The 72,089-nt window shown below is 32.5% G+C and overlaps 4 protein-coding genes across 4 annotated transcripts in view; all 4 read right to left on the reverse strand.

Moving 5' to 3' along the window:
• Positions 1–22,393: 22,393 nt before the first annotated feature.
• On the reverse strand, positions 22,394–24,662 carry LOC148609232 (uncharacterized). The gene is made up of 3 exons (XM_088542062.1): positions 24,484–24,662; positions 23,141–23,416; positions 22,394–22,453 (listed from the first exon to the last, which is right to left on the reverse strand). Exons 1-2 carry the CDS (start codon positions 24,638–24,640, stop codon positions 23,154–23,156), a joined length of 420 nt encoding a protein of 139 aa, XP_088398188.1. The 5' UTR covers positions 24,641–24,662; the 3' UTR covers positions 22,394–22,453; positions 23,141–23,153.
• A 7,957-nt stretch (positions 24,663–32,619) lies between these two features.
• Positions 32,620–39,258, reverse strand: LOC148609233 (uncharacterized). The gene is made up of 3 exons (XM_088542063.1): positions 39,100–39,258; positions 33,320–33,601; positions 32,620–32,677 (listed from the first exon to the last, which is right to left on the reverse strand). The coding sequence occupies exons 1-2, from the start codon at positions 39,185–39,187 to the stop codon at positions 33,333–33,335; spliced, it is 357 nt and encodes a 118-aa protein (XP_088398189.1). The 5' UTR covers positions 39,188–39,258; the 3' UTR covers positions 32,620–32,677; positions 33,320–33,332.
• A 13,350-nt stretch (positions 39,259–52,608) lies between these two features.
• On the reverse strand, positions 52,609–53,592 carry LOC148609234 (uncharacterized). Its single transcript, XM_088540594.1, has 3 exons — positions 53,432–53,592; positions 52,972–53,241; positions 52,609–52,662 (listed from the first exon to the last, which is right to left on the reverse strand). Exons 1-2 carry the CDS (start codon positions 53,544–53,546, stop codon positions 52,997–52,999), a joined length of 360 nt encoding a protein of 119 aa, XP_088396720.1. The 5' UTR covers positions 53,547–53,592; the 3' UTR covers positions 52,609–52,662; positions 52,972–52,996.
• A 12,404-nt stretch (positions 53,593–65,996) lies between these two features.
• LOC148609235 (protein irg-1-like) overlaps positions 65,997–72,089 on the reverse strand; it is a 9,492-nt gene continuing 3,399 nt past the window's right edge. Inside the window, exons 2-3 of the mRNA XM_088540948.1 lie at positions 67,784–67,935; positions 65,997–67,197 (exon numbers count right to left, since the gene is read on the reverse strand). Of these exons, the coding sequence (XP_088397074.1) occupies positions 66,985–67,197; positions 67,784–67,935 (365 nt within the window). The 3' untranslated portion in view covers positions 65,997–66,984. The remainder of the gene's footprint in view (positions 67,198–67,783; positions 67,936–72,089) is intronic.

Here is a 72,089-nt window from a genome sequence, read left to right on the forward strand (position 1 = left end):
CAAGAAAATTTGGATTGGAAATACCCCAAGATTTTATTTCTGCCTTGTAGATAACCCCTCTTACCTTCTGTGAAATTATGTCTTTTCTCTTTTTCAAAGGGCTGACAATGTGAATAAAGTGAACTGTAAACATAAGCTTTCACATGTATCTTATATAAAACTACTTTTCAAGAAATTAGCAAATCTGTCAGCCTAAAACACAACAAACAGTAAGATCTAATAACTGAATGAATGTGACTGAAATCTAGCACACAGTGTATTTATCCAATTAATGACTGCATATACTAAATATAAACAAGAAGTATAACATGTCAGGGGATTCGTAACTGTTATTTATTTTTCAGCACATACATATACATATATTGTATGTGCAGTTCTTGTATCAGTACCAAACCGACTTATTGACGTCACGAGCTATTCGAGAGCTCTCGGTTAAAATCTATAAAGTCTGTTTATGATCTTCCTAATACTTTGAGAAAAGCTCACTTATTGGTGGAAACACGAAATGAAAGACTCAAATATAATGAAGAATGAGTGGAAAATTCAATGAATTCCATTTAGTAGTTTTCTGAGGAGTAGCAAATGGATCGACAAACTGCATCTATACTCATGCTTTACCAAAAGGGGGAATAGTAAAACAGATCTATATTGCCCATGATACTGCCTATTGTGGATGTATTTACATGTTCATTCTAAATTTCCATTTTTAAAGCTGGTTTTGCAAGTTTGGGTCAATACACATAAAGCTCCATTTTTCAAAAGTTTGTTTTCATTCTGATTTCATTGTTCTTACAAGTCAACTCACACCCTTTAACCTTTGATTTAGTTACAGAATTTACAGTGTATTATGGTTCATTGGCACAAAGTTCACAAATAATCCCACTTGGTTCCTCGTTTCCTTTGTTTTCATCATCTTTATTTGACACTAAACTAAGAGATTCCTCCCTTTTTGTACAAAAAATCAATCGATTGTCTCCGACGCTAATCACAGCCATTTATTATTTGTAATAAAATTTTCATAGAATTTGCTTACTATTTGTTTCTCTATCCTCAAATACATGTTCATGTAATCACATACTTTTTAACATTAATGGAACAATCTTTGTCTGATAAGAGCCCATCCAGTTTTGTTTTTTGTTTTCTGTGAGATGTAATTACCCTCAATATATTGATTGTCCAATACATTGGTTATAGGTTATTGAATCTGCACATGGTACGTGCCAAGAACTACATTGCAACATGTATGGTATTGTTTTAATTCGTAATTCACTGATAAGCTGACACAAATGTCCAGGATTTTCAGTGCAATGTGGACCATATGTTCCATGTTTTGTACACTTGACTGCATCACATGTATATACATGTTTACTACTATTGTGCCTACATTTAGTGAATGACAAACGGTCGACATTCCAATGGGAACAAATTATGCTCTTCTACTTCCTGAACTATTCCTTTACTCTTATGATGCTTACTTTATAGCTGATCTGATCCAAAAGAAAGAACATCATTTAGTTAGATCTTTTAATCTCAGTTTCCGCTGTATAGATGACGTATTTTGGGGATCTGATATATCGCGTCTACTCCAAATAACTTGAGATAAAGGATACTACAGACACTGTGAAGTCAGTCTCATATCTTGATCTACAGTTAGAGACCGATGGTAAAGGAAAACTATTTACCAAACTTTACGACAAACGTGATGACTTTTCATTCAGAATTGTCAAGTTTCTTCTCATTTAAATTTATACTTTTAATTGGTTAACATTGACAATACAAACCCCGTATTTCGGAGGCTAAAATTGGGGTTTTTGTGGTGAAAGCTGTAACCACAAGAAAATGTTAGCAGATATTGCTGTTATATATCCTAAAACAGTTTCAAACAATTCCATGGATAGTTGCAAACCACTTGTTCGAAGAGCTACGAGCATTTCATAACTAGGCTAGAGAAATGACTCGGAACAACCCAGTAGCTTGCAATCTTCCCTAAAGGTCTCAGTCTTGTATTTTTTGCCCCATAGGCTTCTATAGAATACCTTAAATTTTCATGATTTTTAAAAAAAATATACAAGGAGTTTCAATCTAATTGTTGACCATGTTTTTTCAATTAAGGAAATGTCAAAAATAATTTTAAGGTCTATTTTAGAAAAAAAGGCACGAACTTTGGTGCAGCAGGATAGGTCATACTAAAAATACACTTTTTCTACTTTCATTTTTATTTTGAGTTCATAAAATAGACACCTTTTCTGAAGCATTATTTTGCAAGAAAATACTGTTTTTCCTCAAAAACAAGTTTTTTGTGTCAAAGCTTGATATTTACCCCATACTTTTGATGAAAAATGCCATTTGCCAAGAAACAAAAACAGGAAAAGCCAAAAAGGAAGCGCACACTATTTTTAACCACCATGTTTTGACGTACACCTGCTGAGGAATATGTAATCCAAGACTGATACCTAAGGCTTGTTGAAAATGCTTGTATTAGTTTTTAAGGACGGACGTAACCGAACGCACACAAGAACTGAACAAAACATGTGTAACATATAAAGTAATGATTTTCAAAGATGTTTTCGACCTTTCATTATACAAATGATTATCGTACTTCAAAATAAAGCCATTTAATAATCTGCGAATATAATGTAACAAATTAACCGCAATTTAAACAGAACTGCTAGACAGCTAAAAGTGTTCAAAAATTACGAGAAAGAAAATACAAGAAAAGTAGTTAAAGAATAAAGGAAATCACACACCATTACCTTCCTTAACTAAGTTGATCCCTAGCATACATATTTGAAATCCATTTTAAAGTCAATGTTTATAATAGGGGTTCGTTTTGTCTTAAAATATAAAATTGTTTCAATAAATGCTTTCTTTTAATAAAGTTATTACAGGAAGCAAACAATATGCCTTTACTTCTAAAGAGATGAATACTCTTTTCTACTTAATGTTGTTCATAAAACTCTCTTGACTTTGAGTTCTTATAATTTTTAAAACCAAGGCTTTAAGTGTTCAATGTATATATTTTACTTGTAAACCACGTATTATTTGATGTTCATCGGTCAGACTTGATAATATAATAATGAACGAGAATAAATATTCTGTGATAAAAAAATTATTTCAAAGTGGTTTCGGTCTTATCGCGCCGCTAAGGTCCTACAAAATGATTGTTTAGCTTGACATGTATTTCAATTTTTGTTCACGGAACGACCAAAGAGTGTTCCAGCATGTGTTTTAGTGTGTTCATGTTTATCGTTTATCGGTGTCAAACGAATAGGCCTGCAGCAGCACTAAGCTTGTTGTAAATAGTGCTCAGAACCCTAGACGGGGGCTAGGGCGCTCTGCCCACAGAGCAACTAGGTTGTATGCCGCAGGGGGTGGAATTGGGTATCCCTGGTATGTTAAATGCTAGGGGTGTCAGGCTATAATACAGAAAACCTGACCGCAAACCATAGTGGTGCACCGTGTTTGGAAAGATGCCACGTTCATCGCACGTTAAAGAACCCAACTGTGGTATTCTCCCGGAGTAGGAACCATAGGGCTCCGCCACAGGAGGCTAAATTGGCCAACCCTACCCACCTCTCCCTATTTCCAGTGGAAATCAAAATTTGTTGACTCCATTGTCCTTGTGTACAATTCCATTTTTCATTCATCATCATTTCATGGTCATTTCATCATGTATTTCATGTTTATCGCCTGAATATTGCTGAAATATTGCTGCTTGGTAGTTAAACCCCAACAATCAATCATTCATTTATCGTTCTTGTGTTTCTACGATTTATTTCATATGAAATCTGATTGATATAATTATCCTCCGTCGTGTTTTTTTATCTTTTTATGTTTGGCAACAGTTCGTTCTCCTTTCAAGCACTTTGGTCTGCAGGTACACCATAACCGCCATTCCCCTAGTCCCAAAAATATTTGTTTTTAAATTAAGCCGTTATGAGTTAGTAAAACGTCAGAATGAAAATCCATAATAGAAAAGTAAACAAATGTTGTATACAACAACATATAATTTGCATAAGTGTTTTATAATGTTCCTGAAAAAAAAAGCGTAATTGTCTTTATATGTTATTGTTTTCAGCATGTTAAAAGGTAAATGTTCGGTAAGGAAAATTACTGAATGTGTGCAGTGGGTCTCTATGGTCTCTATGGTTGACGATAATTAATTCGACAATAAATATTGATATTTTCACATAGGCTCCGGAAAAGATCACTTTTGACCAATAGATAAATTACAGTAACTGTGAAAGTAGTTCTTTTGAAGAAGAAAGTTCTAAACCACACTTCCAAAGCCACGCTGTCTTCCTTATCCAAAAATACGATTTATAATTCCCATTGTATACCGTAAAACCAGTTAGATCCTCGTAGATGATATTACTTTGTTAACGAAAAATGTTTTCTTCCAGTTGTTCAAAAATGTCAACTATTTCAAATGTGAATAAGCCATGATTTAAAGAAACTGCTTATTTATTAGCAAAACTATAATTTCGAATGACAAACCAGTAATTTTGCTAACGTTACGGTTTTCATGGTTTAATGGATTATCGAGGTCTGCTTAAGTGATGTTCCTATATAGGAATTTTCAACAGTTGTTGACAAGTTTTCCCGCTGATGACATAACACCCTATTGGAAATTTTCTTCTCATTAAATTCGATGGAACTTTTTTTTTTTACTTAAACATTACGAATTGTCAGCAGGAAAATTAAAATCATTATAATAATTTGGAAAAAAACATTACGAAAAATGTTCGAGCACTGGCCTCTTAAAAACAAATTTCACTAACAATTACTATCTAGATATTTTCCAGGAGGTAAAAGTTAAAATAGAATTTTCTGTTGTGAGTTTGATTCTTATTTAACTTTGAGTACTCTTAGAATAACACAAGTCATATAGATAATTCTTACCCCCTCCGTAACCACCTCCTCCATGGACGCCACCTCCTTGTCCATAACCACCACCTCCATAACCAAAACCATTTGCAGGGGCTACAGCAATACAAGCCAGGAGAATAACTGCCTTCATATTGTTAGTGTTTGCATGTCCGGTGATACAAACTATACGCTGATATGCTTTTATATATAGCGTCAACATTACGAAAATTACTGCAAAATACTGAGAAAAAATGTTATATAGCGCAATTTCTTGATGAATTGTTTGCAATTTAAAAAAAAAACTGAAAATTGTACTAATTGAGTGATCGAGTAGATTGTTAATTGTTGTGTAATTTTAATAACACTTCTATCTTGATAATACTGTTTAACTATTGCATCATCTCGTTTTAGACTGTATGTAAAGCCTTGATAAATTGTTGAAAGGTTCTTTGAAGTATCGGGCTTGTGTATACAGAATGAAGTGAAGTGTAAACAATTGCTACAACAATACGTGGAATGTTGTTATTGGGTAAGATCATACTTATTACACGGAAAATTCTTTATGGATATTTCTAAAAAAAAAAAAAAACAAAAAAACATACAGAAGTATTTTCAACGAGCAAACTATGATTGAAATTATGTAAATGAATATCTTAAGAATATTTTAAACTATTTTACATAAAACAATGTATGGTAAAAATTACAAACATTTATTATAAAATGAATCTTTCAATGTGGGAAAATGGTCTATAGAAAAGAAATAGGAGTTTAAGTTCTTTTAATTTTACATATAAAGAAGTTCAATAACCTGGCCCAATTTTCTTTTGAAATACATAATAATGACATATATGTGTTCTTCATACAACTTATTAAGACATTTTCATAGTTCATAGTGTCCATAGTTTGTAAAATAGTCAAAATTCCCTATCGAATCTATGTAGCATGTTGTAAAAATTGCTCATATTAAGGTTCAAATATAAAGTGTGATTACCTATGCTTTCATATGAAAAATTAAAATCATGATCGTTGAAGATCATTTTGTAGAAAATTAGAAACATACAAAAAGTATTAGATATGATTTACCCAAAATAATTTTTTATCAGTCAATGCGATATGCTACTGTATAAGTCATAACCTCCAAGGGGACTGTCTATGACTATTAAGGCAGTCAATAGATATATAGCAATCTTGTTTACCGTTATTATGAGATAATAAAATATGTACCTTTGTATCGACCTACATTTCTCAGGGGTTTTGTTTAAGACATTGGACCGTTTTTCATAAAACGTATTTTTGTCCTTGGTAAAAATTACACACCGGTCAGTGGCCTTATAAATTATCTATGTGACGATATCAAGGACCAATTGTTTGCAAATGCAAATTAAGCGTGCGTCATTTTCATTGGTTGGCCTATGACAGTGTTATTGTCGAGGTAAATAATTTAATAAAAGACTCTACAACCATCATTATAATTGGTTGACTAATTTTCCTTTTATTGTCTTCATTTGTATGTTTTATTGGTATGATACTAGAAATATTTCTATCAATGGCGGATGAATTTTCTATTTGCATATTGCTACATCTGTTATTTGGACGAATGGTTTTTATCATGTACAAGCGGTCAACACAACTCAATATCTTACAATCCTAATTTGTCCAAATGTTTCTGTTAAAGTAAATAAGGGAACTAAGATCCGAGCGGAAATCAAACTAATAGATTCCAAGGATTAAGGCTCAACAGGGAAAATAGACACCCACAACAAAGGACACGAAACTGAAAATAACACGTAAACTCTGACTCCACTAAAAACTGGGAAAATGGGTCAGGCGATCTGGTAGGGTAAGTGTCCTCTGTTTTTCTAGAAACACCCGCCGAGTTACTCATAAAAAGTCAAGTCCAGGTTAGACGAAAGAGGACGGGAAAATTATGACACGTTGATCAAATCGAAGTTCATGGTGTAGACCATGATATACTAAAACGATCCACGATTTCATGATGACGACCATAAAACTTCTGTATTGATGAGTTCAGTCTTGTAGCAACATAACCTTGTTCCAGAAGCCTAATTGAAAAATGTCTAGCGCGATACAAACAGTCTGCATAGTTACGACAAGCTCTGGCATAACGTATGAGTTGTGCTATATAAACTGTACGCAGGTGCTGAAGGGGATGTTGCCACAAATGAAAGGAAAGTTGACAATACGGAACAAAAAGTCATCGCGTTTGTCGTATAGTTTTGTCAATATTTTTCCTTTTACCATCGATCTCTCCATGCAGATCGAGAAATGAGACTGCCTTCACGGTATCTGAAGTATCTTTTATCTCAATGCCTTTGTGATAGATGCGAAGTATCAAGGATTAAACTAGGATTGTTTAACGATAATACATCAACTATATAGCGGAAACTGAGGTTTAAGGATCTAACTAAAATAGTGGGCAGAATATAGATTCTGGAGAAATAGAGTTTTGCATATAATTGAGGCGTCTAAAAAAAATACTATGATAACATGGTTATAAATTCAAATGATCCAAAATGTATGTGGAAGTGTACTCACAGTCTAAATCTAACAAATCATGTAAGACCAAATGAACTGACTGTCAAAGAAGTTATTAAGAAAAGTGAAGTAAATGTTATGGCCAATGAATTTAATGAATTTTTCACATTTTCACAACATGTGTTCAAAACCTTAGAGACGCAAGTCCTGATACCATATTAAACCAACCCACGTTGCTAAACTTAAAACGTTTTGTGCGGTAAAAAAAGTAAATGAAAAAGTTTGTATTCCGCTTGTAACAATCCCTAATTTCTTGCTACTGTTAAATAAACTAGATGTAACTAAATCTTCAGGAACATACCACATTGGTCCTAAATCATAAGCTAAGTGTACCTATTATTGCATCATCTCTAACATTTTTTAACAGAATGATAGATAATGTTAAAAATGCAATAGTGACACCAATTTTCAAAGCTGGTGATCACGCTCTCCCAACAAATTATTGACCAATATCGCTTTTACCAACGATCTCAAAACTTATTAAGCGCCATGCACACTTCCATATTTATGATCATCTTTCTGAATTTGAATTACATCATCTGCTCAATTAGGTTTAGACCTTGTCATACATGTCAGACATCCTTGATCAATATAGTTGATTAATTTCAAGAGGAAATGAATGTGGGAAATATTATTATTGCAATTCTCTTAGATTTGAAAAAAGCATTTGATGTTGTTGACCATTCTATAATACGGCAAAAATCAGAATTATATGGCCTTGACAAAAACAGTGTATTTTTTCCGAATCTTATTTGGAAAATAGAACTCAGCATGTTCAAAAAGGGAATATTATGTAAAAAAAAAACCAAACTCCCAATGGAATAAGGTGTACTTCAAGTATCAATTGCTGGTCTTTTTTTTTTGTGTTTTTTTATACGTCAGTGACCTTCCACTTCACATAAAGAATTTATTGTAAAACTGATTTTTATGCAGACGATTCAACATTTCATTTATCTTGAGAAGATATAATCGAACTAAAACCTAAAATACAACAAGACCTAGTGAAAAAAGAGAAATGGTGTGAAAGTAATAAAATGTTTATAAACTGTGTTAAAACAAAGTTTATGTTAATTGGAACCAGACAAAAACTTTATCACAAAGTGATGTTCCATCATGTACAATAAACTCTAAAATTATTCAAATATCCAATTGTAAGAAGTTAATAGGAGTGAAAATATCCTCAATAATTCTTTTCAAGGAGATAGAAATTGTATGTCTAAAAATATCCAGTCGTATTTATCTGCTATATAAGATAAAGAAATTTCTAAATCTCGATTCAAGAAAACTTTTTTATTCAGGTTATATTTTACTTCTTATTGATATTGTATAGTTATTTGGGGAAACTGTAGTCAGGAAAATCTTAACCGTATTTTTAAACTACGAAAAAAGGCTGCATGACTGATCCTTGCTGAGTATTACCTTGCACCATCTGCGCCCTTGTTCAAACAACTTGAATGGCCGACAGTTGAAAATAGGATGGTATATCACAAGTGTGTTTTAATTTTTAATTATATAGGAAATGAAACTCTATTGTATCTCTCCAATAAGACAAAGTATATCTGATAACAGCTCTAACTCATTACGAACCACAATTAAAAGTAACTTATCTATTCCAAGAATGAAAACTCAACTCTACAAAAGATCTTTTAGTTACCCTGGTCCAACTATATGGTACAACCTCCAAACAACAATAAAAAATTCCAAAAACTGCCGAATCTTTGAAAACAGATTAAGATATTATTTACGCAGAAAACAGAGTTGATATTTTAGTGTGACTGTATGTTAGTATGTATTTCACAAAATATATTATTGATTGTTTGTATTTGTTTAATTTTGAGGGCATCAGGGAGCATTAGTTGTCTATTAACTGTGTTACCCTCTTGACATAAATTATCATTATTATTATTATTATCATTATTATGTCGGACCAGATCAGCTATAAAGTCAGCCTTATAAGAGTGACGAAAAAGGTCAGTTTATTCCATTGGAATGTAGACCGTTTGTTGAAAAACGCGTCCTTCACACTAGACAAACATATTGTCGATCAAAAATTCAGGCATTTTGAAAACTGTTCTTTCTGTTTATATGGAAGATGATCTGGATTTTTGTTTACAAAGTATGAGGAATCGCTACCAAGAACTACATATGTGTATCTAGTGTACCGTCTTTTTGGAGTAACAGCGGTGTATAATATTTTTGAGTCGGAAATTTACTTAGTATGGGGAATAGAAGTATAGAGAAAAATCATAGGTCTTTATGTTACTCTATTCAGATAGTAATCTTGCATTGAGGGTTTGCAAAAGATCTTTTCAATTTTTCAGGATCCACAATGAATTAATACCACTACGGGACACTCATTGATCTACTTACAACTTTCATACGTTTCAAAAGTAAAGACCTGATGGGCTTTACTGTGATGATTATGCTAAGATCCCTTTTATGGGAGATAATGTAATTTAGAGTTGAAAAGTTATCAGGGGAACAACTTTATGAGCCCGTTGACATTTTAAATCATTGTTCGTTGCAACTATTTTCTTTATAAATTTCCATTTAAACGAAAATATATAAATATCAACGGCATGAAGCACTGAGGCATTTACAATTCAATAATTGGAATGTTCGCGTTTCTCACATAATGGCCAATTTCAATGACAGATTTTTTATTGTAATTTCATTTCTGAAATGGCAAATAGTGTTTTGAAGAATTTTGAAGCTCTACGATCTCTAATTAAAATGAGAACCTAAATTAAACTCTACAAAATATTCGTTCAGTAAATTTAGCTAAAAAATGAAAACTTATCCTATCAAATGTGTTTTTACGACCGACTTTTTCGAAAAGCTCTATTGGTTAGCATTCTATAGCTATACAGTATGATCTAGGTGTATTTTATTTTGGAGATTAAAATGAAGAGATGTAGAAACATTGAACAATGATTGCCTTACAATATCGACTTCGATGTAATAACACATAAAATGTTCAATACATATTAAACAGTAATCAAGGGAACCAAGGTTATAGCGGTAATCAAAAGAATGTAATACAGGGACAAAGACCAGACATGGAAAACAAACATACACAACAAAGAACACAAAGTAACTATAATCATACATACAAGGTAACAAAGGCAAATGAGCAACTCGGACTCCACTTAAAAGCTTAATAATTAAGATTTAAATATTAAGAAAGTGAACGATCCATGGCATTAACTCATAGTAATGATACTGCAACGGTGCTACAATTATACGTTAATTTGCAAAAGCTGCTGAGAATTCTTAACTTTTTTGATATTTCGGACATATTAATAACCAGTAAACTATGTACATACCCAAGATACAACTTTGTATTTTACATATGATAAACTATGTAACATTAAATGTTAAAAATGATGTTGTTTCGTTAGTGTTGACACCATTACTATGGCAGAAATATGAACGGAAGATGACAAAGAAGTATACATAATGAACAGAATATCTTAAGTTTGGTAAACTTCAAACAAATTTGTTTATCATCTAATTACAAGGACTAACAAAATTCCAAAAAATGATTATGAATTTTTATTTGTAATTTAAGCCATAAAAACCTTAATGCCTTCTTCCTTACCTTGAACGTGACTCGACTAGAGAGGAAGATCAAACCAACAAGAAAAAATACATCGATATTAAAAAAAACCACAGCATTTAAAAAAGAGTTTCTTTTATTTATTTATTTATTTATTTGGAATAGAAGTTAGAATTCTCGGAGAATAATCTTCCAATAAATGTTCCATGGCCGTATTGGTGTAAAAGAACAAAAAATGCTAGTGTAGCTATACCTATCAGTTTTTACAGATCGTTGGGTAGACACTCTAAACTATCACTGAAGTTTATATTGTTGTCCCTGCATATAATGAATAAAATAGCATCGTCTTAGTATTTATTACACTAATTGTTTTTAAGAATCTGGGAATATTAAATATATCTTTATTCTCAATCACCAAAAGTACATGCTATAGAGAAACACAAACAAAATAAATATAATTATATACAAATTGGCAAATGAAGGCTAAGCCATGAATAATTGTATCATACCATTTGCTACCATGGAGAGTTTAACGTATTGTCAACAATCTTAATGAATTGACATAAGATTGTTAAATCTACACACCGATCACATTTCATTGAATCCTTAACTTTAAGAATCTTTGGTCTATTTGCGAACTTGCATTTTTGCATTTCAGACACTGCTTCCTGCTTATATTGAAAAGGAAAGTATTTTTTCCATCTACCTGTTTCAATAGGCATTTCAAAATTCAGAGGCCTTAAGCGGAAATAGTTTTCCAATTCCGGTATTTCTTTGTATAACCTGTAGTTAAATGGTTTCGGAGAGGTTTGTGCATAATAATGCCAAATTTATAGTAATTAATTTACAAGAGAGTGTTTTACGGTGTTATAAGGCCATCCGTAACCATCATAAGTATGTTTTTTTCACATTAAAGACAAGCCACAGTTATGAAGAAATGATTCACATTTTTATCCAAGAGATGTCTTGATTTTGCATAAAGTCTAGACTCGACTTTTTTTAAACCAAGAATAAGTTAACAAAATTTAAACGGATACTTTCAATATCACGACTGTCACGTACACCCAGATTTCACACCCGTACAAGAAAATTGGTTTCAATACTTTGTCGAAAATGTCAATTAAATATTTTACAGATAATTTATGTAACCTTCCCGTTCTAATGATATCGTACATTGCAGACGAACCTTTGTCCACTTGTGACTTTTTCGCCTTACAAAAAGGTCCTGTGCGTGACATGAGTACACCTAGGTATGGGAATTGTTCAACAATTTCTAAGTTATGTCCATCATAGATAGAACTTATGTTATTATGCATTCTTCCTAAATTTTCAAAAGTTCCAAAAGCATGTTTTGTACAAAAAACCAATTTATTGTAGAATAGCCCTTTCGAAAATCTGATTGCTTTTCTTTAATTAATTAATTAATTAACTTTAATTTATAAAATATTCCATGTATTAATTCAATTCTAAGTTAAGAAGAGGAGAAAATAACATCCTCATACAACTTGAAATAGGTCTATAATTTTGCGGATCTTACTTTCACCTTTATTCATATTTAAAAGGAATTATATTCCGATTAACCATACCTTTGGAACTATTCCAGCATTAAATACTAAATAGAATAATTTAACATAAATTGGCGAGGAAATAATGCAGGAACTTTTAATATACCCGCTGACGATTTCATCATCACAACTTGCCCTTCCATCTTTTAATTCTTTAATGCGTTTTTGTGTCTTTTCTTCAGTAATAATCTTATTTAAATATTTATTTATTTCACTTTTATTTCATGAAATTCTCTTGACGTCGAGTTTTTAAAATTGTTCAAACCAAGGCTTTAGAAATGTATATACTTTAGTTGGTAATCACGTGTAACTCATGTTCATCAGCCAGACTAGATTATAAAATGAACAAGAATAATTATTTTTTTATGACAATTTTTTTCAAAGCTGTTTCTGTCCCTTTGTGCCGCTAAGTCCTTCAAAATAAATCATTAGCTAGACATGTTTCTAAATATTTATTCTCGAAAAGAAATAGGATTGTTTCAGCAATGAAAAAGCACATTACGCTTATAGTTCCTTTATGTATACGATTGATTTCGTATTTATTCTTGGTGATCTTTTGTTTTTTTATCGTGTATTTTAGGTACCAGTATCGTATTGCATATCCCTGAGCGGGTGTACGTCAAAACATGGATGCTATAAAAATATAGTGCATTTTCTTTTGCCTCTCTACAAACTAATGTTTTGTCAAAAGATATGAACAATGACTTATAAAATAGAGCAAACATCACACCGTAAGATGAAGAACTTTTTTAAAAGAAAATCTAACATAATAACATAAAAATGTTCCACTGAAACGGTTGATTTGGTGAGTGCAAAACGAAAGTGAAAGTAGGGATAATGGCTATTTATAGTTCAAGACTACTTTTAGGGATAATGGCTATTTATAGTTCAAGACTACTTTTCTGCCCGATCTTTGTGAATTCACCCTATTTTCTTTGCGGGAAATTATTTTTTCACATGTCCTTAGAAATGCTACATAAGTGAAAGTTTTATTGAATCAATTTACATATTTTTTAAAAAAATCCTATCTTCTATCTTTAGTGAGAAAAAAATCGATAAATGGAAGACATTTCATTTTTATATGAAAACAACCAATATAACTTAAAACCATTTTATCAAACCTTAGAACTAAATTAATTTATAAACGTTGAAATTCTTACTTGAATAAAAAAAGTCATACAACAGTAATTTGGGTAAGCCTAAAAGATATTTGTTTCCTGCTAACTTGAACGGTAACCACATTATACATGGTTTAATATTTTCCCCATATGATTTTATGAAACAAATGGAAGCGTTATGACTTTTATCTTTTAACTCTTTCTAATAAACTCCTTTTCCTATCCTCTGCCTCTACCACTGTTATAGGAAACACCATATCCCTGTTCGTATCCGACGCCTTCGTATCCACTGTAACCATTAGTTACCCACCATGGAAACCATTTACAGCAGGTGTCCACGACTTAGAGAAAAAGGAAAAGAAGGCAGTGTTTCTCAACAGTTTTTTTTTCTCCTTTCAAGCACTTTGGTCTGCAAGTACACCATCTCCGCCATCCCCCTAGTATCCAAAATATATATTTAAGTTAAGTAAATGCGAACCCATCATAAACTGAACTGCTCAACTATTTTAAAATAGTTAGCATCAAAAAGAGCCGAAAAAACATCAGACTGTAAACAAACAATTTTTCAAAATGATTGTTGATTTAGTTGAAAGTCAAAATGAAAATCTATAATAAAAAAATAAACAAATGTTGTATACAATTACACAAAACTAAATATCGATATATGTACTTCAAAATGCATAACATATTGTATTTATAAAAAAACAAAAACAACAAAACAACAAAAAAACAATGAACACATGTAAATTCACTGAAGGAATATATCATACTTCGCAGAGAATAAGAGACAACATCATATAGACTTCCCTGATCAGTGCTGATAACGACTTTATATGTTTTTGTGTTTGTCTTTTTATCGTGTTTCAATGTAAAAGTAAAACATTCAGTAGGTCTATCTCGGAAAATGTTACTTTTTAACCAATAGATAAAATACAATATCTGTGAAAAGTAGTTCTTTTGAAGGGGGAACGTGCTTAAATAAAACATATATAGCCATCCTTTCTTCCCTTTTCCAAACTTGCAAGTCATAACACCAAATGTTGTTTTTGTATGTGAATCTACCCTGATGAGTTACAGATCAAGTATAGATTTCCCTCCGCTTCACTTATTTTTGTCAGAGTTATGGTCCTTGGATTTACCGAAATTTAAGTTTTCTACACTTTTTTTTCTAAACGCTTGCAGATATTGAGTTGATTTTTGGTAATTGAGTTATTTCAGGCTGATTCAGGCACAATTTGTGGTATTTTGTACCAAAGACATGACAACATGTCAGAAAATGCCCTCCATACATTATGTGTCCATATGACAAATATCACAGAGAATCATAAAAATACTTTTTAATCGTTTAATAGTAAAATTATATACATATTTACGACTGAAACCTTAACAGTTCAGTTTTAAAACTTGTTTAAAAAAAGTAAATTAGTTGCCCCAAAGAGCGTGGTAAATATGGCCGATGATGGGTCATGAAACCATTTGAACATTTAAATGATCGAGAATTGTTGAACTTTTGCAACTTATTACGTTGACGATCTGACGAAAAGTTTTAATCAAAGTCAATTGTAAATAAAGAGTAGATGAATACCCACATATACTCACCGATTTTAAATAATCAAACACCCTTGGCGTCACCAAATAACAGCTCGCACGTAACCGGATGTCATACGTCGTAAAATAAATTAACATACTATTTTTGTACAATATAGTATAAATACACATGACAGATGAATATTTTTATTCATTTAAGAGCATGTTTTAGAGCGGAGGGATACATCAATCTACTTTCGATTTGGACAGATCTAGTTGTGCAGGATGCAAACAGCAGTTTCAAGACAAAACAAAGAAATGTATACTGAACTATCAATTTTCAAAACTTATGTCGTTGCAGGGTAATCTTAGGAACCAAGGTTATAGCGGTAAAAGAATGCAATCCAGGGACAAAGATCAGGCATGGAAAACAGGTATACACACGTAAAGTAACTAAAATCATACATACAAAGCAACAAAAGCTAATGAGCATCTCGGACTCCACTAAACACTGGGGGCATGGACCAGGTGCGCCGGTAGGGTAAGCGTCCTCTGCTTTTCTAGAAACACCCGCTGAGTTGCTCATAAAAAGTCAAGTCCGGGGAAGACTAAAGAGGAAAGGAAAACTATGACCCGTTGAACAACTGAGTTTTCATGGCGCAGATGTATGCATCGTAACGATCCATGAGTTCATGATGACGACCATTAAACTTTTGTAGTGATGACTTCAATCTTGTAGCAACATAACCCTGCTCCAGAAGCCTATTTTTTAGAATTCTAGCGCGATACAAATCGTCTGCGTAGTCACGGCAAGCTCTGGTATAACGTATGAGTTGTGATATGAACACTCCATACGCAGGTGCTGAAGGGATGTTGCCACAGACGAAAGGAAAGTCAAAAATTCTAAATGAAAAGTTATCACGTTTGTCGTAAAGTTTGGTCGATAGTTTTCTAAGTGTAGGTCAAGATATGAGACATTTTCCACTTCCAATAAATATCGGATGTTGTCACTGTAGATAAAAAACAATATATGTTTTCAGAACCTATATAGTTACTGGATATAGGAACTTCACATGACAACTTATTGTATACAGCTACAACATTTTCGATAGATAATATCATAAACACAAATTATTTTGAACTATATACAGTACCCAAAAAGAATATATATGATTTGTTCTGTCTTTTTCAGTTTGATTAAAATATCGTATACACGATGCAATTGTATTCTTCGTGTAATTTTGAACATTTCAAAAATGTTATAGTTAAGTAAAAGTAACGGCAATTTGTTAATCAAGATACAAAATGTATGTACGGCGTGGTACCAGGCAAAACAAACCTTTGATTTTGTTTTTAGTATATTAAACACAATTCAATTTTAATACATTTTAAAAATGCTACTCTAATGCAATAATTGTATTTTTAACGCGTAACATTCATTGTAAAGATAATTATTTTTTCGGATTAATATCGAATTTATTTTTAAACTGATTTTTTATATCTATGTTTGAATTTACCGCGCATTAATATTAAGTGTATGTGTTCCACGTTAACTCCCTTACACCCAGCATCGCTTTGAACTAAAATCTTTCAGGGCCTTCCTAATGGCTAAACGCCTATAAATATTTATTTGCTTCAAGTATTATAACTAAGGGTGCTGAAGCTATTCGTTTGTACATTATATTATGCTTTTTTGCATTGTAATTTTATGCTAAACTGTACCTTATTAGGAGTTATTTGTATCCTATATCCTTGATGACATGTAATTGGGAGTTTGTTTGCTTGGGACACTAAGCTGGTTAGATATTGGCACACCGTTTTCGTTATATATTTGTAAACTGAAAATGTAAATGCAACCATAGAGCGCCAAATATAGGTTCTAACTTAAATTTGACGCCTTTAAATGCAATTAAAGCAAAACATGACTGATATAACTTTCCACTCATGATCAATAATAACTTTCGACTCATGGTCAATATTAACTTACCACTCATGATCAATAATAACTTTCCACTCATGGTCAATATTTCGGACGTTTTAATTTGATAAAAGATAGAATAGAAAACACCACATTCACTAATGACCCAATGAAAGTTCAAAGTGTATGTTTAGGCAAGGAAAAGACTGATGCGAACGTTTAAATTGGAATCCTTAATTTTAAAAAAACAAAACCATCATGAAAAATTGAAACGTTCAAATTGGAATTCAAAATTTGAAAACAAAACCCATCATGACAAATTGACGGAAAAAACTTGAGCATCTTGGTGGAAAATTTGATAATAAAACCTTGGGTCATATCCCATTTTACATATATTTCAAATGTTACAGTTTTCAGTAAAACTAATCTCATCAAGCTAAATAAAAAGATAATTAAATATTCAACTTTTTTGGAGGGAAAACCGGATACAGTTAACGGAAACACATTATTTTTAAACCCAAAAAATGGTGGACGAAATATGACGGATATTCAAATTTATTACGATGCTTTAAAACTAAAATGGGCCAAGAGACTATGAGTAATCAAGGGAACCAAGGTTATAGCGGTAATCAAAAGAATGTAATCCAGGGACAAAGACCAGACATGGAAAACAGATCTACACAACAAAGAACATAAAATAACTATAATCATACATAAAAAAAAATAACAAAAGCAAATGAACAACTCGGACTCCACTAAAAACTGGGAGCATGGACCAGGTGTACCGGAAGGGTAAGCGTCCTCTGCTTTTCTAGAAACACCTGCCGAGTTGTTCATAAAAAATCAAGTCCGGGGTAGACAAACGAGGAAAGGAAAACTATGACCCGTTGAATAAATCAGTTTTCATGGTGCAGATGGATACACCGTAACGATCCACGAGTTCATGATGGCCACCATTAAACTTTTGTAGTGATGACTTCAATCTTGTAGCAACATAATCCTGTTCCAGAAGCCTATTTGTTAGAGTTCTAGCGCGATACAAAAACTCTGCGTAGTCACGGCAAGCTCTGGCATAACGTGTAAGTTGTGATATGAACACTCTATACGCAGGTGCTGAAGGGATGTTTCCACAGATGAGAGGAAAGTTGACAATTCTGAATGAAAAGTAATCACGTTGGTCGTAAAGTGTGGTCAATAGTTTTCCTTTACCATCGATTTCTAATTGTAGGTAAAGATGTGAGGCTGACTTCACAGTGTCTGTAGACTACTTATGTCAAAATCTGAAAACTGGGCCGAGTATTTTTTAGATAAACTTGGACCTGGTCTAATAGTATTAGAAATGAAATTAGACACAAATAGTTTGAAATCGCCTCCCGAACTATGTAACATGCCGACTTTTTATACAGACATCATTGAAAGTTGGATAAAAATATCAAATAGAGAAGCACTAACGGATTTCACAAAATTCGGAAACAAACTGATAAAGTTCCATTATAAATTCTTCATTATGAAACAATATAGATGAAATGTGGGATAATATACGTTAATGATGTACTGGATAAAAAGGGAACAATTGATTTGATAGTGAGCGCCGCGAAGCGATGTGAGCTCTACGGTTATTACGTGTACTTTCTAATTTTCACTTACGGTTCCCCAATATACTAACAAAAAAAGTCATGTCCTGGAAGTATCAAAATGTGACTGTCCTTAGGAGAAAATTCATCATTTCCTTCAAACAAACAAATAAAAAAAATGTAGGTTAAGAACACATTTCACTAAAAATAAATTCATCTTATCCTATAGTTTTCAAGTCTTTTTCTAATTTCTTTTACTTATTTAAAGAAGTGAATTTTATGTTTTTAAAATCTTAGGGAAACACGTGGATGTACGTACGTGTATCTCCACTGTTCCACTGTTGCTGTTGTCAAGAACCTTATCCGCTTTGAAAAAAAATATAATTCCGATTATATTATCAAAATCGAAGCATAGTTTTTTTCTAAGATAGGAAAGGCAATCATTTTCTTGTTTGGACTTTGCAGCTGTCGTCTGAATTTTGTTTACGTCACATGATATTTGTAAAATATTTCCACCATCCGTGGAGGACTGTAATATTTCCGGTATCTGTAAAGATTAATCTGAAAGGCCAAAACTGAAATGGATGTTGCTGGAGACGCCCGTAAGAGATAAAAAATGTAAAGTATTGCAAAGTGCTATAAAATTAATGACCATTTTAAGAGCGAAGGGAAAGGGGGTATGGGTTGGAATTTTTTTGGGGGAAAATTGTTCAAGTTATTTATTTATTAAAAAAAACTCCCAGATTAATTAACAAGACAGATTTTCAAATAGAAATATTGATTTTGCTTGCCGCTTAAATATAAATAAAAATATTGCACGTGCGAAGCAAAAGGTAAAGCTCACGGTGCTCGCTGATTTAGGCAATGTCTATCCTATAATAACATATTTGACAAATTAAAAGATAAACAGCATTAAATTGCAGAAATATATTATATAAAGAAAGCAATCTTCCTAGCTGCCTAAGCTAAAGAGCAAAACATCGCGTAAAATGCACGTGCGAAGCAAAAAGAGAGAAAATATCGACATTAAATATACAAAATAAAATATGATTTAAATGAAGTTTGTATAGACACAATGACACCTAATATAGGTGTAACATATTGGGCAAAAAACTCATTGTGGACATTGACTATATCAAATAAAATCTGGAATTTATTCATGAATCATAGTAATTGAATAAACTAAAGCTATCTAAAAGGAAATTGATGAGCAATATTCCACCAAACGAAGTAAATGTTAAAATGGAAGATAGAAAATACAACATTGTGCAAACGTAATAAATGTTCAGACGGCTATCAACATTTTGATAGTGAACGTGTTTTTATTTTAAGAATTTCAAGGAGAAACCAAGGTTATAGCGGTAATCAAAAGAATGTATCAAATCCCCAAAATTATTGTATAAAATCAGGTAAACAGCAAACATGCCAAACTTCATTTTGATATAAAAAAAGGCTTAAAGATATTGACAAAATACTGTGAAAAAGAGTATGCAAATATAAATGTCGCATTTGTTATCATTGGTTTTAATATATTTAAAACAGTTTATATATCTGAACACAGAACAAATAGTGTACATAAAATGTCGATTGTCAGAAATGAACTTCGTATATTTTAATAGTAGTAAAAATATATACATACAGAAATTTGCCACTGGATTCGATGTTCGACAACATGAAATTTTCACAATTTTCTTTCGCAGATTCGAATTAAATATTTATACTTTTGATACATTCCTAAAATTTGTTAATCCAAACACAATCATATTCATGGTAAACACGTGATATATTTATACATGTAGTACATGTAGTAGATAAGTTTTAAACAGGTCGGGAGTTCTACTATGTAAGAACATTGAATATCTAGATACATGTATATAAGAAATAACCCATCGAGTCAGTGAGATACCTGAATGCATCATTATTGCATGTTTAATATAAATTGTTCTCACATGTTTTAATATAATTTTCAGGTACATTTCAAATTAATATCGCCTCCTCACGATTTCCATTATTGTCTTCTTTTTGACATTGTATATTAAAAGTATTGCATAAAGTAATATATCCATGTACCGATTGACCGTCAATTTATTATTTAGTAAATAACAAGAAACGAAGAAATACTTTATCAAGTAATAACATGAAAGTAAAATCCTAACAGTGAGATTGCATTTCTATTCTTTTCTTATGTGAGCATGGAATCGATAGAATATCATATAAAACCAATATACATTTGAAATAAAGTGGAACTGGAAAACATAACAGGAAAACTGAAAAGATTTTCTTGTATAATTTACACGTAAAAAGTTGTCATTACAGTTGCAGTAGTGATTAAATCGATTGGTCATTTGATAACACGTGGACAAAGTCGATTTTGTCGTTCCTTTTTTGGTCTAAGACGGGTAACATTCTTGTAGTCTCGACCTGTCTAAGAATGAATGAGTGAGACACGTAATCCGTTCACAGGTAAATGTGTACTTTTACTTTGTTAACATTGACAATACAATTCTAAAATAATGAATATATCCAAAATACGACGGCCCCGTATTTTGGAGACTAACATTATGGTACTTGCGGTAGAAGCTGTAACCACACGGAAATTGTAACAAAAATTGCGGAATAAAAAAGTTTTATATTTTCTTTAAAAAGCTTGTTTGTTTGTTTGTTTGTTGGGGTTTAACGTCCGAGCAGCAATATTTCCGCTATATTCAGACGATGAACATGCAATTGATGATAAAATGAACATGAAATTATCAAATGAAAAAGGGATGGGACAAAAGGACAATGGGGTCGACAAATTTTGATTGCCACTGGAAATAGGGAGAGGTGGGTAGGGTCGGCCAATTTAGCCTCCTGTGGCGGAGCCCTATGATTCCTACTCCGAGAGAATACCACAGTAGGGTTTTATAACGTGCGAGGAACGTGGCATCTTTCCCAACACGGTGCACCACTATGGTTTGCGGTCAGGTTTTCCGTATTATAGCCTGACAACCCCAGCATGTAACACGCCAGGGATACCCAATTCCACCACCTGGGGCACACATCCCAGTTGCTCTGTGGGCAGAGCGCCCTAGCCCCCGTCTAGGGTTCTGAGCACTATTTAGTCGCCTTTTACGACATGCTTAGCGCTGCTGTAGGCCTATTCTTTTAACACCCGGACCTGCACGGGGCTTCTTTAAAAAGGTTTCAGGCAATCTCATAGATAACTCATAGATAAGACCGCCGAACATTCTATAGCTAGATAAATTACTCATAACACACCAGAGACTTACAACTTTCCTTAAAGCTTGTTGAAACTGCTTGTATTAGTTTTTTCGTAGGACGGACACCATCGAACGCGCACAGGAATTAAAAAAAAGTATTTGACACCCGGGAGTATAGAATGTTGATTTTCAAAGATGTATCCGACAATACATAATACAAATGATTATTGTACTTCAAAATGAAGGATTTCAATGATCTGCAAATATAAAGTAACGAATAAACCGCATTTTTAACAGAATTTCTAGACAGCAATTAGTGTTAAAATTACAAAAAAGTAAATTTAGTAAAATAAAGTGAAGTAATTTTTCTACTTTATGAAATTCACTTGACGTCGAGTTATTAAAATTGTTCAAACCAAAAGCGTTAGAAATGTATATACTTTAGTTGGTAATCACGTGTAACTGATGTTCATCGGTCAGACTTGATAATATAATGAAGAAGAATAATTATTTTGTAATGACAATTTTATTTCAAAGCTGTTTCTGTCCTTTTGCGCCGCTAAGGTCCTACAAAATACATCATTAGCTAGACATGTTTCTTCATATTTATTCTCGAAAAGAAATATGATTGTTTCAGCAATGAAAAAGCACATTGTAATTGTATGTTTCTCTTTGCTACCGTTTTTATTAGGTATAAAATATTAAGTTTTAATACGATTGATTTCGTATGTACTCTAATTGATCTTTTGGTTTTTCATCGTGTACTTTATGTTACTTCTTGTGCCATTTGTCAAAAGATCATCTATCTTTAGTGAAAAAAGTCGATAAATAAAAGACATCTCATTTTTACAGGACAACAACCAATATAACTGAATATCATTTTATCATCTTAAAGTGTTTTTAATTGTTATTGGTGATGTCAATAGTCAATTTGTGTCATGCAATGTACCAAAACTATGAACGAAGGGGCAGTAAAATATGTTAAATGATGAAAGAGTGAATATTTAGATATTAAACCTTGTTACAAGGCATTAATGTCATTCTTATTTTAGGTCATTCTATCGCTTGTCAAATGGTAATCCTTCTTCTTCAAAATTCGGAATTAAATTAATTTATAAACATTGAAATTCTTACTTTGTGTAAAGCCTAAACAAATACTTGTTTTCCGGCTAACTTTAACGCTAACCACGTTATACATGGTTTAATATTTCCCCCATATGATTTATTGAAACAAATTGAAGTCTAATGACTTACCTTTTAATTCTTTCTAATAACCTCCTTTTCCGTATCCTCCGCCGCCAATACCACCACCATAGAAAGCTCCTCCAACTCCTCCTAGAGCTCCATATCCCTGTCCGTATCCGGCGCCTCCATATCCACTGTAACCGTTAGTTACCCACCATGGAAACCATTTACAGCAGGTGTTCCACCACTTAGGGAAAAATGGAAAAAGAAGGCAGTGTTTCGCAACAGTTTCTTCTCCTTTCAAGCACTTTGGTCTGCAAGTACACCATCTCCGCCATCCCCCTACTCCTCCCCAAAATATATATTTAAGTTAAGTAAATGCAAAACCGTTTTAAACTGAACTGCTCATTTAATTTAAAAGAGTTGGTAACAAAAAGAACCAGAAAGACATGGATCATATTGTAATTAAACAATTTGTCAAAATGATTGTTGATTTAGTTGAAAGTCAAAATGAAAATCTATAATAAAAAAATAAACAAATGTTGTATACAATTACACAAAACTAAATATCGATATATGTACTTCAAAATGCATAACATATTGTATTTATAAAAAAAAAACAAAAACAAAAACAAAATAAAAAACAAAACAAAAAACAAAACAAAAAAACAATGAGCACATGTAAATTCACTGAAGGAATATATCATACTTTGCATAGAATAAGAGACAACATCATATAGACTTCCCTGCCCAGTGCTGATAACGACTTGTGCTCGATTTTGAATTAGTTTTTTGCTATGTACTTAAATAAAAGCTTAATTGTCTTTACATGTTTTTGTGTGTGTGTGTCTTTTTATCATGTTTCAATATAAAAGTTCAATAAGGAAAATGATTAAGAACATTCAGTAGGTCTATCTTGCAAACGATAATTAATTTGACAATAAATAATGATATTTTGAAATAGACTCCAGAAAATGTTACTTTTTAATTAATAGATAAAATACAATATCTTTGAAAAGTAGTTCTTTTTTAGGGGAAAGTGCTTATATAAAGCCACCCCACTATATAGCCACCCTTTCTTCCCTTTTCCAAAATTGCAAGTCATAACACCAATTTTATACTGTATAACCGGTCGTAGATGATATTGTTTTGTTAACAAAAAATACTTTGTTTCAGTTGTCTAAAAATGTCAATTACTTCAAATATAAATAATCATTATTTTCAATAAATGGCTTATATATCAGCAAAACTACAGTGGCTACTCAAAAAAAAAATAAGTATTACTGTCGATATTTTCCAGGAAAAAAATAAAAGTTGATACCTCGGTTGAGAGTTTTAGATTGATTTTAATTTGAGTTTGAATACACTTGAAAAAAAAACACAAATTATATTAGTACTCATTGTATTCTTACCTCCATAACCACCGCCCCCTCCATAACCACCACCTCCATAACCACCCCCTCCATGGCCACCACCTCCTCCATAACCACCTCCTCCATGCAAACCTTCATCAAAACCAAAACTTGCAGCGGCTACAGCAATACAAGCCAGGAGAAAAATGGCATTCATCTTGCAGGTCCGGTGATACGAACTATACACTGATGTGCTTTTATAAGCGTCAAAATTACAAAAGTAGAACAACTGAGAAAACATGTATAGCGCAATTTTTAGATGAATTTTTTGCAATTGAAAAACTGGAAACTTATACTAAATGAGTGATTTATATTCATCAAGTATCTTTTTTCATTGTTGTGTTTATTTAACATCACTTCTATCTTCATTATACTATTTAAAAGACCTTAAAACCTACTAACCACAAAATTAGTACTAATACCAAACATATATATATCACATGGGTGTTTTTAAAAAAAAAAGTTACAGATTGGTCTGATATCGGGAACCTTGTATTAACCACAACTCAGTCTTGTGTCTATAAAGTTTTTGTGCAATCTTGGCACTCAATCATCTCCTTTCAAGTCTCTATGTTTTGTTTTCCATACCTTAAAAATCGTTTAAGGCTTTGATTACTTTTATGTGTATAATAGACCTATCTATATATTGGTATAGAAAAAATTATTTGCTGACTTTGTGAAAATGAAACGATCGCCTTTTTACAAAACACACATTAATCTACCTTCTGAAACAAAATTAGTTTTTCAGTAATAATCGCCTACTGTTTGGCGTTTTCTCGAAAATGTCTTTCTTCAAAGAAATATTTGTGATTCACTTGATGATATGATTAACAAGTTTGTATTTAGTAGTGGATTTCTCAGAGTCGTTTGTGACTGCATGCATCATGTTGTACAATATCGCACTTTTGAAATCCTTATTATGAAACCGTTATTTGCTCAGTATACTGTGCTTCTAAGTTGTTTATTTATCTGTATGCTTTATTTAATGATTTTTAGGAATTATTATGCTTTTAGAACAATCTCATTAAGCCTTATTGTGATGCATTAGGAGACTAAAACGGAGGCAATTACGTAATCACTGAACTTCTATTACATACATGTAGTCAAACTTGTATCATATACACAGTATTTCAGAAATTAAATGCTCTGAAATGTTGAGGCTAAATTTCTTGTATTCAAACTGATCGAAATTCCCGGTGCTAGATTGTGTTTCCCATTTCAATTTTTTTTTTTTTTTTTTTTTCTTTTTATGCACGTCTTGCATACAATATTTATACAATGTATTTGGTTGTGCTGAAGTTTTCTGTGAAGTATTGGGCTTGCGTATACAATATGCAGTTGAGTGTAAACAATTGTGACTACAACACGTGGGACGTTGTTATAAGGTAGATCATTTATTACACGGAAAATTCTTACATTATTTTCTCGGAAAATACATACAGCAGAACGTATTTTCACCGAGCAAACTGTGATTGAAATTATGAATATAAATATCTTCAGAATATTTTAAAATATTTAACATAAATCTATGTATGGTAAAAAAAAACTTTTATTTTAAATGACTCTTTCAATGAGGGAAAATGGTCTATTGAAAAGTAATAGAAATTTTAGTTCTTTTAATATTACAATTTAAAAAAGTTCGATAACCCAGCCCAATTTTCTTTTTTAAATATATCATAATGACACAAATGTGTTCTTCATACAACTTTTTAAAAAAAATTTATAAAAAATTTTCTTATCAAATATTTACATTATCAAATTAAATTTTATATTTTTAAATTTTTAACAATTTAGCTGTTATTTTTCATCAAATTTGATATATTTCTTCATATCAATAAAGGATTTAAACCTAATATCCCCATCCTCCCAATTCAAAAACCATTCCATACACCATCTCCATCCCCATTTCCCATTCAAATCCCCCATTTTTCATCACCCAACCCCCATATACCATAGACTGGGTAGCTTTCCCCATACAAGTACTGTAGCATGTTTGAAAAAATGCTCGTATTAAGGTTCAAATATCAAGTTTGATAACCTATGCTTTTATATTCAAAGATACACCGTAACGTAACCACAAGTTCATGATGACACAAAAAAAAAGTCTTCGTAGTTACGGCAAGTTCTGGCATAATGTATAACTTGTGATATGAAAACTCCATACGCAGGTGCTATATATATGATATTACCACTGAGATGAAAGGAAAGTTGACAATACGGAATGAGAAGTCATCGCGTTTTTGTCGTATAGTTTGGTCTATAGACTTCTTTTACCATGGTTCTTTGAGTATAGGTCAAAATATGAGGCTGACTTCACAGTATAAGAAGTATCCTTTATTTCAAATTCTTTAGGGTAGATGCGATGTATCAAATCTCAAAACTTGGATTGTTTAAAAATAATACGCCATCTATGTAGCGGAAACTGAGATTAAAGGATCTAGCTAAGCGATGTATAATGTTTTTTTTTCTTGATCGTATTATATTCTGATAATAATCTTGAATTGATGTTTTGCAGAAGATCTTTCGAATGTTTTAGAATCCATGTTGATATAATACCACTACGGATGTAACAAGTGTTGTGGTAGGACTGGAGACGGTCATTTATAGCTGTGTGTATTGAAGATAAAAGTTTTGAAAGAGGTTTGGTAATACAGTTTGCAGATCCAGCTATGTAGCGTTGTTCGTATGGATTCTGGTGGAGTTTAGGAATCCAGTACATTGACGGTAAATCACAATCGTAGTCTTATATAGAGGGACCAAAAGAAGATATCACAGATTTGTGGTTATCTACTTTCTCTTTTTTGGAGTGTGTAGTGGCAGAATAGGTCATATCACTGCTATTATTTTCTACGTCTACCTCTGATAATAAACATTGGATATAATACTTTTTACAGACAAAAACAATGTTGTTTTAGGCTTTGTCGGCGGGTTTCTTCAACATATTTGTCATACATAGTAGTCAATGTTTTTGCTACATAGGGGTCTATGAAAACTGTTGTAGCATTGACACTCATTGACGTACTTAAACTTTATTACGTTTAAAAATTAAGATAATCCAATTTAGAGTTAGAAAGTTATCAGGGGTATACCTTTATGAAGCCGGTGACAGTTTTAATCATTGTTCGTTGCTACTATTGTATGGTTCCAAACTTTTCCATATAGATTTCCACTTAAATACACGAAAATAACAAAAATATCAACTGTGTAAAGCACCGAGGCATTTGAAATTCAACAATTGTAATTTTCGCCTTTCTCATATAATGGACAATTTCAATTACAGTATTTCTTATTTAATATCTGAAATAGCGAGTACTGTTTTGTATTGCATAAAAAAGAAATTTTAAAGCTCTATGATCTCTAGTTGTAATGAGAACCTAATAGGTTCAAAATCAACATAATTTCCGTACTGTAAATTTAGCAAAAAATAAAAACTTATCCTACCAAAAGTTTTTTTTTACGACCGACTTTTTCGAAAAGCTCTTTTTGTTAACATTCGATTGGTGTACAGTATGATATAGGTGTATGTTATTTTGGAGATTAAAAATAAAAAGATGCAGAAACATTGCACAATGTTTGCCTTACAAAATTGACTTATGTAATAAAAAATGAAATGTTCAAAACATATTAAAATATATGAATATTAGAAAAAATGAACAGTTCATGGCTTTAGTTCATAGTAATGACGCCGCAATGGTGCTACAATTATACATAAATTTGCAAATACTGCTGAGAATTCTGATTCTGACTTTATTGATATTTCAACCTGTATTCTATATACATACCTAAGATACAACTTTGTAGCTTACATATGAACAACTAACTATGCTAACTATGTAACAATAAGTGTTTTCGCTAAAAATGAAGTTGTTTCTTTCGTGTTCACATCATTTCTATGATAGAACTATGAACGGAAGATGACAAAAAAGTACACAAAATGAATAGAATATTTGAAGTTAGTTGAACTTCATACCAATGTATCTATCCTTTAATTGCAAGATTATAAATTTTCGTTTTATTTTACACCATAAGAACCTTTAATGCCTTCTTCCTTACGTCGAAAGTCACCCACCTAAATGGGAAGATCAAACCAACAAGAATATATAAATCGGTATTCAAAAACCAACAGCATACAAAAAAAAGTTTCATTAATCACATCCCTACTAACTCTGAGCCAACTCAGGGTTACTTGAGAAGCAAGATTGGGACATTTTCATTTCTGCCATTTTCTATTTTTCGCTTAGCGCACATTTATGTTTGCAACATTACGAAGATTTGTTTCCGAGTTGCATATTTTAAGTCTAAAAAGTGGGTGTGTTTCAGCTGTCACACAATTACTCAACATATATTATCGTTTCCAGATGATTAAAGGAGAACACTTTAACAAAATGAATTGAATTTTTTATAAAATGTATAAAACCACTATATGAAGCCTGGAATCGCTTTTCACGGATTTTGCTGATACGGAAGGAGATCTTCTGATCACAAGTGATATCCCGCCTACCAGGCAATCTGCGGGAAAGATATAGCACGAAAGTATGAAATAAATCTAAACGAAGGTGATCTTACGATCACAACAGATGCCTCCACCGACAGGCAAGCTGCAGCTTAGGGGCAGATCGCTTTCGTACAATTTTAATTTGTTTTGGCTTTGAAATGCCAAAATTCCACCCCATATTTTTTTTTACTTTTGATAAATTTAAATAAAAAAAATTAGCCACCTGCTCCTTTTATTAAAAACAAATATCATGGTTTTCCATAAAAACGGTCATTTTTCCTTAAAAATATATAATTTATTTTAAAATTACATATCCCGCGTCGAATTTTGGCACCCGCTCATTTCAATAGAATTTCAGAAAAATAAACGAAAATTAAAAAAAAAAAAGTAACTTGCCAGTACCTTTTTTCAAGCTCCCAAAAATCCAAGGAACTACAAATCTAATTGGTAAGACCTTACCTTGATAAGATAAATAGTTTGATTGATTGTACGTACATGCCCAAGACACTATTTATCGTTGCTATTCATTTTCTCACAATCGCAAGAACACAAGACTTTGCTGCGCTAAAATAATGTCCAACTTCTCGAATAGACTCTTGATTAGCAAAGTAACATAAGAAGACTAAAAAATGCTTTTCTGGAGGAAGAAATTTGATCAAGTCCACCGCCGTAAGTTCTAGTGACTTACTATACTAAGTACTTTTGATTCAATCATTTATTTTGTTTTTAATTAAACATTATACATTTTACTTGAAGAACGAAAAAGAAAACAAGAACAACAGATTTCCATGTTGAGATCACACCATCGATCGAACGAAATTTATGACATCAAATCCATGTTTTAATGAAATATCTGTCTAATTCATACTGCTTAAAGCCACCTTCTCCATAGAAAGCTCCGTATCCAATTATCTATCCGGCAGATCCATATCAGTCATAACCGCTTACTGCCCACCATGGGAACCTTTTACAACAAGTATCAAACCACAATGGAAACCAGTGCTTCAGGCGGCAGTTTTTGTCCAGCTAAATTCACCGAATCTACATCTTGGTCTACAGGTACACCACAATCTCAGATCTTTGAAATATATGGAGATAATTTGATAAGGGTTTCCATTGGTCAGGAACATTTACTTTTTAATGTTTCAAAATCAGAAACCGTATCTGTAAATTTCTATTTTATTTTAAACCAGAATTATTTTTTTTTATTCTGTAGTATTCATAATAATTTGACGAATGAATACAGATAGTTTTTTTTTCATGAAAAGTTTAGAGATCTGCCTATCAATTCTATGAACACCTATGAAAAACAATCAGTTCCAACATTTAAAATGGACACCCAATCCTTTTCTCGTCAAATCACAAATCAAATAACGGAAATGATTTTGGGCATAAGTAGAAATTCCACCGTATATGGAATAACAAAAATAAGACCCTGATATGCTAACATTATCTTTCCTGTGTCACAAATATATAGCGGAGACAGTATTATCGCTACGAGTTCAAGTCCCGCGGTGGGAATAAACAGAAATTTGTTTCACAAATATGGCAGTCTAACATTGTATATATGTTAATATATTATATCATTATAAGTATCTTTGATCTATAGAATTAAGATCCTTTAATGTGTTTTCTGGCTTGCCTATTTCATATTAAAACAAATGTTATTGTTTGTCTTTTAGTTGAATCTTTGACATTATGTGACATTGTAAATTGCCAACGTTATGAATGCAAAAGAGGTAGACTGAAATAAAATAAAATCGGGTATTTTGAGGAAAAGGAAAATATAAGATACCGATTAGCAATTGACAATGTGCTAGTAATACAACCATTAGGTCAATACAATTATAGGACAGCATTATGAGATATGGAGAAATAGCTAATTTTGATTTTGATACTGACAAAGTTAGTTGGAATGTCTTCACGAGTGCGTGAATATTTCAAGTGTAATTGCCAGTAGCAAAATCAAGAGTAATTGTAAATCAGTCGATGATGGTCGGAGATCTAAATGTTTGCATTTTCAGTCGTACCTAGTCGGAATAGCATCATGTAACTTATTCTTGCGGATATGGGAAAACATATTTCTCGTCTCGTCTCATTCTTCAGTCGCTTGAATTCAACTGCTTTAAGGGAACAGCCATAGAAAGACAACCAGCTGGACGTAAAATGAATATTATCTCAGAAGCAATATTATGCAAATGAAATAAAAAATGTTAAGTATGGAGAATTGTTGTTTTTCAGGAAGATTGAAGTCTAATGCTTACACTCGCTATGCCGTAAATTGTGAAATTTTGGCCGTAGTTTTGTTTTTATTTATTTGGCACCTCTCTTAAAAGTGCCAAAATTAAATACACCAAAATATAACGTTTTCGAAAAGTGAGGAAGCCAGTATGTATCAGAGTATCGGTAGGTGTGGACGATTAATGTCGTAATATGTGCCTGCATAGGAATTAAATAGAACCTTTGTTTTACCCCGCTGAAACGTTGTAATGCATATGCTACATGTAAATTCTTTTTAGGATAATAGAGGATGGATTGATTTTAGTGTGAAGATAACGCAATAAGAAATCACTCATCATTCTGAGTGCACCAAAATGAAAAACACCAATATTAAACATGAACCTTTAACAGAAAACCGCCAAACAATATCCAAAATTTCAGTAATCGCATCTTTGAAATTTATTTTTTTTAATTCTAAATTGGCTCTTGGTACACTTGTTCATTTACGGGTCGGATAAATACTAAGAAGCAAGACATTGGCAACTAAAAACGTTAATAACATTGGTATAGAACCCAAAGAATGAAATGGGACGATCTCGTTACCATCCTTACCTCGGTTCGGGAATACAAAACAAATAACAGTTTCCTGATATTCTGCCAAATATATCCCATTTGTAAGCAATGCAGAAAATTTCGAACCGTTTGGTATCTTAAGAAATTACAGTCTTAGAAAAAAACCCACTAGGTTGTAACCTTCCTTTAAGCATGCTGAAACTTCTTGTATTAGTTTTTAAGGACAGACGTAATTAGACGCACACACGAACTGAAACAAATGTATATATCTCTCTGGAGTATATTTTGCTGATATGCAAAGATGTTTCCAAACTTACAAAATATAAATGATTATCGGACATTAGAATGAAGCATTTAATTAATCTGAAAATATAATGGAGTGAATATACCACAATTTTTAACAGAATAATTAGATAGCTGTATTAAATATTACGGAAAAAAAGAAAACACAAGAAATCTAGTTAAAGAATTAATGAAAACGTACACTTTTACTTTTCTTTCCTTTATTAGTAAATCCCTAGTACACATCTTTGAAATCTGTTTTAAATTTATTTAATCAATCTTTATCATAGGGGTATCGTTTTGTCTTAAAATGTAAAGTTTGTTTTAATCAACTTTCTTCTTTCAATAATTGATTACAAGTAGCAACAATAATGTCTTCATTTCTATAGAGAGGGCAATATGCTTAAACATTTTTTTTTCTCCTTTATGTTGTTCATAAAATTCTCTTGGCGTCGAGTTGTTGAAATTGTTCAAACCAAGGCCTTAGAGATGTGTATACTTTAGTTGTTAATCCCGTGTTAATGATGCTCAGCGGTCAGACTTGATAATATAGAGAACAAGTATAATTATTTTTATGCCAATTTTATTTCAAAGCGGTTTCTGTCCTTTTGTGCCGCTAAGGTCCTACAAAATAAATCATCAGCTAGTTTCTCAATATTTCTTCATGTAATGGTAAAGGATTGTTTAAGCAATGAAAGAGCACATTGTTATGTTAAGGTACGCTTCTCTACCGTTTTTTTTAATTGGGAATATAATATGAAAGCATGTTTTAATTACTTTCATGCTTGTTATTTCTAAATGTATACGATTCATTTTGTATGTACTTGTAGTGATGTTATGGTTTTTTGTCTGTTTCTTTTTATGTTATCGCTTGTGCCTTTATTCCCTTTAGTACAAAAAGTCGACAAATGGAAGACAAATACAAGTGTTTAAAAATCGGTATTTGTAATGTCAAAGAGTCCGTTTGTGTCATGCGTTTTACCAAAACTATACAAGAAAGGGGTATGAAGATATCTTAACTTTGATACAAGGCATTAACGTCATTTTTGTTTTAAAACATTCTATCGTTGGTCAAATGGAATTTCTTCTTCAAACCATTGAATTAAATTAATCTTTAAACATTGAGATTCTTACTTGAATCAAGAAAGTCATACATCAGTAACTTGTGTTAGGCCTAAAAATACTTGTTTTTCCGCCAACTTTTCCTGAGACCACGATATACATTGTTAAATGTTTTTCCTATATGGATTATAAAGTGATTTCTACCTTTTAATTCCATCTAATAACCTCCTTTTCCGTATCCTCCGCCTACAACATAAACTCCACCACCGCCATAGAAAGCACCTCCAACTCCTCCTAGACCTCCATATCCCAGTCCGTATCCGGCCCCTCCGTATCCACCGTAACCATTAGTTACCCACCAAGGAAACCATTTACAGCAGGTGTCCCACCACTTAGGGAAAAGAGGGAAAAGAAGGCAGTGCTTCGCAACAGTTTTTTCTCCTCTCCAGCACTTTGGTCTGCAAGTACACCATTTCCGCCATCCCCCTAGTCCCCAAAATATAAATTTAATAATAAGTTTCATGAATGAAATTAAACTGCTAAATTGCTTTGTAAAAGTAGTAATAATCCGAAACAAAACGAACCGAACAAAACCAAGGATCAGACTGTAAAGGGACTACATATATACAACGTCTTCAGAATGTGACGACTATATTTGCTACACTGTTCCATCGGATCAAATTGATACAGGGAAGATAATGTAAACTATGGCAACACCGCCTGCACCAAGTCCAGCACTCTAGATTACTCGGCCAGCTAGACTATATATTTTGCAGACCTTTCTATACGTTTACATTAGATTGCCATTATGGCACAGGTAATGATTTTGTAAAATGACAGAAATGAACGTTATAATTCCATTCAAGTTTACCCTGATATAAGTGAAGTGAACATAGAAACAGATATCGGTGAAAACCATGGCAATGTAACACGTTGGCATTGTATCATGTTCCAGTAGGTGAGCGCTATCAAGCACCCGGACAACCAATGACTTTACATCAATAACAACTTTCAAGGCCCTGTCCAACTATAAACTCTAGTCCGGTAGAGTATTTTGATTACATATGAAGATGATGTTGATTCTTTATTTAATATATTAGTTGAGGATACAAACGGGTGACTAGTAGACCATACAAAGACCATTGAATGCTCATTCTAGACGAAAAGTCGAAAATAGTCAAAATCAGAGCATTCATTGGTATCCTTATGACTATGGGTCTAGTAAAAAACCTACAATAATTTTATTTTACGCTCGCCTTCTTTGGCAGAGATTTTTTCAACATAAAAAAGTTCCAAAATATTTTGCAGTTTAGTTTTTGCATTGCAACACATCAGTTCAAAGAGGAGCACAGGGATACGATCCAGGTAATAAAATTATACCAATTTTAGATCTTTTCAACAGGGTCTTTCACAATAAGTACAGTTTAGCGAATGACCTTACATTTCTCAAGTCAATGTTGGGCTTTAAAGGAAGGACCAACTTTGTTCAATATATATGCTTGGTAAGAGTAATCAAGGGAACCAAGGTTATAGCGTTAATCAAAAGAATGTAATCCATGGACAAAGACCAGACATGGAAGAGTAATCAAGGGAACCAAGTTTATAGCGGTAATCAAAAGAATGTAATCCAGGGACAAAGACCAGACATGGAAAACAGACATACACAACAAAGAACATAAAGTAACTAAAATCATACATACAAATTAACAAAAGTAAATGAGCAACTCGGACTCCACTAAAATCTGGGAGCATGGACCAAACAATAGAAACAATAAACAAGACATATTAACAATCACTTTGATACAATAAATGCACTATTTATTATCATTACTTTTAATGAAAAGTTAACAGGAAACAAAATTGACAAAATGTTAAAAAAGACGTAGTTTGCCTAAAATACATCAATTATTTGTTATTTTGAACTATTGAGACTGAGTGATTGATTTTGATATCTTGTAGCAATTTTAAAAAAAATAACATCACTAAGTAGTGTAGTATTTCAAGTTATTAAACGAGATCGAATAATTAAATCTAAATATGGATGTATAATATTTCTTCATTTCTATTGTGTGGAGATGAGACAGAGTGAAAACAGACATACACAACAAAGATCAAAAGTAACTAAAATCATACATATAAAGTAACAAAAGAAAATGAGCAACTTGGACTCCACTAAAACCTGGGAACATGGATCAGGTGCACTGGTAGGTTAAGCGTCCTCTTTTTTAGAAACATCCGCTGAGTTGTTCATAAAAAGTCCGGGGTAGACAAACGAGGAAAGAAAAACTATGACCCGTTAAATAAATCAGTTTTCATGGTGCAGATGGATTTACGCGTTCATGATGACGACCATAAAACTTCTGTAGTGATGACTTCACAGCAACATAACCCTCTTCCAGAAGCCTATTTGTTAAAGTTCTAGCATGATACAAAAAGTCTGCGTAGTTTCGGCAAGCTCTGGCATAACGTATAAGTTGTAAACTGAACACTCCATGCGCAGGTGCTGAAGTTGCCACAGATGAAAGGAAAGTTGACAGTTTTGAATGAAAAGTCATCACGTTTGTCGTAAAGTTTTCCTTTGCCATCGATTTATAAGTGTAGTTCAAGATATGAGGCTGACCTCACAGCGTCTATCCTTTATCTCAAGTTCTTTGGGGTAGATGCGATGTATCAAATCCCCAAAATTAGGATTGTTTAAAGATAATACGTCATCTACATAGCGGAAACTGAGATAAATGGATCTAGCCAAACGATTGTCTCTCTTTCGGATCAGATCAGCAACAAAGTCAGCCTCATAAGAGTGAAGTAATAGGTCAGCAAGTAAAGGAGCACAATTTGTTCCCATTGGAATGCCAACCGTTTGTTGAAAAACACGTCCAAATAGTTCTCGTCCTGAAATGTTTGAAATATCTGCCATAGGTCGTTACACCATAATCAATCAATCAATCGTGGACAGTTTTGAAGTATGACTAATCATTACTTTTCTTATTTATGTATAAAAAGGTAGACTAGCAAGTGCCGTACCCTGGTTGCCAAATGGATTAGGTTATTCGGTAGTGATGGAGTTGTCGGCTAGACATCAGGGTAAATTCCATCACATTGTATTAGATAATGCGTTCACAAGTCCTAACCTGTGTCTTGATCTGTATGACAACAACACACACACATCTGGAATTGTTCGCACACACAGAAGAGGGATTTCGCCATCTTTTTAAAATACAAGGTCTGCCAAAGTAGAATGTGTAGCTCGGCATTCCCATGCACTACGGCGATAGAAAGGAAGTAACATTTTTGTTCACATTTGAAGGCCCAAGGTAACCAAATTATACTTGTCCAATGTTTACTTTAAATCATCAATTTAAACGATGTTTTCCTAACAGACCAATATTTTGTGATATTACATTTTGGCGTATTTATTAAAATTGATAAGGTTGCCTACTTGACTCTGTTAAATAAATGTATACCATTATATATTAGTTTGAATAGAAATCAAGATGAAGAATAACTTGGTGAGAGTGTCTTGAACGTTCTACAGAATAAAAACAGGAATGACAGCTCAATATATGCGATACTAGTTTTTTAAACACTTGATTGTTGGCCTCGATCGATATCTCTAGTGGTCCATAAAACATGACATCGCATGCACTAATTAAGTTAAACCAGATACATTTGCGTAACTGTAGTGAAACAAAAACAACCGACACAGAATGACAATATCAGTGTTTTTTTAAAATTCTATATGATATAGTGAGATTATATTTCATAGAATATTTTCATTTTAAAATACAAAAAGTAGTTTGATTACGTTGCCATCCTGACTACCATACATCTAAAGCTTCTCGCCAAACGTAAATATCAAAATAAATAATTACATTTAGTTACAGTATAATTGGCACACAAATTAGAAGATGCGTCGAAAAAGTTGTGTCCGAAGTGGGGGTTCTATATAACAGAAAAATGAGAGTTGTTGACTTAGCCTACCAGCATATCCAAGAGTGTGACCCAGAAATAAGATCGGTCAAACTGTGGAAAAATACAGATCAAAGTAATATTGAGAGCAACAGGCATATGTATTACTTCAATGTAAAACCGTAATATCATTGCGTTTTACATAGTAATGTTTTTGGAACAAATATGAATACATGTTAATATTAACAGTATATATCCTATACTTGATTTAATGTTTCATTAAAATTTTGAATCTGACAATTCAAACATTTATATATCTTAATACAATGACTAAACATGCATTGAAATCTGAAACAATTTATGCTCACATAACAATTTTGTATTCTAAAGGCTCACCGAATCATGGAATGTTTTAAGGGCTCCTCATTTTTTTAAAGAAATGCCAACGTACTGTACCAAAGAATCAGACGCTTACAGCCAAAGATGACACGACTAGAATTTCATTCCCAATTCTACCATCAGTTGGTAGGATATCTCAGAGTCAACAGGAATGTTCCAAGTCGACCGTGCATTGGAAACCGTAGGCTTGTTGAAAGGCACTTCATTGCAAATTTACCAGCAAATTCAAAACATACGTGTTTTATCTGTTTGAAGAAAATTATTAATATTTTAAAATTTTGGATGGTTTACGTCGCCCCCTGCCTAGTTTGTGCTAAGCAGACTCCCGGAAAAAGATCAAGAGTCCGCACGTGGTGCCCTGATTGCATTGTACGACTTTGCTTAGGATGTTGTTTTCGGATATACTATAAGTGTCTGAACTATTCCGCACACTGAAAGGGAAATCGATAGGAATAGAACAAATAAATTACATATACAAATCTATAAAACTTTACCAATTGTATTTATCATGTTGTTGTGTACTATGTTTTTTATTACCTACATAATACATGTATTTAAATTGTGTATGTATACATGTATGCATTAGTTTCTCTTCTTTGAAGTATTTAGTAGTCAGCCAGTGAAAACAGGTGCATGATTTTGCAGGCATAATGCGGCATTTCTTTTGTGCCGTCAGATGTACTATGCCGTTATATAACGTTATTTTTCGAAAAATGAAAATAAAAAATAAACATGTTGTACCATAAATTTCAATTATCAGAGCATATAATTATTTATTTCACAAAATACCTAACACTGCATAATGCTGAATTATTCTCTATTTTCTGGCATATGAACTATATAGAAAATTGGCTTCGGCACCAAGAGGGATTGATTTTGAAGTACTCATAATAATTCGACTACTAAATACGCGGTAGTTTTTCTTATATAGAAGTTCAGAAGTTTGCCTCCTGATTCTATAAACATCTATCGACAACAATCAGTTCCAACATTAAAACCTGACACCCAATCCTTTTCTCGTCAAATCACAGATCAAATGACGAAACGTGCGTGCTTTCCAACGTGTTTTAAAACACAAATAAGACCCTCATATACTTATATATCACAGATATGTAGTGATGTACACAGTATACATCGTGTACTAAGATACAACCCTTGATAACACTTTGGAAAAGGCCAGCGACCTGGCCAGTGAAAGCTATATTATCGTAGCCTGTCTAGCCGAGTGGTCTAGGGCGCTGAACGTAGTGCTGGAGGTGTTTCCATAAATGTCACATATCGGTACGAACGAAAGAACAGAAATTTTCTCACAAATATAACAGTACAAGTATTGTATATATGTTTATATATTATATCATTATCTGTCAAATATAAAAAAGCGAAGATGCTTAAATGTGTTTTCTGGCTTGCCTATTCAATATTAAAAAAATATTATTGTTTGTCTTTAAGTGGTAACTAAGTAATTTTGATGTAATGTAACATGCAAAAGAAGTAGCCTGAAATAAAATCAAATAAGGTATTATGAATAAAACGAAAATATAAGTTACCGATTAGCAATTCGCAATGTACTAATAATACATTCATTCTCCTTACCGTAAACATATTTACAATAATTCCCGAGTTGAAAAGTCCTTGATTATTAATGTTACAATACATACTTCACTTAGCCTCCTTACCTCCACGATAACCACCGCCACCGCCGCCATAGTAGGGCCAATGAGCAGCAGCTATAGCAATACAAGCCAGAAGAATAACTGCTTTCATCTTTGTAGTATTGGCAGAGCCGGTGAACTCAGCTTGAATCTGGAGTTCTTTTATACACGACAGTTTGTTTTTTAATATACTAAAGAAAATAATGCATTGGAAATAAATTGTTTGATATATAAAACCACCATATGTATTGAAATAAATTTTCTCGTTCTTCTCATAATTAAAAGGGAACTACCGAATTATAAACACATGGATTTATATTGATGTAGTAATTTTGTTTTTGTTTTAATCATTTGTATACTTCTTCTATCATTATAAAATTGACTTAAAAGCATATTAAAACATCATATTAACTAACCACAAACATGCTTATTAAAACAAACTACTATTTTTTAGGGATAAAATCATTAATCTTCCGGTTTTCTAATCGTATAATTCATTTTGTTTGACTTAGAAAATAAAAAAAGGTTTACTTAGTTTTGTAAGAAGTTCTAAGGTTTCGTTTTAGAAAAAAATAAAAATAACTTTAGCTCGTTGGTTATGAAATATCTCACATCAAGAGATGTATTTTTTTTTATTTATTTTTAATATTTCGGCTTGTAGATTTTATATTTATACAATCTAGGTGTAGATCACAAAATGACCAAATGGGAAATTTCAAAATGCCTGCCGTCCGTAGGCTTGTAGGTATAGAATTTTGATTACAAATTCAAAAAAAATATGACATATTCATATCATTTGTAATGATACGAAACAAGAAAACTAATCTCAGACATTGAAAAGTTTCCATCAGAGTTCGATCTTACCGCAAATAAAACCAAAAATTGTGGAATAGTTTTTGCGTGTTTCTTTTTACTTAAGCAACAAACGGTTTATTCGTTCAACTATCCAACTTAATTCTTAGCAATTAAATGTTTCTAATCAACTTGTACAGTAAAATGGTAATTAAGGCAAAGTATCTAAGTTCTTGATGTCAAATATTTATCTGGATTTATTACTATTTGTTTTATTATGACGGATCCAATGTATTTAGTTTCTTAAAAATTACTAAAGAGTAATATATAATTATAAAAGATAGCTTTTGAACATAGATGTATAACAGATATTATGACATTAGTAATATATATCAAACAAAACATTTTTTTCATCGGTATAAATCGATTAAATAAAAACAACGAAAATACAACAATCAGCTACACCTGAAGTGAACAATATCTCAAACAATATTAAACAAATGAAATGCAAATTTGTTAAGTATGGAAAAAAAGTTGTTGTGGCTCTGTGAACCCAAGGAATGAAATGGGACAATCTCGTCACCACCCTTTTCCTCGGTTCAGGACACTGTGTGTTCAGAAAATAAAATAAAATAATGTTTTTACGACATGGTGAAAAATGTTCAGTGGTTCAAGGATATTTCTATTTACAGCTCGGATATTGTTTCCCTTGATTATTCATGGAAAGGAAATTATGGCAGTAAGAAAGACTTTTATTAATATCCATCGGAACTGCTTAAGCTGCTATATAATTAAGCATGAATATGACCCAAACCAAGTCTCATTCATAATAGTTTCTATATAATTGAATCGAGTAAAACAACTTTCCCCATTTTAATGATCATTTAATTGAACATACTAATATTAGCCACCTTTGCATTTTGTTAGTGAAAAAGATCAGATATAATCTGTACGAGGAAAAGAACTTGATTTCTATTCTAAATTCATAAAACACCTTAAACGTGTAGCGTTCCTAATCTCAAACACACGCACACCAATTGCATGTTTTACGAACACGATCCGACCGCTGCTCGAAAACCTCATGAACGTTGCCCGAAGCACGAATAAATGATCGTATCTATCGGAAGTATTCTTCTTGGCGTTAGTAATATCACGACACTTAACTTGGGAAACGCAACTTGAAAATAAAGTATGTTATTTGTATTTATAGCAGGAACAGTACATTGTCATTAATGTAATTCTCCACTCCAACAATGTGATCAGTAAGCTGTCCTGAAGTCGCGTCAACGGTCGTTCAATAACGATATCGCAAATATTGCGGGCTGATGTGCATCTTCTGACTTACAATGTCGGCGTTTTAAAGTGCAGACAAGATATATAGGAAGTAACTCCATTTACGAAAATATTTTTTTTTTTGTTTTGTAATATAAATACCCTTTTTTGATAATTATAAATAAAAGTGTTAACCAAAAATGGTGTTTACATAAAAATGTATCTATATACATTAGAATAGTGCTATTCGTTATGAATTTTTTATTAATTTATTTATACAACTCTGAAAACACAAAATGATTTTCAATAGCCCTATACCGCAAATGAAACCCCTAGATATGTAATTTAAAATGTTTCGTTTGTACATCAGACATAAACTGCTATAAACGTATATCATGGATCAGTGATCAGAACGTATATTGCGTGTCAGTAAAATAAAAATTGATAAACGCATGCAGTTCGCTGTGTGATAAGCCAACATATGGATATGGAACATTAAAAGTTAGTTATGGCAATTTTTAATTTAAGAAAAAAAATATTCAATAAATATTTTTTTAATAATTCGTCTGTAAGCAGAACAGATTATTTTGAAGTTTTAAGTTACATCTCAAAAAGATCATAATATTACATAAATTAATAGATGCTATTAGAAAAGTTTATGACAGGAATTTGCAAAGTCATCCCTGCGTAAATAGGTTATCAAAGGTTAACATAACTTGTTGGGTGAGTACCAAGCTTTCCGTGCTTTGTGTTGAATATTACAGTAAAACAATGGGTGAGAGATACCGAACGTATTAATATTTTGCCAGTTCATCTGTATTTGAGAGTGATCATGAGTTCCTTGTATCCTTGAAAAAGATTGTAATTTTTTTCGGGGTTATGATATCGAAAACCTTGATTTAGTCATTTCACGGCTATATGAAGATTCCTTTCGGTAGAATATCTTTTTAATATTAAAAATTTTGGGTGTGAGAATATGAAATATTGTCTTTGAAATACGGCGGCATTTTTGTTGGAACATGTTAGCTAAGTTAATTGATTCTACCTTTGTAGTCAAGCGGTAGTGGAAGAAATAATCGTTTTTCTTCATCCCGATCTTTAACACAAACTGGTTTAAAGAGTCTGGAAACCAATATCACATCCAAATTAATGGCCACAAGTCTGAATACATGTTATGATGAGGTAGGCTAAGAAACTAAAGTGACAAGACGTGTTTTATAATGGAATGTATGTAGTAAAGTGAGAAGATTAGAGTAGAGTTTAGTTCGACAAGATGTTCTTGTATGAAGGGCAAAAAACATTTATGAAGACATAATGTATAGTTGCAGTGGCCATGTCTCCTTATCCATTTTTGGAGTTTTGTCGAATAAATTAACCACATTTTTTGTTATATTGACTTGAAAGGTTTCCTATACTTTCAATTATGTCAATACAACCGTAAGGTATTGCAGTACCTAGTCGACGTATCCTTTTGGAAAGTGTATATCTTTATGGACAGACAAATAGAAATATCAACGTCGTAAATGAAAAGCAACATAAGTCGAAAACACAATTAGAGTGTAATCCAGGGAATCGAGATTCGAACAGACATCAAAATAATATATTCCAAGGGTACTGGACAGAGAAAACACACAACAAAGAACGCGATATAAGCACATATAAGACCAGACAAACTCCACTAAAACATGTGCACCGGTAGACTAAGCGTCCTCTGCTTTTCACAAAACATTCGGCGAGTTGGTCATAAAATATCACGTCCGGGGTAGACGAAAGAAGAAAGAATAAACTACGACATGCTATGCAAATCTGCGAGAAAATGAATCAACATTACTGTAACACTTTATTTAAATAATTGATAAAGAACGATTGAGTTCAAAAGATTTTATTGCAAGGTATATCATTCGTCTGTATTTAAGCTGTAAAACTAAAAGACAGTTGTATACTGAATATTTTTGAAACATTGATTTACATGAACGAAATATGCATCATACCAAACAAATACATGTTGATCGATCAGAAATTAAAAATATAAACTAATTGTAAGACATAAAATTGATTACAAGTACTTGTCATTTCTCAATTTTTTGAAGAAAATATATACAAACGTCTCAGAATGTAACTATTCTATTCGCTACACAGCTCCATCGGATCTAATTGATACAGGGAAGATAATGTAAACTTACAGAAGGATCTGAAAAATTTCCAACGATGTTAAAACTCAAATTTGCAAAGAAAATTTTAGGTCGTTCCTACCGCGGGACTCGAACTCGTACCGCTTTGACATTTATGGCAACACCGCCTGAACAAAGTCCTGCGCCCTAGACCATTCTACCAACTAGGCTATATAAAAATATAGCTTTCGCTGGCCGGTTCATTCTTCCTGGTAGGATTAATCTAGGGCTGTAAATAAGTACATGATATATGGTAGTACGGGACAGCTCATTTAGGTGTTATTATGTAGGATGGCGGAGCTACATGAATCAAGAGAGGGGAGATAACATGGAAGAGTAATCAGGGGAACAAAGGTTATAGCGATAATCAAAAGAATGTAATCCAGGGACAAAGACCAGACATGGAAAACAGACCTAAGAACATAAAGTAACTAAAGTCATACATACAAAGTAACAAAAGCAAATGATCAACTTGGACTCCAATAAATACTTGGAGCATGGACCAGGTGCACCGGTAGGGTAAGCGTCCTCTGCTTTTCTAGAAACACCCGCCGAGTTCCATATAAAAAGTCCGGGGTAGACGAAAAAGCATTGCCATTTTGTATATTAAAACATTTATATTTTTCTAATTAGGCATGTCAGACAATTTTTCCCAGCCTTTTTCCTGTTTGCATTTCGTAAATATTGAAAGACCTGTTCCTATCTTCGCGGGTTCCAATTGTATTTTCTACAATTTGTTAGAGTAAGTTACACCGCAAATATTCCAGACTTCACTGGCACATTCTAGGATGGGACGTATAAAGACAAGGTATAAGTTATCAATATTTTTTCTACCTAACATATCTAATTTCCGTAGTACAAACAAGTGGATACAATAAGAATAAGGTTATCAATGCATGTATTCCATTTACTATTATTAGATTGTTACTCCAAGATGATTATGGGTAGCTTTATTTTTTTATGCAGCGTCATGTTGTTATATCACAGAGGACGTTTACCCAACCGGTGAACGTAGTCATACTCCGAGTTTATAGTAAAGTACGGGTTAGGGATTTATTTTAAGCTACTGTGGGTATCATGTGAGTTAAACCAATATAGAGTGTCTGCGATCTTGTGTTATTCCTTACCACAGTTTCGTAATTGTACCTTCTTCATAAATGAAATAATACAGCAAATATGAAAAAGGATTTCTCAGTCTGTTGTCTTTAATTTATTAGAGATGGTTTATAGTGTAGAAATGTTTAAAAATTGATGTTTTTTCTGTCTATATACGCAATTTTTGTTTTTTCGTAACGGTCCTTTCTGTATTCAGATATGTGTTTTTGAGATAATCATACATCCATTTCCCACTTATATAACAACCAGATCAAGAATAATAACTCGAGCAATGTGCTAATTTCTTACACAATCTATATATTATTCATCTCAAAAGTGCAGCAACAGTTTTTCTGAAGTAGTTATTAACGTTTTTGACATGCAAGAATCACTTCCTGTCTAAATTTTATAAAACTATTTATTTGACAAAAAACAAACTAGTTCAAAATAGTACAAAATCAACCTGAAACTGAATTTGCTTCTTATATTTTAATGGTGGGTGGATGGTGCTGTAGACATATATAAAAAAGTACTCTTTCGAAGATATATCTATTCATATACTTTTTTTGGACGTGTTTTTCAACAAACGGTCGGCATTCCAATGGGAACAAATTGTGCTCATTTACTTGCTGACCTATTCCTTCACTCTTATGAGGCTGACGTTATAGCTGATTTGATTCGAAAGAAAGAATATCGTTTGACTAGATCCTTTAATCTCAGTTTCCGCTATATAGGTGACGTATTATCTTTAAACAATCCTAATTTTGGGGATTTGATATATCGCATCTACCCCAAAGAACTTGAGATAAAGGATACTACAGACACTGTAAGGTCAGCCTCATATCTTGACCTACACTTAGAAATCGATGGTAAAGAAAAACTATTGACCAAACTTTACGACAAACGTGATGACTTTTCATTCAGAATTGTCAACTTTCCTTTCATCTGTGGCAACATCCCTTCAGCATATGGGGTGTTCATATCACAATTCGTACGTTATGTCAGAGCTTGCCGAAACTATGCAGACGTTTTGTATCGCGCTATAACTCTAACAAATAGGCTTCTGAAACAGGGTTATGTTGCTACAGGATTGTAGGATTGATTCTTTTGACTTTTACAGTTTTCAGTAAAAAGTTGTACTTATGTATCTTAACTCAATTTGCATTTGAAAAAAACAGGTATAGTTCATTGAAAGATACAGTAATGTTATTTAAGTTGCTTTTTAACTATGTCTCACTGAAAGTACAGAATCCTCTTTAATATCACAGAAAACACTTGAATATACGACTTCTTAATGACATATATTTCTTTTTCTTTTATTATTTTTATTGAATACAACTTATTATTGGGTCCCTCAAACCTTTTCTTTGAGTTTGACAATGCTTACACATATTTCCATTTCCTCTTATCATTTCCCTTATCATACACAATTGTAGCGAAGTAGTAAAGCTTGAAAAATTATCATTATTATTGTGTTAAACTTTCACAAATTTTCACTGGTTTGAATTATTTTTGACATTACAGCTTTTTTGCCACCTTCCAGTTTTTGCCAAAAATATGGCTATTAGAATAGTTCAATCAGTAACAAGACTTTATTGTGTGATACAAACAAAGTGTTTTTCTGTTGTTTTGTATGCAGTAGAGAATATTTTGATATATATCATAATATTTCAAGATGTTTTTCCAAAGAGTAATCAAGGGAACCAAAGTTATAGCGGTAATCAAAAGAACGCAATCCAGGGACAAAGACCAGACATGGAAAACAAAACAGATATACACAACAAAGAACATAAAGTAACTAAAATCATACATACAAAGTAACAAAAGCAAATGAGCAACTCGGACTCCACTAAAAACTGGGAGCATGGACCAGGTGCACCGGTAGGGTAAGCGTCCTCTGCTTTTCTAGAAACACCCGCCGAGTTCATCATAAAATGTTAAGTCTGGAGTAGACAAACGAGGAAAGGAAAACTATGACACGTTGAACAAATCAGTTTTCATGGTGCAGATGGATACACGGTAACGATCCACGATTAACGATTATATCAAGTTCTTTGGTATAGAATCGATGTATCAAATCCCCGAAACTAGGATTGTTTAACAATAATACATCTATATAGAGGAAACTGAGGTAAAAGGATCTAGCTAGACAATGTTCTTTCTTTCGGATGAGATCATCTATAAAGTCAGCCACAGGAGTGAAGGAATAGGTCAGCAAGTAGAGGACCACAATTTCACATTCTCATCGGAATGCCGACCGTTGTTTTAAAATCGCGTCCACTATACTGGACAAATGTGTTGTCGATAAAAAAAATTCCAGCATTTTGAAAACATCTGCGGTATATTTGAAAGATGATTTGGAATTATTTATTAAGTATGAGGCATAGGGATTGATATATATGGTTGATATGGATTGTTCAGAGAAAAGGTGGGTTGATAGTGATTTTTCATCAAATTAGTTGGCTGTTCCGGATTGTTCATCGCATAGACAAATTGAAAAGGATTGTTTACCGAATAGGTTGGCTGATAGTGATTGTTCTTCGATAAGGATTGTTCATTTGTAATTGGTAGAAAGGGGAAATCAATTTGAAAATTGCTTATTGGTTTCAAAATCGTATTTGACTTTAAAATAATACAAAATATTTTTTTTAAAAAATGTATATTTAGCTGATATTGTGATATTGCGATACAGTAAAGTTAAAAATGCAATCTTGATTATATTGTATCAGTGCATAATGAATGTTTATACCTTTTAACATGCATACCTATTGTGCTACAAAAATATGAAAACTACTGTCAAATCATTATCAAAATATTTTGTCCAGACTCAATAGTATCATTTTTATAAAGGAATTGTAATTAATGATGTTATTGTACCACTTGCACTTTCTCTGGGTACAATAGTCGATATGAATTGTCCGTTTTATTGCAAATGAAGGGTCATCACAATATTACCGAACTATTAAATTCTAGGCGATAGTCAAAAGGTAAAAATGAAAGTCCGCACAACAATTTTCAAATTTGCAATATCAAGGTAAATACCGGAAAGTTGGAAACCACCATTATGAACCTGACTTAGTACATATGGGAATTTTGAGTTAAAACAATGCGCGCTTACCTCCTGGTTTCATTACGGTTAATTATTTCCGGTTTATTGCAATAAAGACAGGCAATATAGAATTGCCAACAGACAAAGTGGGTAAAATCAGTAATCAAAACAGTAATGATATGATAAATAAATATATGATAATAAGAACAAGTAAAAAAGACAAAATACAAATAAAGCATAACAACACAGACAAAAGAGAAAAGAGGTTATTGATCTTAAACTTTGTGGGAAAGATGCGTCAATCCAGGATGAAAATATATTTTTTTTTTGTAACTTTACCTTTTACTACTAAAAGTACAGAAGATAAATTGATATTACGAAAATCCATCATTTATCTTTTTTCTCGAAAACAGAATATTTATCAATAATATTTGAATATCGAAAATTAGTATTAGACGTATCTTTAGAAATAATGGCCCATAAGCCTGACACTCAGGCGATAATGGCTCATTTGGAAGTCAGAATAGTGCATACTAGCTCTGGCATAACTGGACAACTTAAAATATAAATACTATATGCAGAGGAAGCAGGTATATTACTGCACATGAAAGGAAAATTTATAATTATAAAATCAAAATCGTCTCGTTTGTCATATATTTTTGTACTGAGATGACTACAGTTGTCGGACTAGAGGTGAAGTTCTAAAAAGAACGCAGAGTAAGCTGTGTCGATGGTCCCTTCAGTTTCTAACGAAACAAACGAAAACCATTCTCCAAACTTAGAAATAATAATAAAGAGACTATATTAATATCTGAAATAAAGTTCTAGCTTCATTAATGTTTTTGTCTTTCACATACTACAACATACTAATTATTTGTTGCTCGGTATTACAGCTTTTCTCTCACTGTACTGTTGTGGTAATATATGAGCCTAAAACAAGAAATCTGTAAGAATTGCCATTCTTGCAATTGAATGATTTGTGGAATGTTTCTTTTAGACCATGTTTCAACTCATCGTGGGATAAGGTAATGGTAGGTTAAAAATTTTAAATGAGCGAGTTGATGTCAGCGAGGAAGCGAGGTTTAAGATTATCTAAGAGTTTTTAAAGGTCTTTGATAATTCACATAAAATTAATACAACTACATGAGTAAACAGTACCACGGTATGTTTGTTATCCCTCTTTCACTCGGGTAAAATAATGGTAAGCCGTAGAGACATTGCTTATTGAATGAGAAGATGATCCTTATATGCATCGTTGCTTTGTATGAATTTATATGCAGTTTTGGAATTCAAAACAGTCCTTCAGACTCCCCATTTGAATGAATATTCAACGAGGCCATAAAAGGCTTGTAAGTGAGTTACATTTCATCCTTGTCGAACATGCGGATTACTCGAATTTTCTTTGATTCCTGGTTATTTTATGAAGCAGTCGTATTATTCGGATTATTTCTCATTTTGAACACATTCAAATCACTCGTAAAGATTTGAAAAGAGGGGTTGTTAAAAGAATTGGGAACAGTCACAAGAACAAGAGGTTCTTTGTGGAACACTTCTACACATAGGTCCTGCAATGCATGTTTAAAAAAAATTGCTGGCACTGGTGTTGTTGTAACTGTAGAAAACAACATGAACTTTTTGATGTTTTTAATAAGATGGTATTTCTTTTTTCACTTTTTATTAATAAATGGAATATGCAGAAAATTTCTGTTGTTGTCATGAAAATGCTCTGATCTGACAGATTCGGAAGGTAGGGAAAAACAAACACATCACAAATGAAACTAGTCAATATGTACTTAAAAGAAAACGTACCTATGAAGCCCTTGTCAAGTTCCAAATTCGGAAGTTTTGAGAATGTAAGCAAGCAGTGAGAAGAGTACGAATTTTATGAAATCCAACAGGATGCAGAAGTTCTAAAAGAAGGTAGTCATGAGTTTATGATAATATATTGAGTGATACATTGTTGCTGTCGTCTTATTTAATTATTTTCACTGCATTGAGGACTTGATAGATTCCCAACAACTGCAACCCTAAAGCAGTGTATACTGCATTGAGGACTTGACAAACTCCTAACGACTGCAGTCATAAGACAGTGTAAACTGCATTGAGGACTTGACAGATTTACAAGACCTGCAGCCGTAAGGCAGTGCACACTGCATTGAGGACTTGACAGATTCCCAATACCAGTAGCCGCAAGGGAGTGTAGGCCTTAAAAGGAGACGTGAAACTTTTTTTTAAATTTTTGATTTATTTGATTTATTTCAAATAATCTATATCATCAAAATTTCCCTTTTATTCACTTACGCCATTTAATTGAAGATAAATTGATTCAAAATCGCCGATGACCCAAGCCATACGAATTTTAATTAGCCATGTGGTCACTTGATCGTATTACGTCATTGGTACTCAATTCATAGATCGGGTGGTTGAAATGCCTGGGGCTTCTTCATTTTCTACATAATTTCTACAATTGAGAGTGAAAATGTTGAAAGTTTTTGTTCGCCAACGACTATATACTTACAGTTGTATCAATTTAAACCACTTCGAGAAGTAAATGATAAATAATGTTAGAAATATAAATCTATTACATGTATAAAGAGTAGACTATCCACAATGAGACTACACCGCTTCTGTTTGAAGATTACATAGAAATATTTCATTATGTTCTGTAAGATTGAACTTTTTTATATAATATTAATTAATTTCATATTCTAAGATTTAAACTGTTCCGATCTCTATCTTCAATGAAAATATTGATTTTTAACCTTTTTATGGAACTCTACTCCTGACAAGTGTACCAGTACCAAGCAGTGTAATACAAAATCACTGCAAGTACAGAGGATAATACGAACATGTTTATTTTTTATTGGTTTTTGATAATTGTATTGGACAACCGAAAGGGTTTCGTGCTCAAGCTTCCTCGTGTTCTAAATCTTTTTTGCTAAAATTGAATATTTTAACTGACCTAAAAAAACTTATGTGTCAAATTCTCGATGTAAATTGTTTTATTTCAAAATCCGTAAGCCAAAAGAAATTCAATTAAAATTTACGTTTCCCGAAACGTGTAGTCCCCCTTGTTTCCTGATCTGTCTTTTGAGAAACATATCGTCAATTGAACTGCTCATTAATCAAGGCAGCATAAAGAACGTGGATATCAAATTTCAACGAAACCGAAAACATTTGAATTTTCGACCGCAGTGGCGGCCATTTTGAAATTGCCGGTCGATACGTAGCCCAAATTGCCAATGTGTCTGCAGATTCTTAATTGGGGCGACTTAAAGGACCTAAATGTCTATTTTCATCAAATTCGGACAAATTAAAGTTTTCGACCGCATTGGCGGCCATTTTGGAAATGGCAGCAAATACGCAGCTCAAATTGCCGATTGAGACGCAGATTATTAATCGGAGCGGTTTAAAAAAAACCTAGATATCAATTTTCATCAAAATCGGACAAATTTGATTTTTGGACCGCGATAACGGCCGTTTTGAAAAAAAGCGGCGGAGACGAACGCGATTTGTTTTCAAATTTTGTTTGGACTATTGAGATTAATAACCAAGTTTGGTCACATTCTGATCAGCAATTTTTTTTTGAAGATCTGCATCCTTGGAAGAGTAGTTCTAACTTCTTGAAAAGTTTCATTTCTGTTGGACCAGCCACTGAGAAAAAGGGCGGACACTATCAACATTTTTATGACAGGTGACTTAAAATAATAAGAAGAAGAGGAAGAAAAAGAAACACAGTAAAAACAATACAATAAGTCACCGCCACTTCGTGGTCGGCGACTTAATTATATCTCGAAGTCATACACCTGTGTCTACACCTGTGTCATGGGTCACAGAACCATGTAAAAATAAAAGCCGCCGCCAACGCTTCCTCTTGGTCTTAATTAAGTCCATATTATTATTATTTTATTAACATAACCCAGTGGCAAAGAAAGGACGATACAAAGAGTGTCACTATTATAGTTGTACCCTCCTGTTCGAGTCCTAAAAATGGTGTGCAAAAAGAACAGTCCTAAAAATGGTGTGCAAAGTAGTTGTGTATTCTCCAAGCGGGGATTTAAGCCTAACAAATATAAAAAGCAGACAGAAACGAGAAGAACTCTATCTTCTTACTTTCTAAACACGATTATTGCAGCCATACACAGAACAGTGGATGACTTTGCATCATATTTACAAGCTATTTTCGAAGATTTATTTATTGTATTGTATTTTTTTTATTTATTTTCTTTTTTTTTTTTTGGGGGGGGGGGGGCACGTGTATGCATATTAATTAGGTCGTCGTGAAAACACAAATAAATCATTCTAACTTTATTTAGCGCTAACCTAATGAGAAAACGTTTGTTACACTCGTATCTAAGAAAACTATAGTTTTTATAAATATAAACGTTTATGAAATGATATTTTTGTGTCACGTCTCCTTTAACCAGTAACTTTTCTGTACTGAACGATGTTCTAAACTTAAGGATATTTTTTAATGGTAAATGTTTTTGATGATGCGCACTTTCATCGGTAAACATCAGTCTTGACAAGATAAAGTAAAATGGCTATACAGAATCGTGTATTATGGAGCTTTAGTATCTAACCGATGTTGCTTCATTCTATCGTACTGATATTTGTTTTGTTTTCACCAACATACAAAATTTCGTAGAGAGTACACTTTATTCCGTATAAATGATGTATTCTGTAAAACATCCCAGTGAAAGATGTGGTATATATGTTTTGGGTGTTGAATAATATCAGGCGATATACCTTTGTAATAAGCATATTATAGGTTGGACAAGTACTGATTTGCCTTTTCCATGTAAAGATGATGGTACATGATAAAAAGTATGATAGATTGAAAATAATTCTGCAATTGGAATCTAGAAAACTAAATCATAACTAAGTCGTTTCAGAAATGAATATGAAATTAGCTTTAATAATAAACGTGACAATATTACTTCACTAATTCAGTGATGTATTTGTCTTACCATTTTCTGGATTTAAAAAAAAAAATGCGAAATGTTTTACCTTAAAGGTAATCGCAATTTTAAGTTTTTCCAATATATGACAACAGAAAATCAGCAACTTATCAGCAGCAAAGGCATATCAAATTTGACATCATTACCAAAGTTATCAACTTCGATGTCTAATTAATTTCACAGAAATAAAAAATACCATAAATCATTTATTGCAACAATGTTTTTCTTGTTTCTTCATGATTTGGTCCTACAATTAAATAAATTGAATAAAAATACATTCAGTGATATTGAATAAATTGCAACATGAAAATGCTTTATTTTTCTTTTGGTCTAAATAAAGTACTGCAACTAAACAGAAATGTCTATCTTTCAAGAATCTGAAAGAACAAGGAATTTTGACTTTATCAATATTTTAACGACTTGCATCAATTAGAATTGAATCGACAATAAAATCATAAATTCATTACTATATCAATTAATTGTCAGCCAACAAACTCAATAATATTCTTATAAAGTTTGTTGGTCAATCAATTTCAATATGTTGGTAGATATTTACCCTTTGGTTGATTTTGATATTGAACTTAGTAGGCACCCTTTCCGCCTCCCCCAATAACGATACCACCACCTCCTCCAACAACGATACCACCTCCACCACCTCCTCCAATCAAGGCACCTCCTATCCCTCCTCCTAAAGCTCCGTATCCCAATCCAAATCTTGGCCTAACGCAGCAGGTATCCCAAAGACGGGGTAAAAATGGAAGGATGCAATGTTTTGCCAATTTAATTTCCCACGGGCGGCATACTGGTCTGCAGGTACATAGAAGCGCTAGAAAAAAATTCAAATATGCGTCTTCATTTTTGTTGTAGTAACACAATGAGCAGAATTTTTAATTTATTTTCTCAAATGCTTATAGGTCATGTGTTTCCTACTTGCTATTCTAAATTTTGTCGTTTAGAGACACTTGTGATTTCTTTGAAAAAGAAAAGCCGATTTACTGCTATTTTTTTTACTTTACCTCCAAAAGGTGTACGTATAACTGATCCTCCACCGCCGATGAGACCTCCACCACCTCCGTAAAATCCTGATCCAAATGCTAAAGACAAGCAAGCAAGGAGAATCACTGCTTTCATGTTGGAAGTGATGACTATATCTGGTGATAACAGTGTAGAATAGGCAGTCTTTTATATACGTAAATGTTGAGAAAAATTTAGTTTTAAAAACTAACAAGCAATTAAAATATGCTGACTGTGATGATAATGAAAGTAAAAATGTACTATTAATGTAATTTATTCTCATTTAGGAATGTTATGATGTGTTTGCTCATTTATTATTATTTATTACAATAACTTGCACAGATGAACATAACACACAATGCAATTCAATGATAACGCACCAAAAAATGTGAAGCTTACCATCAATCATAACTTCTAAAACAATAGCTCACTTAAGGCTTTGTCGGTGTTTTTACAGCGAGTTTTTAACTTTGTTATACCTATTCTTTACGTGTTCCATAAAATGTCATGCAAACATGTATCCTCTTTGGCCTTTTGTATAATCAATGATACTTAAAGAGTGTGAAGTAATAAACAATTATGAATTACGTGGTTACTAATATAGTTGAAATGAAACTGTACGTATAAGGGTTTATCATCATCGCTAACACAATTATTTCACTTACACTACCATATTGTTCAACTCATATCTTGATCAAGTGTGAAATGTTGGTAGATTTTCATAATTTTAATGTAAATGGAAAATGCTAGATGCGAGGAAACGATGGTAAACGAACAAAGAAACTAGTTGCAGAAATACTTCGATGAGAAACTGCATGGGAAAAACAAGGACCACTAATAACCCTCAGAGACTTCTTATCATCGGCGGCAAATGTCACGCTGTTATGTGCATGGGGGATTAAATGACATTTTAATGGGGTTAGAAACAAAATATAGATGTTGCTGAAAAAACGATCTTTGGAAAGAGAATGCATATAACTGGGAAGTCAATATTACTTAGGAAATGTTGCTTATGAAGGTTAACCAGAGCCTTGTCAAAATCATCTGCAATTGCCAACCGGTTAACAGGTGGATTTTGTTAAGGCAATTACAACCAGGAAATTTCTCTTATCGTTTTCTGTTTGGTTTTGTAATCTATACGCATATTAATTGAATCAACTTTATACTAGTATATATGTATGAAAATGTGTAATGGTAAATAATCCAGTAGAACTATTTGTAATGAGTTTCAGATTGTGATGACAAAAATGTTCGTGTCCTTGACGAGCTAACAAATTCGTGCATTGACGACTGTGTTGCTTTCCCTGCAGATATGCAAAATTTTCCGATAAGTGTTTTTAAACTTGAGATGATATAGCATGTTACTTGTCACGTCTGTATATGTTACTTGTCACGCCTGTTTATGTTACTTGTCACACCTGTGTATGCTAGTTCAAATTTACATCATATGCACTCAACACGCTTTTCGTTGTTTTTCGTCATCATGAACTCGTGGATCATTACAGTGTATCCATCTTCACTATGAAAACTGATTTGTTCAACATGTCATATTTTTCCTTTCCGCTTTCGTCTACCCCGGATGACTTTTTTATGAGTAACTCGGCAGTTGTTCCTAGAAAAGCAGAGGACGCCGACACTACCGGTACACCTGGTTCCAGTTTTTAGTAGAGTCCGAGTTGCACATTTACTTTTGCTACTTTGTATGTATTATTTTGTTTATTTCATGTTCCTTGTTGTGTTTGTCTGTTTTCCATGTCTAGCCTTTGTCCCTGGATCACATTCTTTTGATTTCCGCTAGAATCTTGATTCCCTTATATACTCTTTCATCTGCAATTCTCTTAAAATAAGACCAAGCTATTTATAGATGGCGGCATTTTTCATTTTCACTTCTAATTTCTATGGTAATTAAGAGTGTAAAACAGTGTTTACTATATTTCAGACAACCAAACCATTTAATCGATTTTTGATTAAATGTTTTGAGAACTTTAAAAAAAACTTTTAATATGGCAAATAATGTTTTCATGTAAATAATAAATATAAATTAGAGGACAGCGCTTGGATATTTATATGATATGTTAAAAGTAACAGTGAAAGAAAATCTAAAAATGCATAACATTTATGTCCTCCAAAATATGAAACCTTACACAACTTTACAAATACAATACGATAGTCACTTGACAAAACTTGACGAAAAATATATTATTAAAAACAGAGTCTCGTGTTTAAAACTCAATGTAGATTGTACAAATTTGTAGGTATATATTGAGTATGCAATTACCGTAAGCTAATATTCCGCGATAAGTCACTGTGTGTTAACATCTAGGTTTTATATAATAATAAGTATGGTAATAAGTACCAACAAACACAATATAGCTATACAAAATAAGTAAAAGTATTCCGCCAAAAAATCTTTGAATACTAGAATGATCCTCGCTGTTTGAACTTTTGGAATTAAAATGGACATGTGAAGAAATCACCATCATTATCATTTTTAAGATATACCTTTATGTGCAAAAATAGACTTGCAAACATTTGCAATTCTAATGCCACATTTCTTTGTCTTCCAAAATGTACGTCGGTTGCGATAACACAGTGCACATTCTTCTCTCATAAACTCCAGTATGGTTTTTTCAAGTACAGTCATTTATCCGATTTATGAATCAATTTGTCGCTAACATATGAACCATTTTAATAAAAAAAATGGTAAAAACGTGTTAATAGTGGATACAACATGAAAAAGACTCATATACATATATTTATACATGCAGTATATAAAATGTATACAATATTTTACTGATACCTTACTTTATATATATAAACGTCTAAATATGTTTAACATCACCAGAAGATGGTAAGATTTAAATCGAATATTTCGGATAATTGATCTCCTTCGTCAGCATAAAACTCATAAAACTATATGAGCATAAAACTCACAAAACTTCACGAACATAATACTCACAAAGTTCAAGATCAAAACAGATTCAGAAGCTGAATCGCGTACGCTGTGGGTGATTGTCAAAGGCTCACATAAGCAACTAATAAAGAGCCTGAATGAAAATAACAAAGAGGGTCTTTTTATCAAAGATACAGTTAACTGTGGAAAACAATTTAAACAAAAATAAAAAGTCCAAATATAGTAGTATAGCAAGTAGTGCTGTACCAGCCTTAGACCAAGACTAAAAATGAATTATTTTTTCTCGTTAATTCCATCTGGAGAAGTTGTTTGCAATTTCTTCATCCAAAAGCTTTCGCGAGATGCTCTTTTACATTTTGACCAGTTTTTATTATGTTCTATGATCGTAACAACAATGTTGTGGAGATCCTCCTGGGTGTGTCCGGCGGATCTAAGATGGCGACTTAGAGGGAGGTCTGCTTTGCATTTGTAGTCACTGTGATGACCATTTATGAATACGTCATACAGTGTTTTATATGACGGGATTAGTATTACTAAAACGGGCACTTTTTTAACTTTGTTCCATCCGTAAAATTGGATTAATTTAATTAAATGCACAGTTACATGTCAAGAAGTTCGTGTTAACAAATTTTGTACTCACTTGCCAAAGGACATGTACACAGCAAACATAAAACTGGTTGCACTTCTAAGCGAATGTACGTATGTAACTCGTTATTTGATTGATCAACAAAGATCTTAAATATTTTGTTATTTATGAATTCGCTTCGGTATTATTTTCCTTTTTATTAACATTGTTAATGGCTTTTATGGTTAATATACCGAACTTTCTCAGAACTTGACACATTAGGCACATGGACGAAATACATCGGTACACGTTTTTAGAAAAAAATATAAACTAAATTGTTTCCAGTGTCAAGTCTGATAAATTGAGTCTGACACATTGCACGTCTTAAATTACTTTGTATACATTGTTCAACCTGGTCATCATAGCACACTTTTATTAAAATAGTTTGCGTGATATAAAAGTGGTTGGCATTATAAATATATGCGCTTTCAAATCACCTTTTACAACAGCATTTATGTAAATCATTTAAAATGACACTTTTTGATACGTACATGTACATAACAAAACATTGCAAAAATTGAAAATAATACACCATTCATGTCACACACATTTTTCGGAATTATGATTAAAGAAGTTTTGATATATTGAATATTTACCAAATTATGCTTAAAGAAGTTTTGATATATTGAATATTTACCAAGTGTACCTACTGATTTCAAACTTTTCGGAATCAGGATTTCAGGTCACACAGCTGGAATTGATTCGTTTAATTTTGAAGTATCGAACTCCTTAGACTCCATAATATTTTAGTCCATAGGGTGGGAGGATCCACTATGCATTCCCCAAATTATCTACTTCAGTATTATTAATACCTTTGTTAAAAATGGCAGTTCGAGGAAATGTCGGTTAACATTTTGGGTTTGTCAACTTTAGAAAACTTTAGTATATGTACTGGATACCACAATTAGATTGAGTTCGAGTAGATAAATAGACTTTGTGGTTAGTATATCATGTAATAAATGTCATTATCAAAGTGGAATTATTTGTTTGTAAACAGTTGATTTAATTTCACTTTCAAGAAGAAGGGCAGATTAGTCATTTCCTAGAACTGCACTTGGAGATTTGTGGGTAACCAGGTTTGTCAGCATTATATATCCAAGCGGCGATGGCAGTACGTATCGGCTACCTAAGTATATTTACTAGTATGCAATATCATGATTGTTAGTTGTAAGGGAAGATCCGTTGAGCGAAGAACAAAGATTTTGACCATAAATAAGGATTACTTGATTACGAACTTGAAATAGTTTGAAAGGCTGTCAATAATATCTTTCAAAACAGGCATGAAATCCGACGAAGATATGTGAATAAAACAGCAACATCATATAGAGACAAAAACAGGTTTGAGTTCAGGACGAACGAAAGATATGATAGTAATGAATATAAAAGGGGCAACAGAGACTAGTAAAATTATTGAATAGTGTATATAATAGGAAGAAAAATAGAAGTTATATTTGATACCTTACTCCAACTCATTTAAAATAAAGAGTATTCACTTCAAGCACAGGAATACATTTTACTGTGCAACGCGGCAATGAAGACAAATTCTGTATACAATTAAAAAAATATACAGCGGATATGATGAAGTACAATTTATGCACCAGAGTAAAACCTAAAACCTAAATACAACATCTTTATTATTTGTTGTTGTTGTTGTTTTTGTTTTTGTTTTTTGTTTTTTTTTTGTTTTTTGTTTTGTTTTGGTTTTTTTTTTTTTTTTTTTTTTTTCGTTGTCCTGGATTATATCATTTGCTTTCCGTTGTAACGCTATTTCACTTGATTTGCAGATTATATGTTTTATAAGAAGATTCAAATACTTGATACAGTAACAGGAAAACCTCAGAAAAAAATCATTTATTACATATATTATTAAAATTTTCTGTCTTATTTTGTCCTACAAGAGAGAAAAATAAGAAAATTATGGAATTTTTTTTTGTTTTGACACAAGAAAAACGTCATTATCTAATAAGCCCCTTTTCCAAATCCCCCTCCTCCAACAATGACAGCGCCAGCACCACCGCCATAGTAAGCACCTCCGGTAGCTCCACCTACACCCCGTATCCTATTCCGTATCCAGCAGCTCCGTATCCACCGTAACCACTAGTTACCCACCATGGGAACCATTTACAACAGGTACAGAAATACCAGGGGAAAACCTTTTTGTTTAGACGGAAGTTTTTATCCAAAATGTATTCGCCCAATTTCCATATTTTTCTGCAGGTACACCATTCCTGTAAAACATTCACCAGTATAGTACTTAATGTTTACTTTTCTTTTCTTTTGTAATACATTGAAAACTTTTAAAAATTTATATTCACGTTAAAAATAAGTAAATATAACTCGAAGAAATATTGTATTCTGTATCAAGTGAAACATGATAAAATAACTGTGTCTAGCTTTACGTGTATCACAAGATAGAATTCGGTATCTGCTTTTACTTTGCTACAAATAAAACTAGAAATACTTTTAGCAAGCTCATAAAATGAATACTCCCGCTTCAAATGGGGTTTAATGTTAAATGCAAAATCCCTTCTAAGTTATCCCCATTTTGAGTCCTCCGACAGTAAGTATATTTCTTCATACATATCTATATATATGATGCCAAACTTTCCCATAATTTTCATGAAAATCCTCCCAGTGATGTAGGAGAAGTTGCGCCTAAGTTTTAACATGCAAAACCTGTAAATTTTTTGAATAACTTAGATTTCTCTGCATTTAAAACTTCATTACAATTATCTAGCTACAACAGGAAATAATGACTTGTTAAATTAAATATATCTACTAGCATTTTATTAAAATAGAATATAATCGAAATAACAAATGGATTTTCATTTAAAAAGTAGCCTAATTAAATTTCAACCTTAAACAAAGTTCAAAATAATATATAACACTTTATCAGAAGAAATGTATGAAACAATAAACAACGTTGTTTATATTTTACAATGTTGTTAATTTGATTACTTTTCAGTGTTAAATTCCAACAAATCGTCGTGCTCTTTATGCCTCCAATTGTTTCATATATGATTTATTCTTGTCGCAACATAAATAACACAATGGTATACAGAAAAAATAAGACAATCTGTACATGAACGTTGTACTGATTTTTTTATTTGTTGTTGCGGAATTGTTGAAAATACATTAAATGTATAAAGCGATAGTTCAGACAGAATCCACTCTTACTAATAATTCGAACAAATTTACGTTATTTTTCTAAATTTTGATTTTTGCTTTAAGTTCAAGAAAAGAAAATATGCTGTAATCTTTTATAGGATGTCCATCGATAAAGGTTTTGTCTGTCGCAGTACAGCTCATGATATAATAGTGAAATTCGGCAGTCGAAGAGAGGGCATATTCGATGGGGTTTTTTTACCTTCCGCTCTCGATAAACAGTTTATGGTTGATCATTCGGGATTTTACCAAAGTTAATACATCTTTTTATATTTATATAGATAGTGAAGTATTATTCTAGGCACATTGTGTCTTTAAAAATCCGATAATTCATTATTTTCGGTGACTCGTAGGTTGAAGTAAACTAGTTTTCCTCGATATAAATCTGAAATTTATTTCAAAACAGTCTTTACATATTTAGTATCATTTCCAGAGATAAGAAAATCCAGTGGGTTGAGTATAGTGTGAATTTCAATTAACCATTTGGTCATCATTACCGACTGTTAAAGACTGGTAATAGAAGTCTGTAAATTGCTTTTTAAAATGTTTTGTTCACCCGTGAGTTCTTCACCTGGATATCCGATCAACAGCAACAATATGTTGTACAACTATCAATAATTTCGTGCAATTAGCATTTCCTATCAACACCACCGACACGGCCGCGGCCTGCACCGTATTGGTCAAACCAATGAGCTGCTGCTACAGCACTACAAGCAAGGAGAATGAATGCTTTCATGTTACTGGATGACTCTAGTCAACATAACATGTCATGAAGGTGCTTTTATACACAGTAATATAAAAAGTAAATGTTTTAATAAGAAGAAATTAAGTAGACGTGTACATAACTCTTACCTTAAAATATTGTATTTTGTATGAATAATCAGATCACATTATTCATTTCATTTCATTTCTATTTTTTTTAATTTATAACGATCCTTTTAAATAAAGTATCACGGTGATAGAGTGATATCATGGCCTTTGTGTGCATGTTCATATGGGTCTTTTCATGTTTTGACTTACTGGAAAACTCAGAAAATGCTGGTTTACCACAAAGGAAATTTTCGATTAAAGATGATTTGCATTAAAAAGGTTCATCAATCCTAATCTCATAGAGTCTATCTTATTTTATAGAAATGAATAGACAATGTTTCATACAGAAAAAATCTTTTGTAAAATTTAAGCATTTGTCAATTCTAAATTAGATTCTACGTAACAATATCCTTATTTACTGCGGACCCACTAAATTTTAACAATGCATGGAATGCTATTTGTTATATTAACAAAAACACATTTTAAATAGTCGTTAGAATTTAGCCGTTCGAATTTTTTTTCAATTTTTGTTCATTGTATTTTCTGATTTCAATTATTTTCTATGCGATTTCACTGTCTATACCAAGTTTTAATGGAGTCATTTACTTTTGTTCCTTTGAATGTATTATGTTGGTTATTTCATTGTCTTTTTTGTGGGTGTCTGATTTCCTTGTCTGGTCTTTGTCCCTGGATGGCGTTTTTTTTTATTTCCGCAAAAATTTTAATTCCCTTGCATGATTACTTTTTAACCAAATAGTTAACTTTTTCATGAATAATTTCAATATAATTTGCATATGACTTTTTTTCACATAGTATAACTGGCTGTTCGTCCTTTTTTACAATTGTGTTATGCCAATTGTATTGCTGATAGAAATTATCAGAATATACACGTTATTTTACTATCGTACAAATGTGAATGTCGCGTCGACAAAAGAAACAGTCAATTAAAAGGCATGTACATGTATTTTTTTTTAATTTGTGCATTTAAAATAACAACTACAAATATTACATCAACATGGGTAAAAATAACTCCCTTTTACCTCCCATTGATATTGACAACTAGGTCGTTTGATGGTGTGATGTCTATGGGTATCAGTCTTGTATTACATATTCCTGAGCGTGTGTACGTCAAAACATGGCGGCTAAAAAATATAGTGCACTTCTTTTTTGCCTTTTCCTGTTTTTGTTTCTTGGCAAATGATTATCATTTTTCATCACAAGTACAGGGTAAATATCAATCTATGACACAAAAAAATTGTTTTTGGTTTTTGAGAAAAAACAGTATTTTCATGAAAAATAATGCTTCAGAAAAGGGGTCTATTTTATGAACTCAAAATAAAAGTGAAAGTAGAAAAAGTCTATTTTTAGTTTGACCTGTCCTGGTGAACCAAAGTTCGTGCCTTTTTTCTAAAATGGACCAAAAAATTATTTTTGACATTTCCTTAATTGAAAAACATGGCCAAGAGTTAGATTGAAACTCCTTGTCTACTTTTTAAAAAATCATGAAATTTTAAGGTATACTATAAAAGCCTATGGAGCAAAGAATACAAGACTGAGACCTATGCGGATGTTGAAGGTAAAAGGTCATGGAAAGTAGCGCATGTGTATACTGACGAGATTTCGACACGAGATAGCTTTTAAGATTCTAACAACTTGTTTAGTGCTGAAGGGATTTCTTTGATAATTAAGAACAGGCACCACTTGCACAGTCAATGAAACTGACAGCGAGTCTCTCCAAAACGACAAATAATTTGCTTTCATTTTTTTGTGGTCTAACTTTGTAGAATTAATCTGTTTTCTACGCTTAATTATTATGTAAAATCGGATCATTCACGAACACGTAGTCGCTACATTACACAAAACAGTATATAATCTTTTTAAGAAACAGATAATGCAGTCGTAAAAAGTCCTTTATGTATCATGTTTCTCTTGGGTCAATGACTTTGCCTACATAGTTATTTTCCCGAACAATCAATATTCATAGGTATTTCCCCAGTTTAACACTTTCTCAACATTTGGCGTTTACGTATGTTGTATATTTTTCGCTAGGGAGGCTTATCTTTAAATATGGTGACATAAAAGCATTTTTGAAACTAATTTGTGTATTTCAATTACATGTGTATGACTGATAACGAATAAAACATAAACGGATTTCGCTTAACAGGTTAGTTTTATACCCAGACCCGTAGGAAGCAGTTTTCTGTATCTTAAATCAAGTTAAAAAAAAAACAACCAATCCATCCCTGCTTTAAAACGTATAGGAATCATATTTTTACAGATCCCTTCTCCCCACCATATGATATAAATTTGACTATCTGTATATTATACGAAAATAGTAGAACATTCTGTAATTTGATCATATTTCTTTCATTATCTTACAGATGATTTTTACGGCACACTATTTTTAACTTCGCATCGATGGGGTCATCAGATACCTTTCGTTTGATTAATTACTTGTGTTCTCGCAGTTTATAAATTTGAAATATTTAGAGAACTTACTTAGTTATGCTAAAGTTATGATTTTGATTGCAACATATCAAAACCGAAAACTGGATAATCTTCCTTTTAAAAGTATCGACGATACTGATTTTAATTCGTGTGTGACAGTTGTGGTTATGTCATATCAAATAATGTGATTATCTCCCTATTTTTACACATGGATTAGAAAGGTGAACATTACTTTTATAATTTACCAGTTATATAATTAAAATTAGGTTGTTTTACTTCATAATTTAGTATATTTTCCGTCAAAATAGTTTCATTTAAGAAAAGGTTGTGATTAGTCAAACATTTGGAAGTTTAATTTTTTTAGTATTACAGTCATTGAAGAAAACGTGCATTCTACTTAAGTTTTAAGTGTATTTTTTACACATTGTCTTTGCTGTTACTTGTACAAGTGTGTAACTAAGTCCATATGATCTAATATCGAGTTTGAAACTTGGATTCCATGTGAATTACGTGGGTAAATTGTCTCTCTCTTAGAGTAGTTGGGTTTTATAATTAAATTTTGAATTAAATCTTCCATAAATTTGGTAAAGCTTTTTAAATAAAAATGGAGTTAAAATAGACTTAAAGATTTGCGTGAAGTCACCACAGTGTGTTCTGATTTAATATTCACCTAACCAGTACTTGCCATTAAAATGTAGCCACAATTGTCATATTTTGAACTGTATTTTGCATTTTTTGAACTTTTTGATAAATTTACAATTGTTATAATATTGCTCAGACATTTACATTCATGTTTTGTTATATATAAAGTATTTAAACTTGATACTGCCTTGAGTCTTATTGTCAACATATAACTTATCACAGGGAACGAACTTTGAAATCTGGATTGCCGTATCTAGAAAAATATGATATAACATTGTCGTCGTTCACAGACATCTGTTTAAAGGCATCCATCGTCAATTATTTGGGTACAAGGATTAAAATATCTTCATTTTACACTAAAACTTTGTTGGCTTAGATTTGGATCGTTGGTCTGCTGTGTTTTCGCTATTTTTTTTTTTCTAGTCTTATTGGCATTTCTGGATTTCTATGTACACAGCTGGGGACGCTGACACAACGACACCGAACCCAACTGTTACACGTGCATATACACAAATATCGACGATATCCTTCATATAAAACTTCATTAGAATCCACTAAACGGTTGTGCTTACATCCATCAGAACATTTTAAAACCCAATTAACACTTACTATGAAAATATTATTTTTTGCTGGGTACCAATTTTTGTGGTTTGCGTGGGAAGGCCAAACCACTAAATTTCGTTGCAAACAAAAATGAGATTTCAATTGAATTGTATACTGAAAAATCTCACAAGCACGAATTCAAGAGTCCGCGAACTTATGTTTCTTCCCTCATCCACGAAAATTGGTATCCACGAATTAAAGTAATTTTTAAGTAAGTCAGAAGAAGTGGTTGAATCGGCGAGAAAAAATGTTCGGTTTCCGTATTATCGTAATTACGGGTAAATACACTTTATAAGGAAAGTGTTCAATATTTTTTTCATATTCATTTATGGACAAACAAAATGGAACTTTTAAAATTATGATTTGGATCATATATATCTATTCCTGACTAAACGTTATGTCGCTTAGCGTAATACTACGTATCTTCATTGGCTTCGTGATTGCACGTAATACAAATGGTCTTTACAACCGATTTACAGTTGAAAAAAAAGATAAGACGTGACTATTTTGGAACATCAAAACAAATTTTTTTTGGCATGAAAACCACCGAAGTTTAAAAAGATGACAAGTATGCGTTAGCACTTTCGACGATTTATCAACACCATTATTATGGTAATTAGTGACAGTTTCTGGTTTTCTCATAGTTACTGTAAGAAGAAAATTTATTTGTTCATAGATACTACCTTCAAAAAATGAAGTACTGATACGTCCTTATAAACGACATGAAGTATCAGTCGTCATCAAAGTATTCATTTACAATGCCATAATTTCTAACACACACACACACACACACACACACCGTAAAACTTTCATCGTGAACACTGAGTCGATATCTTGAATGGAACTGAGGTTAACGGTGGTATAGTTGAATATTATTTCAGATCTATTTTTTTATTATTCTGAAAGAGTTATAATCACTTATTCGCTACCATCGTTTGCTTTGTTATCGATTTTTGTGTACTTCAAATCTCTCAATACCTTTTCGCCTCTATTTTACATGGGGTGACTCCAGTTATCTCGTTTTTTCTGTTTTTCTTAGTCATCCTATATTATTTTAAGTGCAATGTTCTAAGCATTTGTTTTGTCCTTATTAACACATTTTCTTAGTTTAATCTTTGATATATTTTAATCCTTTTCAAATATTTCCAATCATAATTCGATACACCTTATTTCATGATTTCGGCCATCCTCCCAAGTCAGGGTTTAGAATCCACCTCCCCTCCTCAAGGAGCGAAGGTGGACTCAAAACCCTGACTTGGGAGGATGGATTTCGACATTTGTAACTTTTAAGCAATGACTTTCCAGACATATATAATGGTAAAAAGACTTTTTAAATAAATGTGTTTAATTTCGACTTCCTGTACATTAATGTATTACAAAAAAAAAACATAGATAATTGTTTATAATAAAACTCAACGTCGATTTGCTAACCATAACATTAAAACGATAAATACAAAGGTTTTGACTGCCTCTTCATTGTTGGGTAAATAAGAAGTTCAGTAAAACTGTAATGTATCGGGAGAGGTCGAGATTTACAAATACCACCTTATTTGTAACCGTGCCTGACTATATAAAGACAAACAATGATAAATCCAGAACATAAAACTGTTTGCTTTCAAATACCACAAAAACAATATATCACAAAAACAGAATTGTTTATGATACCTAAATAAGTTTTAACACCATTTTTTAAAATAATTGTTGAATTCAAAAAATTTTGCAAATATCATACATTTTTAGTACAAACTTCTGTTAAATCAAAAGCCATATTTCTTCATTACAAACTTAACTTTTTATTAATTGGTAAAAGGCAATTTTTATACAACAGAATTTAAACCTTTCAATTCAACTGTAGACATGGCTTATCCTAATAACTTTATGTGAAAGAGTAATCAAGGGAACCAAGGTTATAGCGGTAATCAAAAGAATGTAATCCAGGGACAAAGACCAGACATGGAAAACAGACAAACACAACAAAGAACATAAAGTAACTAAAATCATACATACAAAGTAACAAAAAGCAAATGAGCAACTCGGACTCCATTAAAAACTGGGAGCATGGACCAGGTGCACCGGTATGGTAAGCATTCTCAATGTGACCATTGCTTCAGCTTCTAGAAAACACATACAAAGGTCATACATTTTCTCTCCATAGTAAAAGTACTAAACGACATAAATTGAGTATCATGAAAACAAATTCAAATAAAACAAAACCACTTGATATTTACAATGGTTGTTTCTATCTTCGCGTTTTTATAGCAAACAAATAAATTAGGGTTGTTCCATTGACTTGTAAACTGCAATCTTCTGCTCTTTATCTCCACAAAACACTGACAAAAATGTTTTTCTTATTTTCCAGAATTTTCCAGCAACAACTCGTCCCTGACCTCCATCAAAGCCTTGCCTAGTAAGTTATTTCCATTCCAGTTTTCAGGGTTGTCTCCCTTTCTGTCATACAAATGTAAACCTATTCCCCATTCCGTGTCAGTCTTGCTGGCAAACGCAAGCTTTTGGTTCCAGGCTGCCAAAAGCCAAGCCTTCAGACGAGGATGTTGTGAGAACTGAAAGTTGATATAAAATACAACTTTAAATTATAATATCTGTACGTAATTTTTTTCATCAGTTTTATTCTGTGAAATTGATAGTTGATAATTGTGAAAATGATATCAACTCCACATGTGGTCATATAAATGTAGATACATAACGTAAAGTGTAGACAAAAAAAAGGCCTAGATACCGAACAAAACTATTACATTTAATAACAGACGTATTTCACATTCACTTGATTTCTGGTAAAATTTTCATTTTCTTTTAGGTCAACTAATGCCAATTGTTAGTCAGGCGTTGAAAGGGGAGTAAAGTGAATAGACATTTGTTTCTCGGAATTTAAAACGATATATTAATATCAGTCTCTCAAAGTTTTCATGTTCGCAGACGTATTTCCAATACACTTCAACTGTCTTATATGCACCAGTTCTAAACACCTATAGTTGTCTATTATAGATGGTAAACTAGTTTCAAGCAACTTGGTGATAAATTGTCAATGTGAAAATGAACTAAGTACTAAATGTATGTCAAAACTATGCGACTGAAGACTGGTCTTTGTTTACAATCTGACCGATAAGGAATTGTTAAGACTAAAAAAACCTTTGCATAGTTTCCTCTAAGGACTACATCATACTTCAACTTGGACCATTCTGTTTCATCATATCCCGATACTTTTCTACCAAGCTTTCTTATTTTATTTGGATCAGTCTCTCTCATGATGGCATTAGATGTGGCATAGTCTTTGAAAGTTACTAAAAAATATAGAAAGCTGAAATAGCTCGCCTGGCTCATTAATACAGTACAATGCAAACTCTCACAAGGTGGGCTTTATCGGTCTAACCCAAATTAAACTACACTACCATGTCATACCAGTTTATATCAGTAATAAATCTAGAAAACAATCATCCTCAAAATCACAAACTCAGTTTTGTACAAACAATTTTGGTAATGCAAGACACATAGTACAAGATGAATAAAATGTTTTGCAGAGCGCGCCATGATACAACCGCAAAGGTCGAACCCTGAACAGTTTGGGTAAGTATGGACATAACATTTAAACTTGATACAGCCTTGAATATACATTTGACAGGATAAGAATTTGACCAGAATTAAAGTGGCCTCATTTTGGTCCTTTATTTCTATATGGTTAAAATCAAAACTTCTAAAATTAATCCCAACTTTCAGTTAGGGTGTATGGCACTATATTAAATTAGAATAAAATACAAATGTAATCTTAATTTATATAATTTTATTCAATTTCGTTTTTTGTTTTGTTTGTTTGTTTGTTTGTTTGTTTATGTGGGTGGAACAGCTGTTGGAATATTTGATGTAAATATAAATACAAGTCCTTGTGGCCAGGCTACTTAACAACTAACGTCAATTCAAATGACTGGAATGTACAGGGTTGACACTTCAGATATTCAAATGACTTCGTGGCACATGACAAAGTCATATTCCTGAATATTCAAATACTTTAGTAGGTCTTCCAATAAGCAAACATATAAAAATAATAGAAACTATGTAAAATCAAAATTACATTGAGCCTGATAGGAATGTTTTTGTTTGTTGAAATAAAATTCTGAAAATATTTCTTGGGGTTCGTGTGTATTATAGAAAAGGATCTGCAGAAAAAAAAATTTTGAAAATTGAATTTTTAGGATTTTTTCTCGAAGATTTATGTAACTCAAACGGACTATAAAAAAATATTGACCGGTTTATCCGTCAGTTTCAATGCCTGAACAAACTCTTACATGTAAACACATAATTACGGAATGACTGCTATAATTTTTGGTAAATTTGAAGTAACCTCAATGCCCTTGCAATTGGTGCACACTAAATAACCTGCGTAGCAGGTTATTTTAAAGTGTGCACCGCGTGATTGAGGTTATTTCTTCATAGACCGAAAAATATAACAGTCTTTTCTCATTATTTAATGCAAGTACCAAAATTCAAAGAGTAAATCATTAAAAACGTTTGATGACGTCACAGTCATTACAAAATTTGGTCTAAGAGATGATAAACGAAATTCTTAATGCAATCGGAAACCGTGTTACTTCTGAAATTAGAAAATAAAATGTGGTTTCTAACGATAATTACTAGTGCTTCGTCAATTTATAATCAGATTTTACAGCAAAGGAGTTATAGATTTATCGACGTACCGCATACATGTACCGACTGGGCCGTTTATAGGATGATGGACACGTCTAGCTACTTTTTTGTGCATAAATCGCACAAAATTTAGACAATTAACAAGCATGATCAGAATTTATATTCAAAGGTTAAAACGTATACATGTAGACAAGTGATGTACTTTACTATTTAAAGATTTCACGTCTGATAACAAAAAATCTTCTCATCCATTATCGTGAATCATCATAAAATAAAAACAGACCATTATATCACATTGAACTATCATTTCCTTATATGCATGTTTCATGACATATCATAATAATTCATTGGAACATGATGCTTCAGGGCCTTAGCTTTCAAGGTTCTTAATGTCGTTTATGATGTACATATATCGTCTATTCATATGTTAAACTGAGTACTGCAAAGACATATGTAATCCATTCATATGTCAAACTGAATACTGCAAAGACATACTTCGAAGATTTTGAACAACACAAACACACGATAAAAAACAATCGTTTTAGTCCCTCCTTACGTCATAAACAAAATTTGAACCCAATATAATAAAGATGTTCATTTTTTTTTTAAACAAAACGGACCATCCTCCCAAGTCAAGGTTTTGAGTCCACCTTCGCTCCCTCAAGCGAGCGAAGGTGGACTCAAAATCAAAACATGAAACCCGTAAGAGTGAAACTAGTCGTAACTTTTGGCGTGTCACAATACTTTGATCTGCTATGACGTCAAATTAATAAATGTTCAAAATTTGGGAAAAACATTTTTTTTCTCATTTATTAAAAAAAAAGGAAAAAAAAAAACACTTTCCCAATAATTTAACAACAAAGATTTTCAAATAAAAATATTGATTTCGCTTGCTCTGAAATATGCCGGAATAAAAATAATGCAAACACAAATTCTAATTAGATCTACACACCCCTTTTGTGTCTAAAGGGTTTTATTGTCCTTGACTATTCCTACGAGTCTCGCACAGATGGTACAAGTATGGTAAAGCTCACGGTGCTCGCTAATATAGACAATGCCTACTCCATATTAATAATTCATATTTTTAATGATTATTTCATTTCAAATGAATATGAACACAACGTTCTCTGCTCACCAAGCACTGCTCATGCATGAGCCTACGACCTATTTGCCATTTAGAGTGAACCTAATACTTGCCAAAAAAAATGTGTGCTCGCTTATAGATAATGCCTACTCCATATTAATTCAAGAAAATTCTATGGACTCAGTTTATCATTATAGCAATTTGAAACACGTAAAAAATATTTTTAATAACCTGGTGACCTTCGCTGAAAATTCACATACTGGTTCCAAATTGAATGTTCTAACCAATAACAATAGTTGTAAATTGCTACATCCAAAAGTTATGTTATAAAATCGGATTTTGGGTTTCTTGTTCTAGATAATTATTTCTGAAAGTTTACTTTTTGTAAAGTTCATTACTATGTTCTTGTCACCAACTTGCCATCAAACAATTACAAACTAATATATCTTAAAAAAAATGACGTATTTGAGTTCATGGAATTCTAAGACCACGAACCGAACTCGTTCGAAATTGAACTCTCTTATGAGCCCCCTGAATGGAAATATATGTAATCCAACTAACACTTAAAGTTGTAACTGTTGAAATAAAACGATTACCACAAAAAATACAGTTAAAGATTGACATAAGTAGCGACCATTTGATTTTGAGGGACTCACAAATTTTGTGGGCTCAGAATATTTATATTTTGAAATTATGCGGGTCAGAAAATTTATTATCTACCACATCGGTGCAAAGACTATTTTTTTTTCAATTTCATTGTATGGAGTATTTGAACTTCGATCAGAAAATTTATTCATAGGCCAGAATATTTATTTTCAACTTTTTCGGGGGCTGAATATTTATTTCCAAAAACCGCCAACCCTTCCTAAAAAACAAATGGTCGTCCTCTAATGGTCCTTTGTATCTCCTAAGTTCGGACTATCCGTAGATAAAGATGGCGGCCCTATCTCCACAGATAGTAATGGAAAGCTCTTTTCAAATATTTGATCCATCAACAATAATAATGAAATAAAACTGATAGACCGGATACTGGGTGATTTCACTGTACACGTTGACGTACTCCCAAACAGTTAGAGTGGGGAAACGCTCTCGGCCCCACGTGGGGTCTGGGAGTAAGCCAGAGCGTCAACACAACAGCCCAGCCGCTAGTAGGACAAACCCTGAGTTCTTCGGTCAGGTATCCCGAAGGATGGGCTCCAATACCTTCTACTACTAACTGGCATTACTAACAGAATCACCGTAAGGGGCGGTCGTGCGAGATCCGTAAGGATAGTCAAGACCGTAAAAACCCCCAATCGTCATCACTGGGTGATTTCTTTTTATATTTATGTAGCGACAGTGAAAATCCTTGCCAAAAATTTCCACAACAAAAAGAACTTTTTATTCAGTCACCCCAACAAGACCGGATAAGCGTACACTGGCGAAACCAAAGGCAAAATTAACACATAGACCAGAACGGTAATAAGAAATTTCAGAACAGCATGCAAAGTCAATCAAAACCAAGTGTTCAAGTTATGAAAGGAACAGGGATAGTATATAAAGTCTCTGCCCAGAGGTGCCTCAAGCAATGTAAGCAACACATCCACACTTAGTGGATTCAGACATGACAGAGATTCAAATTAATGAGGAAGACCGAGAAAAGAGAACGTTTAGACTCATCTGATATCACAACTACTACATTTAAATTTAAACATTTTTTTCTACTATATATTG

Source organism: Perna viridis, chromosome 8 (assembly GCF_037379345.1).
Source record: "Perna viridis isolate PV_CMFRI_1.1 ecotype Kerala chromosome 8, ASM3737934v1, whole genome shotgun sequence".
Taxonomy (NCBI): domain Eukaryota; kingdom Metazoa; phylum Mollusca; class Bivalvia; order Mytilida; family Mytilidae; genus Perna; species Perna viridis.

Bases quoted from the DNA above. Each gene is read 5' to 3' on its own strand.
- LOC148609234 (XM_088540594.1), bottom strand. From the start codon at position 53,546: ATGAAAGCAGTGATTCTCCTTGCTTGCTTGTCTTTAGCATTTGGATCA. The intron at 53,242-53,431 runs GTAAAGTAAAAA...ATTTTTTTCTAG, and splicing joins TATACGTACACCTTTTGGAG to CGCTTCTATGTACCTGCAGA.
- LOC148609232 (XM_088542062.1), bottom strand. From the start codon at position 24,640: ATGAATGCCATTTTTCTCCTGGCTTGTATTGCTGTAGCCGCTGCAAGT. The intron at 23,417-24,483 runs GTAAGAATACAA...TTTGGGGAGGAG, and splicing joins AGGGGGCGGTGGTTATGGAG to TAGGGGGATGGCGGAGATGG.
- LOC148609233 (XM_088542063.1), bottom strand. From the start codon at position 39,187: ATGAAAGCAGTTATTCTTCTGGCTTGTATTGCTATAGCTGCTGCTCAT. The intron at 33,602-39,099 runs GTAAGGAGGCTA...TTTGGGGACTAG, and splicing joins TGGCGGTGGTTATCGTGGAG to GGGGATGGCGGAAATGGTGT.